Raw genomic sequence first — 68,596 nt, forward strand, 5'->3', positions numbered from 1 at the left:
ATCTGCAGCATCATTATACACCTCCCATCGCACGCTCTCTATCTATCTTCTGTCCATTGTATGGATCTGAGTAGTGGAGGCTCATCGTCGTGTGCCAATACACGGAATGTGAGGAGGAATTTATTTTTGTTTTCCACTCCTAAGGCACCTTCATTGCTTCTTATTCGACGTAATGGCCAATTAGGTAATGCGTTATGTGCATAATGCTCTTTTCTTTTCTTATGGAGCCATTCATCCAATACACGACTTGTGGTGTGTTATGCGCCGGCACAATCATGTAGCATCTGCTAGGGATAAAACAACCTAAAATAAAATAAAATAAAACACACACACGCACTGACACACTCGCCGCCCCGAAGCCTTGTCGAAATGGTTAACATTGCGATATCCTGTGGCTCATATAGTTCGGGTAGTTTGTGACCGATTGTTAACTTGCGCTATCAACTGCACTATCTCGTACACCCATCCGTCTATTTGTCTCGCTTGACCGCTCTACACGTGTCCTTTTTACTGTGCTCGCGTGATACAAAGTCTCTCTCCCCGTTGCCTTAACTGAGATAATGGGAAAGCACCGAAGAACCTGCACCAGTGCTGATTGGTGAGAAAAACAAACTAACAGTCTTCTAGTCCTTCCTCTGTTCTGCTTTCCCTTTTCCTTTGCACAAATCTGTCACAACGCAACACACGAATACGCAACCGTCTTTCTCCGGCTCCGGGGCTGGGGTTTGGTTAATAGCGTTCTGTAGAGCATCACGCGCCTACTCTTGTGCGAGTTTGCTGCCACGTCCACGGCTTCAAAAGCGAATGCAAGCGAACAACCGGAAGGCTGAAAACGATAAATGGTAACGGGCTAAAAAGCTAAAAAAAAAAAGCAACAAAACAAAAGAACAAATTAACGTTTCCTAACGAGCGGGGAGAGCGTGTAAAAGTTAATAAATAGGTAAACATTATGACAAGGCTATAAAATAACATCACAGCTGTAACGTTGCTTGAGACGAGGCGCAACTAAATGAATTGCTTAAAAGTAACGTAATCACGCAGAACAGAAAAAAGGGGGAAACAATAACAATGCACACTGCGAGCGAAACATTAGTAATGGAATGGCGGCTAGAATGTAGCTATAGGCGAAATAGAATAAGTAAAAGTGTATAGGTTGATGAATGTTGTTACTGTCGAGAGTTCCGAGTGTTTGCGTGTATGAGAGAGTGGCTTCGGTTTCACGTACACCGAGTGTGTATTTCGACGCATTAAGGGAATAAACTTCATGGTTCTTGCATCTTTCTTCCTACTAATTACACTAAAAACCGATTTTTATATTGGGTTTTTCCTTCCTTACTGCCCCGGTACAAACGACAAGCAATCATCGGATGAAACTGTCATCTCAATCAGCTTTAGTTGACCGGATTCTGTGCGCGTGTGTGGATGCACCGATAGATGTGCGTCTCGCAACAGCATTATATTACCTACCAAGCGCATAATCGTACATCTGTTCCGCAGCGTGGAAAACATTAAACGGCACGGAACGAAGTTAAGGGTTAAGGAGCGCAAGGGGCTATTAGCTATTATGACACACAAAACGTTCGAGTCGTGCACTTTTCACTGGGAGTTCCGTTTTTTTGTTTTTGTTATCACAGTTCTTCAATATTGCCATGACGCAGTGGGATGATCCCTTTGCGTTGACTTTCCCTATAACCTAACCATAAGCAACCAGCTTGTTAGCGATGGTTGCCCTGGGTGCCCTCACTCCATCGGCACAAATATTACTGACTTATCACATCATCCTGCTTCTCATCTTTTGCCTTTCGTTTTTTTGCTTCTATAGTACGCTTGCTAGATAGAGCTGTTTCTCGTATCCTTCTTTTATGTCGTTACTCCAAAAACGAAGCGGTAACAGGCAGTGGACTTATAAAATGTGTTATGATAATGGCAAAAACTGAAACTAATGCACATATACACACAACAACAGAAAAAATCGACATATCGTGCAGTGATGCGGTTGTAAAAGCTAGATTCTGATCGAAACCTATTTTCTAAATAAGATAAGATAAGGTGTTTAAGATTAAGATTCGTTTGAGTAGATTCGGCTTGCTTTTTTTGCTATCACAGAAGCAAAAAGGCGGTTTTGGAGCAACGTAACGTAATCATACACAGCGATATCGTACAGTCGGGCAGCTACGTACGGGTTTACCGACGAACGGCCTTGTACCTTCTTTTAACCGTTGCAGCTTGTTCATAATCGAGTACTACACAATAGTCAACAACATTACTATGGCGTAACCTATACATCAACAAAGGGTGTTTCCGCTCCACGGTCGAAGGGAAAACATGAACCTGGAGCAGTTACGTGGAGCTATACAAAACCTGTCCTGGTTCGATTAGTATTTAACTAATTAACAGTGCGAAAATTGTCCTTCATTTTCCTCAAAAACAAACCAATTGCGTAGCACTCTATAAAGAGTTTTCAATTCTTAGCGCATCAACAGAATTGTTTACGATTTTTCACCGATTATGCCACAAGATAAAAGAAAAATTGCCTTATTTTAGGAAGTAAAATTAGTGTTAAGCAAAACTACATACTCTGAAGCATATCACAAAACATTTAGCACAATTTTTTTTCTTACACATACGGAAAGCGAAAAGTAAGGAACGTTTAAGTATTGTAACACATAAGTGGGCAACAAAATGAGTATACTGATCTTTGGTATCATTTGTATATAAACTAGCACTTCTTAAGCTTCTCTTGGGATTTGTTCAACTCTTTTTCACGAAATTATTACACTCAACTATTAAACGAATTAGAAGACTCTTCGGAGCTAATACTGATAATTCAGCAAGGAATGCCAAGTCTATCGGAACCTACAACAAACTTACAGCAAATTGAGGGAACAAATAGAGGACACACACACGAACGGAAAGCGCGGAAACCGCTTCATGAATATTAGAAAAATCGAAACAGTGGACAATATTTAATGCCCGTGTTCTGTTTACAGCACCAGCATAAACTGTGGACAGCGGTGCGTTAGCAGCACCATCGTGAGCGAAATGAGCAGATGCAACTGGAGCGTCGGCATGCCCTTCGGCAGCAGTGAGCTAATCAGTCGGCCCGGCCAACCGCACACACTTTCCAGCTCCATGCCGGCGCACGGTGCGGGGGAGGAATCGGCCGAACGGCAACGGGGCTGTGACTGGGCGTGCTGCTGCCGGGAAGGGGGGTTTGATACCGCCGCCGCCAGACCGGGCATTTCCCGCTCGTCGTCACGCTTCGCTCGGAAGTTAAGCATCCGGCGCGATTTAGCGGTGCGCTTACGGGTTGGTTGCTGTTGGTGCCGTTCCGGCGTGGATGATGGCGTTAGTTTGGCGTTCTCTTCGTTTGCACGGTTCTTGTCCCGCTTCGACAGACGTTGGCCGCCTGGATGCGTGGGTGAGGTGGAAGAGACTGCCGCATTGTTGGACACCGATGTCCTACACTGCTGTTGCTGCTCATCCTCACTGAGGACTGCCTGCAGCAGGCGCACTAGCGATGCGGTCTGGGTCGGGCCGCCCAACTGCCCAAGACTGGACGAGACGGGCGACGCCAGACCGGAGTGAGAACCGGTGGGTGAAAGGGATTGCTTAGAGGGAAGCGTTTCCGCCTCCAGCGCAAACCAATCGGGTTGCTTTTCATGATACTGCTGCTGCTGCTGCTGCTGTTGCTGTTCTAGGAGCTTGTTCGAATCAAGATTAGATTGATGATGGTGGTGGAAGGTATGCTGTGGCGATGTTAGTAGAAGCGAGTGTAGGGAAGGTGATACTGACATAAGTGTCTGCAGTTTGGACGACTTTTCCTGCTCTTCCTGCTTCAGCTTCTCGTAGTCGGCCGTCATCTGCTGGTGGGCAAGTGTCAGCTTCTGGTTGGTGCTGCAAAACAAATTAAAGAAAAGAAAGACAAACCCCATTAGGTATGGCCTGTTTCGTGAAAGGTTCCTCAATCCCCTTCATCCACAAGGGTTCTAAAGTGTTCTGTCCCCCCAATCGATATCTTACTCCTTCAGTTCGTTGATTAGCTCCTGCTTCTCGGAAATTTCGTCGCGCAGTGCCGACACCTGCTTGGTGTGCACATCGCGCAACTGGTCCATCTGGCTTTCGAACGCCACCTTCAGCTGGTCGGCACGTTGCTTCTCCTCCGCGTTCACTGCCGACACCTGTTCCGCCGCCTTCAGCTTTGCACACTCCTCGCGCAACGCATCGATGTTTTCCTCCAGCGTGCGCTTCTTGTTCTCCGCCTCACGCATCGACTCCTGGAGCGAGTTCATGCGCGCTTTGTGCTGCGAGATCAGCAACCGACATTCGCTCAGCTCCTTCTCGTAATCGCCCACCTTCCGGCAGGTTTCCTGCTGCAACGATTCGAGATTGGCGCACCGTGCCGACAGGTTCTTCGCCTCCGACTTCATCTTGCTGATGTAGAGCCGGGCGACGGTGAACTCTTCCTCCACCTTGCCGGCGGACGCTTCCACGTTCATCTTCATCTCATTCTGGTCAGCGGCGAGCGCCTGCCCGACCTCGGACAGATCGCGCAATAGATTGGTCAGCATCTCGTTGATGCGCTTCTTCTGGTGTGACGACATGTCCTTCAGCTGTTGCAGCTCCGACTGGACGGTGTTGAGTGTTGCCTGCTTCTGCTGCAATTCTTCGTTCACTGTGTCGACTTCCTTGTTCTTCAGCTCGATCTCCTGCGACTTCTGGTCGTAGTTGACGGCGAGCTCCTCGAGCGCCTGCAGCACCTCCTTCACCTCCTCCTTGGCATTCTCGTTCTCCTGCTGAATGCGGGTCATCTCCGACTGCAGGTTCTCGTAGTCGCGGCGCGTGTTAGCGATCAACTCTTCCTGGTCGATTATTTGCTCCTTCAGCTTCTCTACGTACTGCGACTGCTGGTTGATTTCCTCATCCTTCTCATCCAGCTGCTGGTACAGACGCTCCCGTTCGACCTCGAGCGTATCGCGCTCGGCCGATAACGGTAGACCGCCACCGCCCGGTGTCGCCGGCACGGGTAGATCGGCCGGTTGTCCCAGCAGCACCTCCACGTTCGGTGTACTCGCCTCCATAGCGTCCTGCTGCAGATCGAGCTGCTCCTCCACGTTAACCGTTTCACCCGCCCGCCACCGGGCCAGTTCCGCTTCGAGCTTCTCGATCTTTCCCTTCAGCTTCGTGTTCTTGTCCTTCTCCCGCTCGTACCGTCGCTTCCATTCTTCCGCCGTCAACTCCTCGTTCACGCATACCACGTTCTTTACCGTCTTTGCTCTGCGGAAAAGGGAGATGAGAAAGGTGTGAGAAAAAAAAGGCAAACATTCTACTTTATCGCGTTTTACCTGCGTCCAAAATCAAGCGTTGACTTCGTTTCCGACTCGTTGAAACTGGCGGGCGAACAGCAGATGACGATGGTGGTGCGCGCATTGCCACCGAGCGATTCCTGCAGGATACGTGTCAGCTTGGAGTCACGATACGGGATGTGAGTTTTGTTGCCGTCTGCCAGTGCGGAGATAACGTTGCCGAGCGCCGACAGCGATTTGTTGATGTTTTTCGCCTCGTCCAGCACCGTACCCTCGGCGCCCGTTTTCGACACCTTTTCCGAACCGGCCAAATCGACCAGATACAGCTTACCGGACAGCTTCTTCTCGTTCTCCATGTTTTCCTGCTTGACGTTGATGAGAAACACCGAGTGCGACCGGGACGAGTGTTCGTTCATGTTGGTTACCGCGATGTGGCGATTAGATTTGCCCTCCTCGATCACCTCGAACACCTCCTCCGGGCTGGAGACGAACCGTTCCGATGCACCCTTCACGTACGGCACCCGGTTCTTGTCCTCGTGCACGCTCAGGTTCACCTTCGACACGTCCAGCAGATCGCGGATCTTGTCCATGTAGATCTCATAGTACGACACCTTGATGTGGAACTCGATGTTCATCTCCATCGTGTAGATGTGGTTGAAGATGTCGTTCACGATGCGCGGTATGATGCCCTGTTTGGCCGGGTCACCGATCACGCCCTCCATCGTGTGCGTCTTACCGGATGACGTCTGACCGTACGCGAAGATTGTGCCGTTGTAGCCGGCCAGCACGTCCGAAACGATCGACTTTGCCGCCTCATTGTACACCTTCTCCTGTGTCGCGTTCGGTTTGAACACTTTGTCGAACAGGTACACCTTGCCCTAAAAGAAGAAGTACATATTAATCGAACATCTTCAATGGTAAACATAGGATCAATACAAACAATAATCCCTTTAGCGCAGTTGTCCTATAGAATTAAGTGCAAAATTCAAATATTGCGTTATACATTATATTGTTCTCTCCGATGTTGACAAATAATGTACAACAAATCAACAATTTTCCGCAGAACTCCCAGAGCAAACCAACATAAATAAACGCGTCATCCAACAAGGCCGGAAGTGTGTGAGATTTCGTCACAGTTATAAATCCATCTCTGCCTTCACGATTAGTTTAAAAACACTTCGCAGTACCAAAGCCAATCGTGACCGTAACGTAACGCAGCAACGACAGACAAGACGCATCCCCGATGGTACCGCGATTCGTCATGGCTTTAAAATAAACACCCGGCACTAATACCATCACAAGCGCAGCGAACCGATGGTGAGGTTACCAGGCTGGTCCACACAACGCATCCGCGAAATTGGCTATAAACCATGATGCGCATTCCGTACGCGTGCTGGTGTATTTAGGCGAAGTCATCAATTGGACAAGCTATTCTACGTATAGACGCAAATTGCAGGTAATTGTTTGCTCGAGAACGCAACATATTAAGTTAAGAGCAAACATAGATTTTCCTCTACAAGCGTTCCAAGCCCTGATATAAATTCCCGCTTCCTACCTTACCGGTCTTCTATTATCTACACCTTGTTTGTGCGCAAAACGATCGACCCATTTCACTGCTGCCGTGCTTGGCTTCGCAAAGTCGGCGAAATTGCTTAACCTCGCTGTGTGTATGTATGCTACCCTTCACGTTCTTCTCACATCCGATGATCTCATTGCGATCACGTAAGGCACCCCCCGGGGGAGGGGGGAACCGGTGTACTCTACTGCCGCTGCTTAATGAGCGTCCGTAAAATCGATACCATTCTCCTGGAGAATAGAAATTGTGGGGAGATTTTAATGCTCAGTGGAATAAATTCACTGAGGCACCTGTCAAAGTGGAATCTCTTCGAATGCTGAAGAAGCTCATGTTTTAACTGTCACAGCAGAGTGACTTCAAACTCGGTAGAAGCTCAGAATTCCAAGAATTAAATTTGAAGAACATAGCCATTCAATTTTTAATTTGAATGTCTCATGGATTCTCAGGGATGTCACACTCAGAGCATAATTTTGATTATCCAAAGAGATGTGTCAACATGATTTCCAGGAATTTGAGGATTCTCGGATAACATCGAGGTAGGCAAAAAATATCCAATTTCTTCGGTTGTGCAATTGTAAATGTTGCGGCGCGTGGTATGAAAAATGGTGATGAAGATTGGGAGTTTTTTTTATCCCCACAAATACACGCAAGCAGCGTTAGTGGAATTCACCCTCGAGCAAGTGGGAGCCTAATTTCCCGAGCTTTCGTGTCGGTTTTGTGTAACTCAGTGCGTATGTGTGTGTGTGTGTCAGACTTTCCACCACCGTCTGCCGGCAGCTAGAGATTGCTGACCCACTGAAGCGTGGATTGCTGTGCTTGTGGAGGTATGAACGTGTCTGAAGATATCTGATTTATGTATACGGTTACAGGAGCGACAGAGAGAGAGAGAGAGAACGAGAGAAAAAGGAATGGATAAAGTGTATTATAATAAGTCTAGCAAATATATAGAAAATGTAGGGAAAAAAGCACATTACGGGGGCTAACACATACATACACATACGTATTCCACCAGCTCTCTAGCTGCCACGGTTCAGTGCGGTTTGCTTCCGGTCGCGCCTGTCCGAACATTAACAGGCAGCACATTAGCAAACGAACACCAGCAAGCAACCCTAACCTAACCGGTGAATCGGAAAGTTTCCGAGCGCTTTTTATTTATAGCTTTCCGTGTTTGGGGGGGGGGATGGGGAGGGTCGTCAAACCTTTCAGAAGAAGATGTTTTAGGCTTCTTGTCGAGGCTGAGAAGCAGAAGCAAGTGGGAAAAATAAGGGAAGGTTCCTCTCCTGTTGCGTTGATTTAATATCTTCAAGAAGACTCCGGTGGTTCCGTGGAACTAGAATGAAAACAGACCTCCTAAAACCCATAAACAGCACGAGAATCAGTGGCTCCAAACAGCATAGACTGATGCGTGATTTTGTCTTTTTTTTTTGTAACGAAGATGAGGATGTATGAGAGGAAGGGCGAGATAACACCATCGCACAATCCACGGCACGGTCAGACAATGATTCAGCGTAACGGCTGCGTCGTCGAGGTCGCACTTCGGGTGGCGCGATGGTGGTACATGGGTTTTTTTTTTATGTACTCTTCCTCCATTGGTATTTGCAAATCTTGGTTGATCAGCAACTGCAACTGCCGCTTGTGTCGTTTTTTTTTTTGCGTGGTGGCCGTAACATTATGTTTATGAATAATATACGGCAGATGCTCTCGCTCCGTCTCGACTTCATTCGTCACGGCCATGGCTAAAGCGGACGGCGAAGTGCAAAAAAAAAAAAGCGACTGCTTTTAATTGCTTGCAGCGAGAAGAGCTTATTCGTTCGTCGTCTTGTTCCAAATTTCTTCAAACGTCTTCAACCGGACGGTCTCTCACTCTCCAGCGCATGCTGCTGCCCACAGCAAACTTGGCGCAACACAGAGGTTTCGTAGGCGAACGGCTTGTCACGCTGCCGAGGCAACCATCCATCCACCATCACCACATACACAATTATTTACGATGATATGCTGCGGGCTATTAAATGCACGCCAACGCGCTCTAAGCGTCCGCCAGGCCACCACACACATCATGTCTGGGGTGGTATTGGGTGACGCTTCCATAGCGCTAAATGTGGTGTGATAGGTAATTGTTTACCTGGATGAGTCATTTCTGCCGCATGGTGTGGCGCAAGAGTGTACCGAAGGTAATAACGAGCTAATGCTCACAAATATCGCCGTTTGCTTGAAGCAGGGCAAACGCTAAAGCGAGTATTAGTAGGAATCGATTCCAGCACGATAGTGTTTTATACCGCGCTTTAGAAGCTACAAAACTAAGAATCGTCAATTTCCAGAGCTTAAGAAATCGTAGAAGATTCTCCAGATATTTACAACTCTACGGAGATTTAGGAATCTTCAGAGATTTAGGAACCATTGGAGTAGTGTATCTTCAGATATTTGCAAGTCTTTAGAGATTTACAAATCTTCAGAAATTCAAAGACTTAGGAATCAACGGAGATTCACTACTCTTAAGATATTCACAAGTCTTTACAGATTTAGGAATCTTCAGGGTTTCAGAGATTTAGGAATCGTCTGAGATCCTCTAATCTTCAGAGATTCATGAACCTTCGGAGATGTAGGAATCATTGAAGTAGCGCATCTTTAGATATTTACAAGTCTTCTGAGATCTAGGAATCTTCAGAGATTCAAAGACTTAGGAATCATCGCATATTCACTAATCTTCAGATGTTTAGGAATCATCTGAGATTCTCTAATCTTCTGAGATTTGTGATTCTCCATAAATTCAGAGATTTACGTTTTATCGAAGATTCTCTAATCTTCTGAGATTTGCCAATCTCCAGTGATTCATGAACCTTTCATCCTGCGGATGAGTTGATTCTTGGAGCTGTAACATCGTTACTGATCTGTATATTGATGTGAAATATTTACCAGATATTGATCTAGCTCTGATCTTTAAGAAAATAGCATTATCCACGTCTTAAAAACGGAAGGAAACATAACGAATTTGTACTGCTTTCACCGTTTACTCTCCACAACGGTTCGTAATTTTGGCTCAGGGTGGAAAGAAAAACAAACGTAATATTATTATTGCACCTAATAACCGAAAGGAAAACATGAAGTTGAAAGAGCGAGAGATATGTACGAACGAGATAGAGCTACGAGAGCGTTTGAGCGAGAGTTCATGCAGCCGATGCAGCAGCGGCAGCAGGAAAAGGCATTATATTATTGTTCGTTCCACGGTTGAAAGATGGGTTTGATCGTTGGGCACCGTATGCGTGTGTTGATCGTGAGGTTGTTGGTAAGGCACGGCGGGGAGCTGGACGGTTTCGGGAATTGGGGGGCGGGGAGGGAAAATTGATTTTCCTTTGATTGATTGTTGAATTTCGCCTCGTCTCGCTGTCGTGTAGCTGCTCAGGGGTGGCTCGCTGTGCTTGCGTGTCTCAAACAAACGCTCTCTACCACACACACACACAACGAAATGAAAAGCAAATAAATATCAACTCTATTTCTCTGGTACGCATTGAAAGTTTTTCCATTTTTTTTTTATTACGGAGGGTGGGTTTTTCCCCCGACTCGTCCACGGTGCATTAAATTGCTTAGTTGCTCTGTAACTTCCGCAAGAAATTCGTATCTTTATGCGCATGTACCACACAAATATGCAAGCCCGCGAGTGGCCCGCGGTGGCAGGTTTGAAAAGGTTGGACTTTTGGTTCTGTTCCGCCGAAAATTTCAAGGTCGCACTTCCCTTATTACACCACACAAAGACATTTCCATTTGGAAGGAGTGGAACAGTTCGGCTGAAAAGTCGCTAAAAACGTCCCCGATGTTTCACATAATGAATCATTTTCGTAGAGCAGGAAGAAGAATCCTCATGGGGACATGGAAAATTTGTTGTATGATTGTAGTTTTTCCGTCCGGAAACAAAGCTTCCAGTTCGAAATTCCAATAAAAACAGAGGCAAATGTTGAAGCCTGCGCGTACTGATATTGCATATCCGTTTTCTCTTCTGCACCAGGAAAAACAGAGAGAGAAAGTGTGATAGAGAGAGCAAGAAGGGTACTGAAAAACAGTTGAACAAACAGGAATTATGAAAAAGAAGGAGAAAACCTTCAAAATAGAAAGCTTTGCAGGACTTTTACTTGGTTCTTTTTAGCTTAACAGCTGATTAGTTCCACACCAATTGCAGAAATTCACTGTCCGAATTCTTCCTGACACCGGAAAAGCCCTCGGGGTGAAGAAAACGATCCACTTTTATGCTCTTTTCCTTGGTTCTCAAAGGGTTTTTTTCCACCCTCCACATAAAGGACATATATACAAAAGCTTCCCACCCGTTGCGTAATGACAATGGGGCGAAGGACGACGCGCTCGTCGTAACCAAAAAACTTGAACCATTGAACAACAAACATTTTGGCCCCAAAGCTTCCCATTGTTTTCTGGAGTACAGAACGCCCCCTGTGGTGTTACTTACCCCGATCGAGAGACAGTTTTCCTCCGGTCCGGATGGGAACTTCACGACGAACTTTGAGCCGGCGAGCTCCTCGCTGTCGTTCAGTGGCCGAAAACGGCACACCACCTTGATGCTGTCCTCCGCCGGTATTTCCCGTACGCCCGACATCCTTGGTCCGCGCGTGTGTGGTGTTGTCGGGCTGTTCCGGGCCCAGCGTTATCTGGGCTACCTTGACGCCTAAAGTCCCTGTTGCCCCTCCTTGCACAACACCAACAAACGGTGGGAGGAAATCGTCGCGACAGCTCGTGTGCGTGTACGAGTGTGTTGCAAGTGGATTGAACGGTGGAGAAGGGGTGTTGGATTAGGAGGGGAGAGGGTGTGTGTATGTGGTAAATTGGGGGGGGTGGGCTGTGTCAGCCTTTTCTTCTAAACACACATGTACACACGCATGCACGTAACACACTAAAACGCCTGACACACACACACACTCTTCTCGTCTAGGACACCCACGCGCGCACAGACAAACACCACTACCACTGCCCAGCGTAATACACTAATGGCGCTAATACTAGTAGCCGCGCGCGTGTGTGTGGCTTTTCTTGCTGCTTTTCTTCCAACCGACCGTAACCCGCACACCGGAACACACACGCACCGTTCCCGCACTCATAAGCCGTTTTCCTTTTGCGGGATGGTTCTTTCCCTATTGTTAGTTAGCACTTACACGGCTGGTTTTTTTTGTATCGTTTTCAGCTTCAATTTTTAGGTTTCTTTTGCTCCACTGTTTTCACTTGTACGGGGATGTTTCACCTTCCTTGCAGGGCCCCTTGTGTTGTCTCTGCGTGAGTCCTGCGCTACACACACACACACAGAATTGGGGTGAAATAAATTTAAAAAAATCACCGTCCAAACACGGCAAGACGCGGTGTGCGTTAGTGTGGACTGATGCACACTACATAGCGTACTGGTGCTGGCTGCTGTTCGACACTGCTGGATCGCTAAAAACCGACGACGACGGCGCAACGGTAACAAACCAACCAAAAAAAAATCTCCCGAGAAACCCGAGCAAGTACCTATAACGGAACAAGGCAAGCAACAACAACAACAGCAAACCTGAAGAGAACAAAACCCGAAAGAGAGAGAGAGAGAGAGAGAGAGAGAGAGAGAGAGAGAGAGAGAGAGAGAGAGTGCGGATCGGGAAAATCGATTGCCGATTTTCTTTTCTCTTATTTTTTGTTTTTGGTTTGTTTGTGCACCAAATTGACCCATCGGAAAGGCTTGCATGCTCGAGAAGTAACGTTAAACTTTGTGGCTTTATTTTCCCAATTAACAAAAAAAAAACTTTAAAATATAACAATTTAAAATATTATAATTTGAAAGTATGCCACCTTTCACGTCACTCGAATTCAACTTCGAAACGTAGTGTTTCATACATTGCGATGGCTTTTACACATTTTTTCTTACACTAACCATAATACATTCAGCTGTAAGTGGGCATTTTATAAACAAAAACATGTAGATGTACCCACATGGAGATAAGCGCCCCGAACAGGTGACTGACCTTCAACAGAAACTCCCAAAACCAAGAGCATAAATCAAAGAGCATTCGATTACTGTGTTTTGCATGGAAAACTCTCGTCTAATTTTACCCGTATTGATGGAAATCTGGAGAAAGGACGCTCTCTGTTTTGCAGGTTTGTTTTCTCGAGGTAAAATATTATACACAAACCCACTAGAGGGCGTACAAATTACAACATTATTCCAACGACGAAAGAATTATTAGTAAATTGATAAGAAACCTGTTAGCAACCTCTGTGGTACCACTGTGTTGTCGGGATTGATTTTCCGGCCAGTGTTTAATTAGCAAAGACTGCAAGCGAATAGGAGCTTAAAAGTGGATCAAAACATGAGGTTTTCACCGGAAGCGAAGAAGAGACAGTGGACAAGAAAAGAGTTTTCCCGAGTAAGGTTCATCCGCTTTGCACAATATAATTCCGGAGCAGTGGTACCTGCTCTTTTGACTTTTTTCCGTGGTGGAAGTTTTTTTTTCTTCAAACTAAAACACCATCGGCCCAGAACGGAACGCTAGCACATACAAAGAGAGGTATAAAGAGAGAAACCATGAAAACGGGGCTGACGTGGATTAGCGGTTTGCCTTTTTCCGCTTCTGCTGGGACTGCCTGGGTGGAGAAAATTTTCCTCTAATTATTCGCCAGTTGGTGATTAGCTAAAACAAAAATAAATTTGTTGAATGAATCAGGAAACAAAAGTTTCGAGGTCTACTGAATCTATTCAGCTAGAATGCCTAATAGAGGAAAATGACAACCAACGCATCGAAATTGTTTTCGCATGATAGGAAAAACTACTGCAAACCGTGAAAAACGGCCACATGTGTACGTGCAGTTTGACGTGCGAAGGAGCCTTTATCTTTTCGCTTTATTACTTTACTACACCGAATCGACATTGCGGCGAAAATCTAACCTACTCACCGCCGTAATGAGCGGAATGAAGAAATAGGTAGAGACAGAGATAACAGATATACCTTGGGGAAACGAAAGAGAGCCCCACTGCTAAGAAACGAACAAGAAAACCTAACTGAAATGAAGAGAGTGCGCACAAATTAAAAAAAAAGGCACCGCTGGGAAGGAAAGAAAAAAGATTCACTGAGGTTCACTACGCACACATGCAACAAAAAAGAAAAGAAAAGGTGATCGATCTTTGGCCGTGTCCGTGATCCGATAGAGAACTGCAACGCGAGGTTTTTTTGTTGCAGTGTGAGGAAGAAATATTTTTGCAGGTTTTTTTTTAGATGGAGGAGTATGAGAAGAAATTGCGGGGAGGAGGAAGGAAAATCGATCCGCGAAAACTACTGGAAAAAAGGGAACGGTGGCTCACACAAGCCCAAGTTTCGCTGTAAACACAGAGGCACAGAAACCTCTCTAACGCCCGTACGCACACAATGGAATGGTTGTGCACACACACACTTATATACACATACGACACACGGAGGCACACTGCCGACGAGACTGATATTGATGATGCGCAAAGCGGAAAATTTCAATTTGGTACGGGGCGACGAATTTGGAAAATACATTATGGCGGACCGTTGGTGGAAAACTGCAAATGTTCAAATTTAAAAACTGCCAGCAACAGCAGCACCAATAAAACTGAGCTTACAAAAGAATGGCTCTACCCAAAAATGATCACGAAACAGAGAAAAGAGAAGCAAAATCCGCTGACTAAACGCACTTCTTTTTTTACTGTTCCTCTACCGGCGATGTAACACACCACCAAAGAGTGCGTGATGTACTCGTACCAACCACATGAAAAGAAAATTAACTGCAACCACGGAGTTGTTTTCAACGACCGTTCGGCGCACTGATGTCTTTCGAGGCGTGTTCGCGAAACTTTAAATTAAAACTACCGATTCACCATTGAAAATAGTCCTTTTCCGTAGCACACAACCTTTCTGACACTGGGCAATGGCTTCTCGGGTTCTGATGGGCTTCAAAGACCCATGTTTTCTTATTTTTTTGCGCGCAACTGTCTAATAACCGTGCCGACGAAACCGGGTTCAAAAATTTATCTTACCGGAGGGGTCGCACTTTTATTTCTGTTAAAAACTCCGTGTATTCGTGGTATTTTCGCTCGTTTCAAGCACGGTCCACGGTTGTTAGGTCAAGCACGGATTAGCCGCTCGGTTGTGCTGACTGGTCAAGCGGTTGTTTTTTTGGCATCGTTGTTTATACAGTCGTGTTCACGAGTCAATGTGAGGTTGTGAATAATTTTGAGATTAATTTATTGTTTTATTCATATTTAATATCATCATTCAATGTGTTTTATTAACTGTAGAGGCTTTTGAGATAACTGGTTAAGAATTTGAGAATCAATCAAGTATTTAAACTGTGAAGTTGGTGAAAAATGTATTCAAACTTGCAACTGAAAAGCACCAAACCCAAATCTGCTGATTTGATTTGCTTCATCTTCATCATTACATCATCTAAAAACTCCGGGGAAAGCAAGTTTAAGCAAGTGTTATCTTCTAAACTCTTCTTTTTAGAATCGTTGCTTTATGCCAATTTATTACTAAAGTTCTATGGTACGTAAATCCAATTGCTGAATTGTGGGTTTTCCGGAGACAGTCGTGTCAAACTACGCTGGCACCTAGGGTTGGCAATCATAATTTTACCGTTAAATAACGCTCTAGCAATAAATAATAAGCAGTCTTGTGCAAATTTAAATTTCATAACCTTATCGTAAATAGTTTCTTATCCAGTGCTACAAAGGCTTTGTGGTCTTGGCCTGCTGCCAAGTCCTCTAAACCCGCTCACGGTCGAGCCAATCCTATATTTCTGCCTTTTTGATAAAAATGGGACAAGTATCATAAACAGCCTTCTAATAAATACCACCAAGCTGTAACTCTGAATAAATGCAAAAATGCTGCTATGTAACAAGTACGATTAATTAAACCTTTTATTTACATACACACAGCAATTCCCGGTTAAATTTCCTATTCCGTACGACTACATTCACTCGCTTGTCCCCCGTTTAGGCAGTGCTACAAATATGCTCACTTCTCCTCTGTTCCGTTCTGGGCTAGCCGTTTCAGACTGTCCTCGAAATCGACTGGTTCGATTTTACGCTTCGCATCATCATATCTTGGCGGACCAATTAACTCTACCACTTGGTCGTAGTTGAGCGTTTCCTTCTCGAGCAGTGCCTCTGCCAGCCGGTTCAACTTGTCCGAGTTGTCACTTAAAATCTGTTCCGTGCGTTCGTACGCTTCGGTAATCATCTTCCTAGCCTCAAAATCGATCAGATTGCCCAAGCTCTTCGAATAAGGTTTTTCCGCATACGGGTCGTTATCGCTCTCCTCGGCGAACGCAATTGGGCCCACGCTTTTGTTCATGCCAAAGTATTTAATCTACCGTAAACGCAACAAAACATTAGCCATTAGTATGTGTTATAATATTTTTTCTTTTCTCTTCCTACCTGTGCGTACGCCATTTTGGTAACCTTTTCGAGGTCGTTTTGGGCACCGGTGGTGATACGGTTGAAGGTGAGATTTTCCGCAGCACGGCCACCAAGCGCCATGCACATCTTGTCGAACAGTTGTTCGCGTGTGTACAGCTTCTGCTCCTTGGGGGTGTACTGGGCGAACCCGAGCGCCAAGCTGGTCCGGGGAACAATCGTCACCTTGAGCAGCACGTCCGAGTTCGGTAGCATCCACCCGACGAGTGCGTGGCCCGACTCGTGGAAAGCAATCACCCGCCGTTCGGTTGGTGACAGCGCGTGGGACCGTTTTTCCGTACCACCGACCAACCGTTCCACGGCGTACTCCAGGTTTGCCGTCCGTACCATCTTCTGATTGGTACGGGCAGCGTGCAGTGCCGCCTCATTGCAGACGTTTGCGATATCTGCTCCGGAAAACCCGGGCGTAAGGGTAGCCAAACGGCTCGAGTAGGTTGCGGGCGGTTGCTCCAGCGCAATTCCGGACAGATGCTTCTCGAAGATCTCCTTTCGTTCGGCTAGGTTGGGCAGATCAATCAGTATGTGCCGATCGAAGCGACCCGGACGGAGCAGTGCCTTGTCGAGGATGTCGGCCCGGTTTGTGCTGGCTAGCATCAGCACACCTTCCTTGCTTGCCATGCCATCCATTTCGACTAGCAACTGGTTGAGGGTTTGTTCAGACTCGCCCGAATTCATACCACCTGTGCCAGCCGATCCTCCCTCACGCTGCCGCCCGATTGCATCGATCTCGTCCACGTAGATAATGCAGGGTGAACGTTTCTTCGCCTCCTTGAACAAATCTCTCACACGTGCCGCGCCCAGTCCACCGATCATCTCGATAAACTCGGATCCGTTCATGCTGAGAAAGGGCACGTGTGCCTCCGTCGCAACTGCTTTCGCTAGCAACGTCTTGCCACAACCGGGTGGTCCAAGTAGTAGGGCCCCCTTTGGCACCTTCGCACCCAACCTTTGATAGCGCCCGGGTGATTTCAGATAGTCGACAAACTCCATCACCTCTTGCTTCGCCTCCTGCAATCCGGCCACGTCTCGGAACCATACGCCCCGTCCGCCTTCAATCGGATCGACCAGCGTAAACTTGGCGCGCCCCATCTGCGTGAAGCTGTCCATCGAGATCGGACCGCGGCCGCCCCTTATGCGACTTAGCAGCGCAATAATCACACCGGTCGCAAACAGGGTGAACAAAATCCGCCCACTCACATCGCCGCTGCGTTCAAACTGCACCGAAACACCCTCCGTTACGCCGAGCCGCTGTTCGACCGATCGCAGCTTCTCCTCGAACTTGTTCACGTCGGCCACCGCCATGTGGAAGATGTTCGACTGTACACGGCGCCCTTTAACGATCGCCCCATCATGCAGTATGATCGTCACCATCTCCATGTCCGGGTGCACCACCACCTCCTTCACCTCGCCCACCGCTAACATATGATGGACGAACTCGTGCCAGCTGACGTAACGGGTGGCCGATTCGGGCCGATTGCGTGATGGTAACACCATCGACAGGAAGCCAACCAGCAGATAGATCGTAATCATCCAGATGAGCGTTTTCGTTACCACCGACATCATCTTCTCCTTATCTCCATCTTCGTCATCCTTTTTGTTGCCCCGGTTCGGGTCACCGTCCCGATCCGTTGGTTTCTGTTTCTGGGGCTGTTGTTTGTCTCGATTGCCAACCGTTGTGTGCAAATGGCGTGAAAACACATACGCCGGTATTGAGGTCGAATCGCACAGCATACGCAGCAGTGCTCGTTGTTCGGCGTGCAACTGGCGTAATTGTTTCTGGGTTGGGGAAAATGTTCTTCCACAGGGTGCATTCTGTATTGCACGTAAAAATGCCTCACGATTCGGTTGACTAGTTACGGTACGGTGTACAATCGAGATGGCAGGTTCTAACCGACGTACTGCTTGCTTCAGGATCGTGTTATTTATTAACTGCCTACATCTTTCCAAGTGATGCATCTTGTGGGGAGGATTTTTGGCTGGTATCTATAAAAAAAGAAGTAATATACTCTCAGATTCAAGCTGTTAATTGAACACTATGCTTACCAACCTACGGTAAAATCAAGCCAATCCGTTTACATAACATGCGGCGTTTGTCAATAACAGCGGCTATCGGGATCGTTAATTGATTTGGTACAGCATCACAGGAACCTTTGTTTCATCATTCAGTTACTAAGGATATTCCGAAAAGGGTGAATTGGTTTGCTGAAAGTGTTTGTTCCCCAACACCCGTGTGCCCGATGGTGCAATGGAATGTGTATTTCACAATCCTTAACGTTGTTTTCTGGGAACCTACGAAAATTACACATGCGCACAGTATTTGTTCCGATTCCTAAAAGTAAGAAGCTATTTTACGTAGCAAATAAAAAACTACCGATTTAGCAACTCTTACACTCCGGTCGTTTGTTCTGTTTCGCGATGATTGGTAATAAAAATAGCTGTGTTTGCTTCGATAGCAGCGGCGAGAGGCGTCAATGTTTTTATTTCGCTACCCGTTGTGAAATCGTCCGTCAAGTAGATCCAGCCCTATAAACGCACGAATCAACGTCAACAATCAGTCATCGCGGTACGTGCTCGTTTTTGTAGCAATTTGTACCTTTTGTTCCCACTGGGAGTGATTTTTATATTTCAATCAAACATGTACAAAAAGGTAATCACTATTGTTTGTAGTGCGTGTTCTAGTGAGAGTGAGAGATTGGAACGGTTGGAAGGCTGAGCAGCATTATATATTTTTTAAATCTCGCAACATAAACGCTTGGTAGACTGTAACAACACATCAACAAGTTGGTCGAGTTTTGAATAAAAAGCGGTTTATTAACTAACGTATTTTATTTGTGCAGACGAGCTGCGTGTATGTGAGCTTAAACCCCCGACCAACGGTGGAACGGTCGGTATGCACGGCTATTACAATCGGACCAGCGCTGCTGTACGTAACCGGCTTGTTGATACTGGCATCGGCAACCAAACTTCCGTCGTTCAAACGCTCGCCACACAGTCGTACAAAGTTGATGGCGATGAAATCATCCGGACAGCTAAACACTTCCACGCCCGCCTGGTTGGGTGGGACGATACTGCTACCATCTAAACACAGAGGTAAATTTTAATACAACAAGGAAGCAATTTGTGGGAAATTGTCAACAGTACCGTCCGCTATGTTAACCAACTGAAAAGTGTTCTCATTCCCGTTCGATGTGTCGATATTGGCCAGCACGGCATTGCAGAACATTGGTTGCCTTCGGATGCAGATGGCATAATTAAGATTGTTCTGCAAAAAGGGCAAATGAATAAATGCAAAGTATCAACAGAAGGGAATGCAACTCATGTAAACTGTTTTTAAAATTTTTGCTTCTTTGAAATCTCTAACCATGGCTTATAACTTTAGCATTCCGTTTCGTTGGGAGGAAATGTCAACAATAATTTTGACAAGTAAAAATAACTAAATAAACAAAGATAAAAGTTGCAATCTCCCCAATAAGCTTCTCGGGCAGGGAAAAGGGAGTCAAGCATCGAGAAAAGCAGTTTCTTTTTTTCTTATAAAAAGATCTTTTCTTCCAGAGCAACCAATAAGGAAGAAAGGGTTGGCGCATATTGATGTAGTGACCTGAGAAACAAACAACTGGAACAAAAAAGATAATCGATTGCGTTATTTTCGTTCTGCACCAGTAAAGAGCTCCTCAGCTATGATACGGAGAATAAGAATTGTTCACAGGACAGTGTGCTAAAGTGCCACTTACTCCTAACCCCTCTGCTCCTTTTGGTAAGTAGATTTGCACCCCCCATTTCAATAACTCGCTATCAGTTTCTGTGATGAAATTGCAGTACAGTGGAGTACGCCCGCAATGGGCAGATTGGTAACTCACGAAATAGCTTGCTTTGCGGTTCGTCACCAGAACCGAGTTGTTGTCGTAGTTGAACGATTTTAGTACTCCACTCACACCCTCATGAAATTGCAGGCAGCTGGCTGGAGCTCGACGATTTGCAAGCTGTAAATGATAAGACGTTGATGGAAAGCAAAAAAATGCAGCTTATAATGTAGATCGTCCCAAAGCCGTAGACGGTTGACTGTTTTGTTCAGACCTGCGTTATCTTCACGAGAAAGGCTCGCGGTTGTTTGGAGTTGAAGACGGCGCTCAGATACAGACGGTGTGAGTATGCTCGATCGATGTCCAGATACACTGGTTAGAAAGATGAATGGAGATGAGATCCGTTGCGGTAATAGATAAAAAATAATGCTTACTGTGCTGTCCAGTGTTGATGCCACACAGCACTGGGTAAACACGCTGATCGTTCTGCACCGACACGATAAGCTGATCCTCGACACAGTTACCCAGCTGTGGTGGTTGTAGTTCAAAGAACAGAAACTCTAGTAGCACTTGTTGAACCGCGCGCTGTAACACCAGTGTAAAGCCACACGGTAAAGCATCGGTGGCGGGCAGTGGGTAGTGCGGGCTATGAAAATAGCTTACATTCTGCTCTGTTTTACCATCGCACCCGAACCGAACTGTAAACCATCGAACATGCAATGAATCGTCCTCAATATTGTGAGTTCCAGCTTGGTCACTTACACACGCAGCACACGCCAAACCCTCCGGCGCAACTGTCCATCGGTGTGCCGTTCAGCAGGTTGCATTCCTGCTCGTGATAGCAGACACCAGTCCAAATGGTCCCATTGTCGTGTCCAACGTTTCCCTCCACGGTAGATACTTGCCGTCGCGGCACGCACGGTCCATTCACGAACGAAATGATGTGAAACACGCTCAACAATGGCGGTTCGTATGGCGTCTTGGGCGGAAGAAACTTTTTACGCTCGCGCAAAGGATGCTGCTCCTGCGTACCGTTGCGAACGTTCGGTTTGCTCGGGTTATATCGCAAACCGTAGTGCAGCTTGTAATCGATGTACTGCTGCTGTTTGGTCGGCTGCAACCGTTGATAGTCGACCGGAAAGGATGATGGTAGTGTTCGATTGGTACCAGTCCGGCAATGTACTTCATCCGGCACGTTCGTTGAGCCGTAAAGTTTGCTGGAAGCAATCAGCGAATATCCATACTCCTGAACGATAAGCCAGACGAGCCATACAGATGGCATTGCGTGTGCTTATGTGTGTGTGACTCTTCCCACAACGAACTATTGCGCGCTGTATGCGACTGCCAGCAGTGGACTGGGTCTGGTGTGTATGTATCCAACGCCCGGTACTGTCCTTTACGATATCCATTGGGGATCCAATCCATCGTTGGGATGTATTAAACAGAGAAGTAGATCGAGACGAACAAGCGGCATATGTTCCATTTTGACCGTGTCGGCACGAGGTGCCGTATAATTATCGCTCGATTACGGTGTCGATTAGCGGTTAATTGCGCGAAGTATCCGACAACGACACGGTATGGTGCGTTGGTCTTGTAACGAGTATAAGAGAAAGGGAAAACCTGATTACTCCTTTTACCTGTGCTGGTTGGCGGTAACTTCTAACGATGTTTGCTGATACTTCGGATGTAATAATTGTGGGCGAACATAAAGCAGAACATGAAAGACACGCAAAAAGATACCGTACATGATCCCATCCAATTTGGAGGTGTTCGAGAAGTTATTGAAGAAGGAAAAATGAAAAAAAATAAAACCTTGTAGGATTTTGTTGAAATTGTAAGTACCCAATAATGAATCATTTCAACTTCTACGCTGAAAAACTGGATTTGATTCCGAAAAATAGTCCGGAAATCTCTGGACAACTTCGAATTTGCATCCGGAGTTCTGGATTTTACGCAGGGCCAGTACTCAGTTGATAGTTTATAATCTTAAGATTTATTTGTCAGTTTTCTAGAAGCAGTTAGAGCAGTGTCTTAGTACAACATAGCAACCTTAAACATATCAACTAGTGAGTAATCGGTACGGTGTGTCTTTCCATTTTTCGTCAATCTAGGGTCGAACCACCAAACGCTTCATACAACGGAATATCCCTGGTATCTGCTCGCTCCCTCCTTCTTTCTTGATCTACAATGGGTTCGGAACATTCCACACAACTTCAGCAAGGATCGGCTGGTGGAGCGGATGGTGCATTGCGTACTGGCAGTCTACATAGACACTCGAGCACCAACCAGGGAACGTCTTCCTCTACCGGTCGTGCTGGTGGTTCCGGATCCGGCACTGGTGGTAAGCTCCAACGCGGCAATACGATCGCTGTCACGGGAACAACGCCAAGCGGAACGAGCGGTACCTTAGACGACGGTTACTCCACCTCGTCCGTGACACCATCGTCCGCATACATCTGTGACTCTCGCCCCGTTTCGCCACCGATGAGCGTTTGCTCCGATTCCGACCTGCCCTACATATCATACACGGACAAACCTATCGGCGGTAGGTGTATCCCGCGTCCGCACATCCGCGAATGGTACTAAATCGTTTTCCGGTTTCTTTTAGATTCGCCCAAGCTACGGAACAAGCAACAATCGAAGCAGGCAAAGGCACGCCCGAACAGTGCGATTATTATAAGCAGAGCTGCCCAGCAACAGCAACAGCACCACTACCAGCAACATCTCACCCAGCATCTGGAGGGGCGGGGTGGTGTTAGGGGTGGTCGGTCTGGAACGGGCCCCGCCGGAGGAGCACACAGCATCGTGGTGGTGAAGTCGGCCGCTGTACGTGACGTTGGCATCGAGAAGGACGACGATATCATCCGTCTTCAGGTACGTGACGTCATCCGGGGATGTACTTGTAGCGAAACACACCGTTCGTACAGACACAAAAGAGAGCAAGAGTTTGTTTTTATGGAGGGAGCGGTTCGTGTGTGCGGAACAGTTCGGCTACAGGTTCGGCAAACCGACGCCAACGCGTGTCGTGGCCGAATCACGCACGGTGACCGGTTTACGTGGGTCCTCACTGTCGTCCGCGATGGTACACCCATTGTGGAAGTTGATGCTGGAGCGCAGATGCCGTTGGGAGTTGCGCTTGTGTTCGGGCAGTTCCGATCCGGCCTGATGGTAGTGACGGTGGCCACTCGTCGGGGTCGTATGTGTTGACGAGCAGACGCTCGAGCGGTAACTGCTGCGATCATCGAAATCCAGCTCATCCTCACCGGGATCCTGCTCGAAGGCAGTTTCCCCATTACGGTCGTGGTCACTGCTGCCATACCCGTTGCTGTGTCGACCGGATGGGCCACCATTTCGTCGGGGTGCACCATTGACGGGGGCACAGTAATCGTAGAACTCAATCTTTGACTGGAGCGTACTGAGTCGCTTTGCTCGGGCCGCTTCGCCCGTTACTTCTTCGGACTGTTGCCGGAGAAACTGCTCGATCCGGAGCCGCTCGTGTGCCTTGGTTCGCTCCAGCTCACCGAACGACGAACCTACACCGTCGTAAAACTGGATGTGCGATTCGGCGTGCTTTGGCAGACGGTCGCGTGCGATCGGCGGTTCACTGACGGTGTGTTGATCAATGCGTCGTTCTATGGTTGGCTGTGGGATGGAACCGATCGGTGTACCGGACGGCCGACGGTTGACTGGGCGACCGTTGATCGTGGGTGATGGTTCCGGTTCCGGTGCGTACTCATCCGGCCAGTAGAAGTGAGTCTTCTGCCGATCGGGCCGCTCACCGGACGCCCGATTGATCATACCCTCGGTTAAACCCGAGAAGAATTTTTGCTGTGCCATGCCAGTGGCGCACCAACACCTTACTTCTCACGTTCGTACACTCAAACGGCAGCCGTACTTTGCTCAACCGGTTACGGGTACTATCGTTCCAGTAATAAATCACTACACCGTTACAAGTGTGAACCACAAACTGCACAACCACCCGGAGCGGAACCTCCGAAAGGGTTTGGAAAATCGTACGGCAGCGTGGGGGCGTACTACTGCCACACTACTGCTACTACTACTACTACTTCTTGCCGCCCATCACCGTCCCGCATTTCACTTTCATTCCGCTCTGTTTCCTGTGTGCTATTCGATACAAAAAAAAAGAAACACTTTACACGGATTCTTTCTGTTTCACCGGATTTTGTTTTATGCCTTTCTCCGAGTTTGATTTATTTCTTTGCTCGCTTGCTTTGGTTTAACTTAACAACAACACTGTGTGTGCCTGTGTGTGTGGGAACGGATACGGTTCCCTCCGAGAGTGGTCCGGTTCGTTCCACTGTGCGCACCTGAGTGAGCGAACGTGCGCCCCACGCTGAACACCGAAGGCAGTAGCCTACCTACGGATCAGCGCAATCCGTAACCGTTTGTCTCGCTCCCTATTTCTCTGTCTCTCTTTCTCGCTCCAATGCGCGATCGAACCGTTCGCATACACATTCTTAGGTGGCGCTCTCTACAATTATATGTGCGCGTAACGAATGTGGAACGGTATTGTTGGGGCCCGCTAAGAAGAATGTACCGATCGAATCAATTTGGATGTTAAGAACAGTGCGGAGAATAGAAGTATGCGTATTAAACTTTGTATAAAATGAGATTATTATTTTTGTGTTTAGCTGCGAAAGGAGTTACTTTATCTCGTCATCTTGTCTCGACACAAAGTTACACGGATCATATTCCATGCAGTTCCTCTCATACACATACACAAACTTGTAATGATCGAACGGTATCTCCCTCAATAACTGGATTTACTTCCATCTCGCTCTCCACTGGGCTAGACGAGATCATAACGATGCAATCATCAATCTTGTAAAGCAAACGTGGTTCTTGCGGACCGTGAAGATGCTTATTTGTCACCCGAATATTCATACTACTGTAACAGTGGAGTAGTATACTCGATTACGTCTTCATTGCAATTTTTGTTGCACAAAATCATAAATAAGAAAAGGAATCATACTGACACACAATAGCCCGAGATAACCCCGGAGAGGTCGTCGATATATAGCCGGGTCGCATTCTTTGTGCCACCGTCTCACTCTCACTTTCATTTGCATCCACCGATTTCCTCACAGTGCTCCGGCAGTGGTGTGTTGGAGGTGAAGTCCTCTGTCCCACCTCTTGCACCAGCACAGAACGCCCGTTTTATGGTGCATACCCCCCCCCCCCCCCCCCCCCCCCCCCCCCCCCCCCCCCCCCCCCCCCCCCCCCCCCGCAAAAGGGTTCCCCACTACCCAATCCAACATCAACCCACGTAGCCATCTGCATATGATTAGACACCCCAGGGACCAGGACCGTTAAAAAGGTGGATGACGGTTCTCCGCCACCAATGCATCTGGGGTTCGATGTTGCAATCTGCGCGCGGACACACACACAGACACGGTGGTGAACTATTTTCGGCTGCCGGTGCTGTAAAGTGTGTGGTGCAGGCCCTTTTGCGGTGCAACACTCCCGTGCACACCCTCGACATGAACGGCGATTTTAACGCCTCCGCCGCAACATCAATAAGGCAAACCTTGCACGATCGTGTATGCAAATGAGCTGCTGCTGCTGCGGTGGAAGTGTGGAGGAGCACAACATTGGCCATACCGTTGTGGGGCAATGGGTAGAACGAGACACCAAGGTGTTTTGCGCGAGGAGAAGGCAGTGCCCACCTACGAAAGACGTTACGAATTCTGGTAGACTTTGGCACTGCTGGTGCCGCGCGTTGTTGTCTTGGGACAATTGGAGTTTTGTTTTTATGTCCGCTTGAAGGAATGATTTTCGCTTTGCATTTTTGGTTGGTGTCGGATGTTGAAGTAAGGCAAGCAGCTTCCAACATCTGACGGCGGTGGGAATATGTAGCAAATGGTATTCTGGTAGGAATTACATTCAAACAGAAATTTGGTAACCAATAATCTTATCAGTGTGTCCAAGTTCTCGAATGGTATTGAAGTGATTCAGATGTATTTTATCTTAATTCGTAGTTAGAGGAGTAGGATATAGATCTAGGGAGATAGTAATACAAGTCTTCACACCAAAGAACTGTTACGAAATCTCATTCAGCTCCAGGGTAAATAAAGTCAACAAAGCTAAAGAAAGAAATGTTGACTTTGTAGTGCCACAGAACGAAGAAGTTCCAATATCTGAATGCCTTACGAAGAACTAGCTACAGAGTAAAGTTCTTGGCACACTCAATAATATATCTCCACCAGGAAGTTGGAGACCCTCTTTAGTGGTGTTGGGACATATTTTTGGAACAGCAAACAGTGCCCAAACTCCACCGGGAAACCACTGGAAATCTCAAATATTGATACTCTGGAGGAGTATTTCGCTGAAACAATATTACTCATTCCCGCTGTTCGGTTATTGATGTTGGTGATTCGGCCTTCCTGTGCGTTTAAACAAAACAAAAACTCCCAAAAGCAAAGCAATCCGGGAAACGCAAAAAAACAAATATGGTTGTGGGACTGAACCACGCTTTAGGCGCGGTGGTCTTTTGGGTTAGTAAAGTTGACAGTCTTTAACTTCCCGTCGCCTCGCCCACCGCCCGGAAAGTTGTGGACATGAAGAGAGACCAAATCCAAACCCGACCATATAACGCGCCCCCGCGTCCGTCAGTTTTGCTTTGCGGGCTGGTTATGAGTTTGCTTCATATAATGTCTAACCTTGACACTCTCTCACCAGTGCGCCTCCTGTTAAAAAAAGACCTTCCATCATTACCCTTGTCGGTCTTTTCTTCTTTTGTTCTGGGTTGGATATGGTGTTGGTTGTTCATCGCCCACATCGCCTCCAGATGACATATGGCGTCTCTTCCGTGAGATGTAATTCCATTTGTTCGTTATTGCGGGAGTCTAAACATGGATGTGATTTTTGTTTTATGCGAGGTCGGGACGAGCTAAAAATGGGCAAGAAAGAAGACTGCATAGTTTAGACGTAGCTTTCGAGCAGCAAACTCCCTCAAACGGAAGAAAATGATATGCTGCTACCTACCTGAATGATTGCCGAGCGAAAGATAAGCGATATTTTTGTTTCGCATAACGCCGCTGAAATGTGGCTAGCAGCGCCATCTATTGACGTATTTGAATGTAAAAGGTGTGTCTTGGATCGATCTGTTGCACAGTTGCGCCCTCTATCGGCAGCAAATGGAAACAGCTACGTACCGGTGGTTACCATTAGCGCCCCCTATCACGCGGAACACAGCAGTTTGATAACAAAAGCAGTGTTTTGTACTCCTTCTTTACAGAGCGTACCGATGTTCTTACCGGTCATGCGTGGGACGCTAACGCTGCCGGCCAACCGCGACCCGGAAGTTCTTGAACGTCTGCAGCCCACACATCTCATCAACATGTGCAGCCGGCTGCAGTCACACTTTAACACCTGCGCCATCCACGTATCGTCCGAGCAGCAGCAGATAACAAACCGGATCAAGGAGGTGAAGGACGCTGCGGATTCGCAACTAATCCAGAACACACGGCCCTGCAATAAGTGTTTGCTCAACTGTGCTTTTTTTTTTTGCAGGTGGATCAGGAGGTATCGAGCGCACTGGCACAGTTGGTACAGAAGCAAAAGCTCTACACATCGTACGCGGAAACGTTCTCGAAGGTGCGTCAGATTTCCCAGCAGCTGACGCGCTGCAACGACATACTCAATCAAAACATCGAGAGTATGGAGTATCTGAACAATCTGCTCAGCGTGGAGGATCGTCTCGAGCCGTTCGTGTGGAAAACCGAGTAAAGTGTGCATGTGTGCATGGAGAATGGTTCGCGTGGACAGCTGCACGCGTCGCTAAGCAGGCAGGTGTGCGAAGCGAGACACCATAGTATAGGTGTTAAAGTAATGGAAAGTTTCGGCAGTGCATGATTAGTGATATAAGAAAGAAACACCGCACGCGTGGACGTGTGCGTGTGTACGGCCCTTGGGTAAGGTAACTAGCTAACCGAGCGGTAGTTGCTTTGCGAAATTGAAAGTGAACACAGCAGTAACAAACTAACGCTCGAAACACCGTGATGGTTCTAGTCGAAGAAGCGCGTGCAATATAGAGGAGACAATGCAGAAGTTGTAGGGTAAGCAATAATGTAACGAATAGTGTAATCATTGATTGGAGCTATTGTAGTGGAAAACCATTCTCAAAAAACCTTCGGAACGCAAACACAGAAACAAACAAAAAATAACGCAGAGCACACACAACGGTGTATGAGTGGTGTATAGTTGTAATTGCTGTACTACGAGCGTTCTCGTAAATGGAAGGCATCGGCCCACCCATTTATGCACTAATAAAGGTGACACTCCCCCGTCCTCTCCCCCTCTAATCTGTTCCTTCTTATCACCCACATTCCCCCCCTCCTCGTATTGTCCTATGTTTCGGTTTTCTATGTATAATACCCTCCCCAGTTTTAGCTAGTCTTAAAAACAAACAAAAAACCAAACGTCTTCCGTGTGTCCAGTCCATACCTACGAGTACATCCGACCCTTAAGCTCCGCTCGGATAAAAGAGAAGAGCGCACAGGTAGTACGCCAGCAGCAACCCGGCTAGCTGCAGGGCACGCTTGAACCAAAGCAATCGCCGGAGTTTGGCCCGTGCCTGCTCGAGACTGTCCATATCGTCCTTCAGCACAAACCGGCGAATTCCGAGCATGTACGCCTCGATGTACGCCTCCCAGTCCAGTCCGGTTACGTCACAGCGGAACCCATCGGCCGCCCGGTCCCGGCGCACCCGGCCCCCAAGCCGGCGCAGATTCCCGTTCCGGAAGGTCCACTCGTGCATGGCGAAGAACTCCCCCGTATCGGCGGCACGCTGGAATCGTCGGGCGAGTCGTGCCATTATCGGTTGTCCACCCCGGGCCCGGACGAGCGCATCGAACAGGTAGGCGGGCAGAAAGTGTAGCAGCAGCTCGACCAGCTTGTGTACGAGCCGGTTCGTCCGGAACCGGAAGCCTGGGTAGAGCAGCACGTGCTTGGTGGGATTGCGGACGGCACAGCTCTGCGTGATACGGCCGTACTCGTGCCACTTGATGCCGTTCACCTGTCCGGACGTACAGTTGTACACGCGTATCGGTGTTACCCTGCGAAAGCGTGAGAAGAGTGCGCATACGTGATTTTGGAGGAATTCTTCGGAAAAGCCCAAGGAGGATCGGTGGATTTCGTACGTGGTATTAGCGTTTTCCCAGGCGGCTGCGATCAGTGTGTTGCAGACGATGTCGACCGGGATGACGTCCATGGTGCAGCGTTCGTCACACATGATACTGCTGATGGTACCACGTCCAATTTCCATCATGATTCCTGCGGAAGAAAATACGTGTGAGCTGCAAAGCTTCTTTGGGGTTTTTGAGGAATAATGATCTTCCGATTGAGGAAACTTTTCATTTCAAAAAGCCTGTCATTACAATGTATGATAGACAATCCATTCTCCACTCAAAATATCTGTCGAAGTTGGAGTTATAGTGTCCTCCTGATTATAGACACTTGGACTTTGTCCAACACTGGAGAAAGCTTCTTAAACTCTTATCCAAAGAGCTCCAAATTAGATTCCGGCCAGAATTCTGTAGACTTGTCATGACTGATAGACACCGAATGACAGAACCCGTGAATCCTTTCTAGGTCTGACAGAGGAGGCGTGATAAGTTCAAGTTGAGTTGGAGCGATAGCGTTGCGTCCCCCAGGAAAAAAAGCATAGGATCTGATGTTGAAAGAGTAGGGCACTCGACCCGTCATCAGTTCAGCGAGTACTTGCAGCAGGTTGAGAAAGCTACTACTCAGTACGATGTCATGATACGCACCTGTTATGCCGTGCACATTATCAATCCAGCCCGGGTAAGGTTCGGCGACTGCACCGGTCACAATGGAGGGACGCACGATGCAGAGTGGCAACCGTTCCGCGTACTGTGCGACCAGCTGCTCCGTAATGGCCTTCGTCAGCGTATACGTGTTTGGGTGGGCACCCTGCAGTTGGGTGGCAATCGCACCAATCACCTCACCGGGCAGCAGCTGCACACACTGGATGAAGCGTTCCGGATCCATCGGTGGTGGGTACACCACCTCATCGACCTCACGCCGGCACGCATTGCTGTACGCCGTTGAAACATGCACCACACTCTGTAACAAATTGGCGAAATGAAAATAATTGCAGTGTGGGTGTGTGTGTGTGTGTGTGGGAGGATGTCGGCACACCCAGCCGATGTTTTGATCTCACCTGCAGCTGACGCATCCCGGTGCAGAGTTCCAGCAGCTGCTTCGTGCCGATCGTGTTCAAAATGGCCGCCTCGACCAGCGCTTCGTTGAAGCGTACCGTTGCGGCGACGTGAAACACGACGTGCACTCGCTCCAGCAGCGTCCTACGGTCAGATTCGCTCAGTCCGAGCAGCGGTAGCGAGATGTCACCACCGACGCATATCAGCTTCGTGAGGAGCTGCGGCGTCTTGGACCGAATCCGCTCGAACACCGGATGGCGCACGAACTCGCGGTAGCGCTGTTCGCTCGTAAGGCCACGCTTCGGACGCAACAGGATGTAGACGGCGCTGACCCCTTCGCAGGCACGCAGCAACTTCTCGATCAGCACCTTCCCGAGGAATCCGGTCCCACCGGTTACCAGCACGCTCTTCCCATCGTAGAACGGTACCAGCGCGTCCGTCACCTCCGCCAACTCCTCCACATTGTTGTTCTCGTCCAGCTGCAGGTGTTTTGCCTTAACCGGGTGCGAATGTTCCGTGTCCAGTGGCGCTTCTGCCAACATTGTGCCGTTTCGGGATGGTTGCGTTGCGTTTCGAAATGTGTGTCGGACGAGTTCAGCGTGCACACTCAGCAATGTTGCATGACGCGCGATGGGTGGTACCGATGTGGGGTTTCCACCTCGTTGAGTGTTCTAATCTCGCTGCGGGTATCTGCGTGTGACAGATGAAAGCAGACGCATTTTAGTGACCGAATGCAGTGAGCCGTGGTATCGTCTAATGTGGCCACTCATCTCGTGTCCACCCAACTCAACGCAAGGCCCACATCTCCCGCCTCAGTAACCTCGGACCAACAGCTGAATGTGGCCCTGAACTGATGGAGCATTACTTCCGGGGGGTTTTTGGGGTGTTGGAGATGTAGGTAGACGAGCGTACACGGCGACTTGTGACGCGTAATAGAGCCCACCAAAACGGTCACATAAACCACCCCCGTACACCTAGGGAACTCGGTACCGTTTTTAAAGATGGCAGACTGGGGGGAGGTCTCTTGTAAACCGTAGTGCCGCGCACGTAACGAGCCTGCTCGGTGCAGGCTTTCCATTCCCACCTGCATTTTACCCATCATCCGAACCAGTTTGCACCAGCGCCGGAGAGAAAAAGAGCGAAAGTATGCAGTTTTTCGCACGTCTCAGGAATCTCAATCTCCCACCCTGCTTGCACATTGCTCTTTCACGCCAAATTCCCCTATTTAATGCCGCCAATAAACCGGCCCGTTGCAAAACCGGCGTGAAAGTGACCGAGAACAAGACCCCGGGTTGGGTGGGAAAAAAAAGGGTGGAAACGGCAGGCAAATGCAACGGGGTCGGTCTGCAGTTACACGATCGGGGCACCGTGGCAGCAGCAGGATCCAGCAATTCAGCCCGGTGGGTTACTGTGGCGGGAAAATCTAACTTTCCTCGCTATTTGGACGACACGGTATCGCAAAGGAGTTGTTATGACGATCGCAAAAGAAGCGGGACACTTGCGTAACCGGCGTGTGTAAGGTTTTGGTGGAGGCTGACGGTATACGGGAGAATCGGTTAATGGACATCTAATACATCCGTTGCGTAACCAGTGCTGTAGGTTTCTAGCGAAAAGCGAGGAACTCATATCTGCCTAAACTCTGGCGAATAGTCGGGTTGTGGGGGAAATAAAGATATTGCAACATGATCTTCGAGATCTTTTTGTGAGAATGAAAGAACGATTGTGAAACATTGATATCTTTTCATGATATACTAGTAGGAGCTCGAAAACCAAGTAGTTGAGAAATATTTTCAATTGAAAGCATCTTCAAAAATAGATCTTGAACTTGACGTATCTACAGATCATTCTTCAGAGAGCACAATTCCCAATGGTGTTTCGTCCAAAACCATCAAAATTCAAATATTTTATTAGAAGACGCCTACATCGTGCTCCAATTCAAGCGAATTAGGTTATCTTCTACTTATGTCTAATTCGCGAACGTTTAAAGTTGAAAAATTGATGTTTGGTTCAAAATTCTGGCACTATGATTCCAACAGACATCAGTTTGAAAGCAGAGACGTACCGCAACGTATTAGCACATTGCTGTGTAGAATATCTGGTGAAAGTTGCAAGACGATTAGTTCTGAGGGCTCTGAGATATTGTCGGTAGTGAGTGGAAATGCGTTACATAGCAACTTCCAAGGTTCTCGATCTTGACTAGTTCAGTAATCGAATCAACATTCAATGAACATAAAGATTCTTGGACAGTATTGGGGGATTCGGCAGTAGCCAATCCCAATTATATATTAGCCTGCATAAGACACAAATATATGTACTACCGGTGTAGTCGAGACTTGAACCCAGTGTGGATGTGGTATTAATACCTATTATAACCGACTGCTCTATTAGATCGGCCGATACTTACTGTGCTGTATTAGTGGTTTGGAACCTCTTCTGAAGCCTTCTACACCTGTCCAGCCTAGCCCTGATTGTGTGGCAGGCTAGGTGGCAGGATCGTTCGCCCCGCTTCGGTTGATCGGTATGACGAGATGTAGCGGCGTGCTAAAGTACGCTCTCCGTTGGTTTGGGACCTAAAACCCAAAGTGACGAGACGCACTCAAGATGCACACACTCCCATTCACTCACACATAAACGATAACAAGCACACACACCCGCACTGACACACGGGCGGCCACACAATCCCACAATCCCTCGGTGGCGTTGATAGTGGAGTGGAGTTTGATGTTGTTGTTTTCCTTCTCGGATCCAGCTGGATCAGCCTTTAACGACACACTTTTCCCCAAATGCCACAGTGACACACACTCGGTGATACACCAGCCCACCACACACACACACACGCATACACTTGCCCGTTAACGATCCGCGGTTCGCTCGGTTAGGGCTGCTTCTAAGCACCTTCAGCCTTCAGGTGATGGTCCGCTAGTGGCGCGCTTCGAAAGACGACTGACCGCCGCGTACGAACGGCACACCGCAGCAAGCCATCGTTGCCCCCAAGGATCTAACAGGTACGGTTGCATTACGCACCGCTGCACTCGCAAAACGGCCAACGTGCAGTACGCTGCTAGGGAAGCGCCGGGAAGGAGATGGTGGCACCTGCAACCACCCACCCACCATCCCGCTCCTCAAAAGAAAGCCTTTTTATTTGCCGCGCACAAAGAAAATCGAGAAAACGGCCAATGCCTAATACCAGTTTTTACCGCATCGCCATGAAATGGTACTGTGCCGTGCCCGTGCGGCACAATTTTGCTATCCAGCACCGCAGCCAACCACCCGTCCCTCTGGGGCGAGCCTTGTCTTCGCATTTGTTTATTTTTATGTGGGCAATGAGGTAAATTATCCACCGTCCCCTGCCCCTCTACGTGCCCAACTCGCACGATTGAGGTTAGAAACATGTGGCGCTAATGAGCATCCGGGATCATCACTAGTCGCTTGCGAGTGGAGCTTTGTCAAATGGCTCTCTTCGATGAGAGCTGACCAAGTGAATTCTTTGCCGATTATGAGCTAATCCACGAGCACTTGCAGCATTCAGCTACCGGTGAGCAGGCTCATTAACCCTTTTCAGCTACTAATCTGCAAGTCGCCATTTTAGAATTGAATATCGCTGTTCCGCTTTCGCACGTCATCATTGAAACAAGTGAGGAGATCATCTCGTATCGTATATCCGTGTGACGTTCACTAGACGAAATGGAGCTAATACGTTATCTCTTTCTTTTCCTCCAACCAATACAGTGCGTTGCATAACTATGCACACACTAACCCTAACTAAGTACCCAAACACAAGTATTCGAGCATCGTAGTGTAAATAAAGAATACAGCTATAAAATAAAGAATATAGCATTAGAGAGATAGCAAGAGGTCTCAACACCTCTTATGGAAAGAGATTCTACACATTGTTTATGCTTAAGGTATGTGTCAGGTCAATGTATTTATACCATTCTACCAAAAGACCTAGTTCTTTCATTTCTATACTTATGTAACGCACTGTACGAGATAAGGGAATGGAAAGAGATGAAGGATTCATCTGACCTACTTACACTCCGATCGATCACTGGTATGTGTTTGATAATGCACGCTAGAAACTACGATGACGGATGAGGATTAGTGATGTCTCTTATCCTCTTGGTGTTCTTCTGTGTCTCGTAGTGTCCGTAATGATGTAATTGGTCTCCACGGTCCAGTCGAGATTTCTACGAACGGAAGGAAAGTGCTGGTCCATATCGCTTCCAGGAGTTTCTTTAGTTTTGTTGCAAACATACAACATGCAGGTGCACACCAATACATAAAGATAGCCAACAACTTTCGCTTCTTCTTGCGGGTCCTCTGTTCTTCTTATCCCAAAGTTGAAGTGAGTCATCTCGTGAGTCGCAAATCAAAACAGTGCCTAAATTCGTGTTGCTCAGCTACAATTCAACCAACCAAAACTGCACGTTGCATGTGCACCGAGATTATTAAACTTCCAATAAGCCCTCGCCTGCTGCGTCACCATCCAGCCATCCTCAACGCCGGGCGTGGTTGCATCCCGGGAAAGGTCTAATGTGCGTTTCGTGCAGTTGCAAAACACGTGGCTTTGGTTTCGTTTCGCCTCAGACAAACATATGCCCATTTCTTTGTGCGTTTTTTGTGCGTGTAAGAGTGATCGCGCGCGATACGTTTCGACCATTTTTTTTCTGCATTCGGCACCCTGATAGAAGAGGAGTAGTGGACAGTCGAGTCGAGCAGGCAAACGCTCACCTTTGCATGGTGCGGCCGCATTCACACAAGCGAAATCAAAAGCCGAAAGTGCATTCGAATTACATTTGGCACCATCCCCTGCCCGGCTGGAGAGTGTGGAGTGGGTGACGCTTGCCTCTTTCTTTTCTTTCCGCACCGTTCAACCCCCTTGCACCCGTTTGCACCTGCATTCCAGGCTACGCGTAATTCATCGGTTACGTCGATGCACCCACAGTCAGTCTTCTTACACCGAATCAACCCTTCGCCCGGCAGCCATTTTTGCACAATGCCACATGCAATCGGGTGCTACCTTCGAGAGGCTTTCGTTAACCTTGCGCAGTTGGAGAAGGATGCATATATATATTTTTTTTGATAACCACATTCTAGTGCCCAAGTGTGTTCCTTTTATTGACTGCACTGTATATCTTGCTACTAATACCCTGCAAGCTACTACTGCATTTGGTGTATGTTTTCTTTTGTGTGTGTGCCCGATTGCACATGTGTTTCTCTGCAACGGTACGCGAAATGCGCATGATTAGTCAAGCGGATTGCCTACTTTCCGGCGACAATTTCATCATTTGCGGGCTAACCGCCCTTAGGGAAATTAGTGTTGTTCTTACCTATCGCGCTTGTGTAACCACCTGCTCCACCTGAGGGTCTTGTGCAACGGACGGTACATTTCCCTCCGGCGAGCGAAACACCAGCCCGTGGTCTGTGTCGTGCAGCTGCAGCGCCTGACGCCACGTGGGTTGAACGTTTTGTAGCATCAGTGTGGCCCCGAGCCGTTCTACCTCATCTGCTAGCTCTCGCAGGGACCGTACCGCACTGTGATCGAGTGCGACAACCCGCTCGCAGTCGAGCACGATCGGTAGCGGTGGGCAGTGCCGTGCCTCGGCCAGTACGACCGACCGCAACCGGTCGACGCCCGGGTAGAGGAGACCGAGGTTGGGACGGACGCGACGGTAGGTGAGGGGGGGACCCCGCACCGTGGTGCAGTCGGCTCGGGGCCACACCCAGTGCCGGAGTGGTTCGAGCAGGCTGACCGCCATTCCGCACAGCAGACCCACCTCGACGCCTCGAACTAGGCAAACCGCAAAACACACCGACCAGGCGAACAGATCGGCAAGGGAGGCGGGCGGACGGGGCAGGCGGCGAACGATGGCTAGATCGAGCATGGAGGCGACGGCCGTGATCAGCACGGCGGCAAGCGTGGCCCGCGGGATGTAGTAGAAGTAGGGCGTCAGCACACCGAGCGCCAGCAGGGTAAGAAGGGCGGAGTACAGCCCGGACATGGGTGTCCGGACACCGCTCGCATGGCTGACGGCGGACCGAGTAAAGGCACCGGTGGTCGGCATGGCCCGGAAGCACGAACCAATCACATTGCACAGCCCGAGCGCAATCAGCTCCTGCGTGGCGTCAACGACTCCATCCGTCGCTGCGGAGGAAGAACAGAGTACGCACAGGGTGTTAACTTTCGCAAGCAGTGGCGAAGACCCCGACAGGGCTTACCAAATGCTTTCGCGATGGCAACGTTCGCAAGGACGGCGACGAGCGGTACTAGCAGCAGTCCACTACCCAGCTCGGTTGTGATCTCTAGGAAGGAAATGGTCGTGTTGTTGACGGTGACGCCCCGTACAGGCCACTCGAAGGTGGGTATTCCCGGTTCCACGGCTCCCGACAACCGAAACGGAACTCCACCTCGAGCGGTGGAGAGATAGTGCGCTAGCAGGGTGGAAAACAGTACAACCAGAGCGTTCCGTGCGAGGGACACATACCAGAGCAACCGATGGAGAGGTCTACTGCGAGCCGCCGGGACCAACCGGGGAAGATGCTGCAGAGCTACCAGCACCGCCATGCAACCGAACCCGAGTGCTGCATCACCGAACGCTGTCTGCCGCAGTCGCTGCAGAATGCTCCACACTGTGGAGAAGAAACCGCTATCACTGCCGGCGAGCCGTGGCAGACCTAGCAGGTTGCCGAGCTGCGCACCGATGATGATGAGGGCGGTGGCGGAGGTGAAGGCGGATGTGACCGGTACCGAGATGAAGCAGACTAGAAACCCCAACCGGAAGGCACCCATCGCCAACTCCACCAGCCCGGAGGCGAACGCCAACACGATCACGTACTGGTGCGGCCGACCGGCGGTATATTCGAGTGTTAGCAGCGACATCAGGCTGGTTGGACCGATCGATACCTCGCGCACAGTGCCACAGAACACGTACACCAGCGAACCTGTAACGAGTCGTGAAGGATGGGGCTTTGTACAGTGTTGGGGGTTTGACTTTCGATGAGATGAGGACGTTAGCTCACGAGACTAAGATAAGAGCTCTCTACTCTGTTGCGGCATAGCCAACAGGTAGTAGTGTTAAGTCGACTAGCTCTCCGCTCTGTTGCGATACTAATATCATACAGGTGGAATGCACAAGTGTATCTCACTAGTGTTGTTTCCAACATCCAGCACAGGGGAGCTGAGCGAGTTAACTCAGGAGTTCTAGCTTTAGACATGATGAGAGCCTAACACCTAAAGCGATTTGAAACAGTGAGCTCAGAGTCTCCGTTGCAAATATCTATACTAATTTCCAACTGTAGTAAATAAGCACAACACATGTGGACAACCTCCTGGTACCACTCACCCATGAACGCTGCGTACAGACCGTACTGTGAAGGTAGACCGGCAATCGTCGCGTAAGCGATACTCTGCGGTATCATCGTGAGTCCGAGCGTAATACCCGCTATCAGATCGGACAGTGCGTCCTCGCCATCGTAGCGCCGTATCCAGGCCAGTATCGGTAGACGTCTTCTCGGTGAACATCCCTTCAGCAGCTGGTTCCACCACCTGCCGGTGGACCCGCAGGACCTGCCGGAACCCGCTGCTTTACCATCGTCCTGGAATGTGGTGATCCGTGCAGGTTGCTGCAGAGAACGCAATTCTTCCGCCTCCTCCACCATCAGAAGCAGCTAGTTAGTGTTTCAACCGATCCGCAACACTACACACAGAACGCCGTACTGATACGGTACGGATAAACGATATCACACGCGACCGGTTTTTGGGGCAAAGATCTGCGCATTCTTCCACGTGGTACAGTAGCGGCGAAGATGAGTGGCGACCCACATCTTCCTTTGCCAGTACACGAAGCAAATAAAACACACAAAGCCAAGAATCGTTATCATCTGGTGCACCTGAGATACTGCTCACTACTTCCATTCTGTGCGCGCTATCTGATTCGTTAACTTTCGCCCGCACTCGGGTGTAGCAGTACTTTTGAGACGTTTGCTTTATATCTCCGGTCATGATTTGCATCCGGCGGGGGAGCTCTCGCTGCAGGGCCGGAAACTAAAATTAAGACTCATCCAAATTCGGCACTTGAGCGAATATTCGTGCGGACAACTCTGTGCATGTCGGAGTGATGTTTACTCAGCTGGAGAGATGTACAGCTGTGTTCCTCTGTTGCGGGATAGTGTATATCTGCGAACAAACACTTCATAGGAGTTTTTTTTCATTTAATTTGAGTTAATGTCGCAGCAGATTCTCAACACAATGTGTAAATCTGCGTAAATTATTTCCCTCAGCAAGAATAAGGTCGCAATTAGTAAAACGATCCGTTTAATCATAAGTAGTATTGGTTACATTAAGTTTATTCTTTTACGCAGGTTTTTTGTGTGTGTATTGTGTTGTTTTGTTTAATCAGCAATTTAACGCTAACGTCTGCAATCAGACGTATGGTCATGTCACTCGCCACTACACTCTACTTGCACCGGGAAGGTATTATTTTTTGTCATCGATCTCTCTCGCTCTCTCTCTCTCCCTCTCTTTCTTTTCTCTTTCGCAAATGTTCTACTAATTTCATCATTGTACCTGTACGCGTCTAAGCGAGCGGACGCTGTTCCAAGCGGCTTAGCACAAAAGGTGATTAGGTTCGGAACGAAACATTGTTATGTATCTTGCTTAGAAGTGTGTGAGTTTAAGATAAGGTGAGTGCGTTCGGCGTTGGACAGATCACGATCGTAACCGATCCACACACCGTTACGGCGGGACAATGGATCGCCCGCCACACTCGTATCAAACAGAACACCGAACGACCGTGGTTTGGAAAAGCTGAGGAGGTGGATGTGAGCAGGGATAACTCTAGCGTATCTTCTTGCTGATCTGATCGATCAGTCCGTCGACCCGTTCGCTTTTGCCCTTAAAATTCTTCGGATGTGGTCCAATCATCTGCACAAACTGCGGCACATCCGGTGACACCTGTGTGGGTGTGAGAAAAGAGAAGCGTGAACGTTAGCAACAAACAACAAAAGCTACGAAAGCAACATGTCCGACGGTACCTGCACAAACTTGGCCAGCGCTTTCATCGTGCGGAAGAGATGTTCCTCCGTTGGGGAGCTGTTGAAGAACTGCAGCAACGCCATCGAGATCTCCACCGCCACATCATCGAACACGACCGTCTTCACCTCCTTGCAGGCGATGTTGTGGACGAGCGCTGTACCGATATCCAGCAACCGTGGGCAGGTCGCTAGCAGACAGTGTACCGCGACCTTTGTCGTCGCCCGAATATTCGACGTGGTCAAACCGTTGTAGTTCCACTCGGAGATGTACAGCAACCATTCCGATGCGTTGTTATTCTCGAACAAGTTGCACATCTGGCGCACAGATAAAGCAGAGCGGAAAAGCAGATGGTGTCATGTGTTAATCATTCCAGCCAGTGAAGCAGAGTCACCACCTACAAATAGTGCGATCGATTGCTGCTCCTCGGGCGAATGTCGATCAATGTCCTGGGCAAAGTTCATCAGCACGTGCTCCTTCCGGTCCTGGTGCAGCAGCAGTATGATGTCCTCCTTCAGTGCGGCATTGGCAAGCGCCCGCAACAAATGCACACGGACATCTGTCGAGAAGCACTGCTGATCGCGGAAGATACGGCCCACAAACACCAGAAAACAGTCACCAAACGTCCAGGCACCTTCGCCGAGCAGCAGATACTGATGCAGCTGGTCTACCGCTTCCTGTTCGTCCTCCGACAGCTTCCCATCGACAAAGTCGACCAGACGCTCCAGTTCCAGCTTGGACTGTGAGGCGTAACCGGGCAGAGATAGTGAAATAGTGATGAGAGCTAGCAAGGGCTAGTAAAGGTACGCTATTCGGGATGGCTTACATCGACCTCGGTGAAGATGATCGGTGGCTCACGGTTACGCTTGCGTTCCTCCTCAGCCAACCGTTCCGCTTCCTCCTCCTCCAGCACCTTCTGTGAGGGCAACAATGGTTGAGCCGTACCGTTCGTCGTGGCACCACCGTTCGTGCTGGCCTGTGCATCCGCCTCCGTATCCGACATCCTGGTCTGTCTGTGTGCTTGTACGTACGGTTAGGATCTGGAGACTGAAACAAAATTACGAGACAACTATATTAGACGGTGTGCGCCACGTGGCAATGAGATGAACCCCGAGTTCCGACACAACTGTGCAGTAGGTTACGGGGCAACGTATTGAAGTACTTGATAGACCGTTCATTGATTGAATGCTGTATTGAAAGATGAATGACTGCTTGGATAGAAGCTTGGATCCACAAACCCAGGAACTACTGCCGGACATTCACCGGCACTCTTCACAGCTTGCTCTGTTGCAGTTCCCACACATCACACCACGCGTCTCCACGACATACTCTCGGAACGTTTCTCCATTCAGCAACAACAACAAAAACCTTCTGTGGCCTACTTCTGGCTCACGCGCACACCTACTGCTCGCGGTTCTAACTGTTGAGTCAATACGTGGATACGTCGGACCGCCGCTTCTTCTAAACCCCTAATCGCGACATCCCATGACGGGAGAGCGGGTAAGACTATTTTTAGCAAAACCCTCGTTCTCTGTGCTCCGTACGGCACACTGAATTGCCTCCCGTTCGTCAGCCTACCTGCGCCGGCTCCTCTCTGCCCATCCCTCCTGCTAAAAAACGTTCCTCTACCCACAACCTCAAAAGGGCACAAACTGCACCAGGCCTGCGCTTCCGCAATTCTTTCTCGGACGCACATTAACCTGCAACGGAGCTGCACAAGCGGGCGCGAGAAGAGTACAATAGTGAGCGGTGACTTCATCCTCGTTGGAACGCGTGAACACCTAGGCAGGACCCAAGTTGGGGTTTACACTTATGCACAGGTTGAACTGCGGCTCACTGTTGTGTCTCGCGTGGCATTGTGTGTGTGTGTGTGAGACTGCCGGCTCATTCACTCCACTCACTCGGGTCTCCTCTATTTATAGGATGTGCGTGAAAATTGGAAAAGAATTGGTGGTACGGCTTGGTCGGAGAGATGTGAGTCGTCACATCTTCATCTCCTCCAATATCTCCGCTCTACTCACACTCGCACAAACACACACACACACATGTGTATATAATCATCAGGCACTAGGAAACGTGGCCTAACCTCAACGTTACGTTCCGGCCGTCAGGTTGATTGCGCTGCGTAGCAAAGATACCGGGCAGGTTTTCACCCCGAAAAATGTCCCCCACTCGCGCACAAAACAAAACACAATAGACTACTGTACGCCGGGGAAACTAGTCGCTGATGACTCACAGCTAAACAATTGTCAACCCACCCTTGGACAAATGGGACACCACTTACCCGTGTCTGCGTGCTGCGGAATGGAACAAAATCCGGCAAGGAATGCGCAACAAAATTGTTCCACTAGCAGGCGACCAACCAACCGAAAGCAAAACAACAACAACAACAACAACAAAAAAACAAACCCAAAAACCCTTCCGGAAGAAGAGATGCCTACTGTAACTCTGCGGGAAAATGCTGCGGCCAAAACGCACAACACGATCCGACCAGTGCCGCTACTGCTCTGCTACTGAGCGCTGCGCAAAGTCGGCGCGCACGAGTGGCCGAGTTTTCCCGTACGCAGGGTTTTCTTTTCCCGCTTTTCCACGCGCCCGCCTTTCCTTGCATTGTTTGTCCCGGTGTCCTCTACGTTATCCTCTGCTCACCTCGCCCGCGTGTTGACACAGGTGGGGATTGCGAAGCGGGTGTGCGCAGAATTGAAATGCATCTTGGTGCACATTGCTCCGCACTTCTCAACGTCTCCTCTCTTCCAGCGTGTGGCCCGGCTTTCCCTTCCCACCCCGACTCATCCTCCTCCTTCCACTGAGTCTTTGACATCTGTTGGAATGCTACCCACACACACACTTCGTCCAAAAAACATTCACCCGAAATGGTGCATCAACCTACAGAGAGCAAATTATTTGGGGGAAAATTTGTGAAAAAAGAACCTCCCCTCCCCTCCCCCGGCAAGCTATGTGTTATTAACACACGGCGCATGCGTCTGGATGGAACACCGGCTTAAAGATGAAACACATCAACCCGTACTGCTATCCCACATCATACATACATCTATCGCCTCTACATGACACCCACACACCGATGGGTGGGTGGAAAAGCCGGTCTGGAATGTTACGGATGGAAAATCGGCGATGGCACACTCTTTAGCCCTTGTGACAACGCGGGCGTATTTGCACCGGGAGTTGACTTTGTCCGGGTGCCGCACACTCGCGGCGCGGGTCTTTGAACCGAATGAGTGAACGAGACGCAAGGACGCCACGTTATATAAAACACTTCATGTAAGGCGTAAGCAACCAAAAACCATCTCGCTGCGGGTGTGTCTGTGCGGCAGCATCAACAAAAACAAAGAAATGAATCAAAACTGCGTGCAACAGCTAAAAACGATTAATAAAAGAAAATAATACCGTAAAAGGGCATTTTATCTCTTCCTCGTCACCCCAAAAAGGTGTGCAAGAAGGAAGGAAACACAAAGAGAAACCCGGTGGACCAATTTTCCAAAGCTAAAAATAAACCGCAATGGGAAAATGGGGAAAACATTGCAAAAAACGGTAGTGACACACCGCAACCACAAAAAAAAAATTGATGAAAAATTCCTCCGAAAGTTATCAAACACATGCAAATGACCGAGCGGAGTGTATGTAGGTTGGATAAAGCGTAAAGCATCCCTCGTTTCTGTTCCTTGGTTTATACCATACAGTGTGCTACATAGGATTATGTTCAGTAAAATAGCAGTGTCTAATACGCTATGTTTTAGGAACTAAACCTTGAGAACCACGCAGTATAATCCTGTAAGAGATGAGAGATATATTGCTAACTATCTGCGGCTTACACTGTTTTGAAGACTTCGTTGTTCAGATGTGATTGAGTATAATCTGCATGGGGCCTCTGCAGTTTGGATCCCAAACCTCTTGAGCATCTTACTTGATCTCCAACTCAACTCTTATTCCACCCGGATAGCAGAGTCCAACTCAACTCCTATTCCAGCAGAGCCGGATCCAGTTGATCCGATCCGATTTGAGGACCTTAGGTGGAATGGTAGTTGGGCTCCTCTTATTTCAAAGAGGTTAAGGAAGAAACGGAGACATTCCTACATTTTCGGCGATCCATCCAGCATATTCTCGAACAAAAAATTCATTGAAAATGATGAGAGAACTAATGTCACCTCTTATATAGATGATCTCCTGGCATCAGGAATCTGTTTAACCTAGAGATTTCTTCTCCAGATATCTCAAGTTCTGAAGCTGGCCAAATTAAAGTAATGAAAGGAAAGTCCTAGCCCTCCGTTTCAGGCCATTGCTAGAAGATGTACTTACTGTACTGGTCTTCTTGGATTGGAACGTCTTCTGGACTACCCGTACATCTTGGGGTACCTACGTTTAACTTATTCAAGTATTCGAATGACTGTTCTTTACTCACAAAGTTTATTGATATCCCCAAGGTTTTAAAGGCTTATGGACAGGTGTAGGTGACAGGTTTCGCCGAATGAACGTGATAGTGATAGCACACAGTGTGATATGAACATCTACATACAAACAATAACAAATAAAATAGAGCAGACTGGTGACACCCTTAATGTTAGCAGCTATAGTCCCTTCATTGAAGAAGGTCTCCACAGTGATAAAACAACTGACTCTTTATATATAAAACGTATTATTGAATATAGCTCACGTAACAGTTTTGTATATGTATATAGATAGAATTTATGTGTATTTGTATACATGTATATATATTGTATCTATATATATACACACACATATCTACTTATATGTATTTCTGTTTTTTTTTTTGTATTAGTTTGTAATTTCTTTCTCTAACACTTTTATCTCCGCATTTTTCATTCGCTAGACGATGCAACAACTATTCATTCTATACCACATACAGGCAGATAAACAGGGTTGGTTGAGAGTGTTTACAAACCCCGTTTGCAATCCTACACACTAACTACATCCATCGCACAAAAAGTTTACGTCCATTTTGTTTTCTTCGGTTATCATCGTCGCTCACGCCCTCGCTCTCACAACACCAACCTTAACCTTCCCGCGCGCACACACAATTATAATTGCAAACAATTTCATCTAAGGCACATCGTTAATTGTCTATAAGGAAGTTTGCCGATTTTCTTGCAGTATTTCCCACCACCACCCAGACCACCCAGCAAGGTTGTAGTGCCTGGCAAAACGCACGCTAATTCCCTACCAATCGTAAACCGAGTTCGGAAAGGGAGTTTCGTTTCGCGCCTATCATTCCTGTCCTCCCTCACCATCCCTTCTCTTCCCTCGTCTGTTTGGAGCATTCGTTTTGTTTTCTATCATTCTTTCTCCCTCCCACTTGATTGTTTTTGTTAGTGCTGCGATCCTTTGGCCTGTTGCATTTATGTTTGATTGTTTTTATTAATCCTTTGCTTCCAATGTTTTGCTCCCGTTCACCTTTTTGTTGCTATTATGCGGTTTATTGAGATATTGCGCCGCAAGAACGCAACGAGAGCAAAACGAGGGATTTCTACCTAAGCTATGTTACAGAAATTGAAATAATAATTAATGATAAAAAAGGATAAAAAATAAAAACAGGCTAAGCACGTAGACGTAATGTAAAAAAAGGCATGAAAAAACACACACATTAGCATCATCCGGATACATTACAGGGTTACCATACCAGCTGAATGTTAGTAGCATATATGGTGGATCCACAACACCCAGCATACTAGGAGTATAAAGCGGAAGATAAGATTACTAACTTTTTCTTGTTACCAACAAACACACACACACACTTACAATGCAACAAAAAACCTGGTTCATCCCAAGTTGAATGGAACAGACTATAAAACGGTGCAAAAGCACCAATACAACGCATGTCTGTACGTTTTACGTATTCCAAAAATCAAAAAGCGTTTACCACTTAAAACTGGCTGAAGTTGACCCCTGCAATATGGAAACATGAGGCAGAAGCAAGAATTAAGCTAACATTAAAAAATATAATGTAAATTGAATGTGTGTGTGTGTTGAAGAGAGAAAAGGAAGGATAGAAGGTCACTTTTCTCTAAATAATAATTCTAACAAACAAACGTACACTACTGCTACGATTGATGACTTGTTTTGGCACATCAACCAAAAGCAACACTTCCCCACACACGGGTAGGAGTGTTTTTTTTAAAGGAAAAAAATAGAAATAGTAAAATATTATCATAATCGATTATAACAAAGGGTGAAAATATTCTCGCTATTGCACGTTTGGATAATGACTGCTTCTAATCTGCTCTCGATCGCTAACAAATATTTACCCCTTAAACTCCGAGTGCGTATGTGTGTGAGTGTGTTTGTGTATGTATTGGTTTAGCTTTTCCTTTTGACTGCTAGGCGGATTTTCTATCTAAATTTGTTTAGTTAACGTTCATTTGTTATCAACCTTTAGAGCTCCTTTTCTGGGTTGATCTCTGCTCGAACACGATCTTCTACCTCTTGTATCACTATTCTGCCTTGAGTGGTTATATTCTTTGGGCAACACACACACACACACATACACTCGCACAAAACGTACAGTAAACAAAAATACGCTCCCGTACTTAATATCCTTCACTGTCTGCTAGTCTTTTCTTACTACTTTTGCTTATTAAAAAAAAAAAAAGAAAAAAGGCAGCATCACTACGCATAATATAGTAGTAGTTCAGTAATATATGTATATAAGCTACATAATGACAATGCCTAATTGCTATTCCTGTGTACAGCTAGGTTAGAGGTTTGATATGCGTCTCTATAAACATTTGTATCTAACGTTTGCGGTGACGATTAAAATCATTTTACCGTACTAAAACTACTCATGAAGATGGCGTCCCCTCGTACCGGTGAGGGAAAGGTGGTGGTGGGCTTGTTTGACTGGGGATTGAGGAAGGAGGAGGGAGAGTGAAACCTTTGGACAGGAGCGTTAAAACATACAAAATAGGTGGTTCTACTAAGGCAGCGTTGCGTACAGTGTCGACAGTTTGTGTTAACGCTAACAAAATTATACTAATACGGTTTGTGGGTGTATCTGTAAAGGGTAGGCCTAACCAATCCCGACAACTAGGCAACAAGTCTATAAATGGGATTTGCAGCTGTTTCATGCAATAGTTTTCTTGAATTATATAAAGTCGAATCATACTGCACCTCCTTTTGTTTGTTCCTAGTGCAGAAAGAGGGAATGGGGAAAAGCTCGGGAAAGGGAAACGGAAAAGAAAGGGAAAGAGAATGGAAAAAGTAATTTGGTAGGGACAGTTTTAGATTTTTTCCTAGTGCGTCAAACTAAACGCTAAACACAGAATAATAAAATTAATATTTATAGTAAAAAAAAATGTACCTAACTCTTTTAAAAACGTAAACGAAAAATATCTCAACTTAACGATTAAATGCATGCAGGACCTTTGGTCATTCTTTAAACTTGCTGTTTTGTCTGTTTGTTTTGCTTTTTCCCTTACCGCCTATCGCCGTTTTGTGTCCGCGGACACGCGTAATAATCCTTTATATCCTATATCTGTAAAAAAAAAAATTATCCGATTTCCTAAAACAATGTGCCCTACCGAAATGCGTGCCTTATAGCTTTTCCTCTTTATACGTTAAAAAATGAAGGCACTTTTGACAACGCGACACACGCTACGCCGTGTGCGGTTGTGTGTTTGGATGTCTCACACCTCCACACCGTACGTGCGGTCTACGTCGCTGTAGGAGAAGGCATTTGGATCCGTTTCCGGATCCGTACCGGTGCCGATATCTGTCGTTGCCGGTGACGATGGGATCGTAGCCGTCGGCATCAACTCCGTATTGGTTGGCGTTGTGCTACCACCACACTCTTCCCTATCCCGCTCTAAACCACTGCTCGCGGATAAATCCATGGTTGGATCTAGCTGGTGTGCGAAAGACGTCGCACCCGGTTGCGCGGTAGCCGTGCCAGGGAATATTTCCGACGGTAGCTCCGGTACGGATACACCGCGACGCGTAAAGAACGCCATCTTTTCCCTGTAGCGAATCAAAAAGAAAAACAACAACATATTAGTATGTGCATCAGTTGGCGCTCGGCAGGGACACCACACGCTGGCACTCACTTGAACGAGATCGAATCGAGCTTGCCCTTGCCGACTTTCGTTTTGCGCAGCTTGTATATCTCCTTGGACGTCTTCATCAGCAGCTTCGCGAGCTGACGCTCCTCCGGCGTGACGGCATTTACCGTCTTTACCAGCCGAAGGAAGTCCTCGTTCTCGAGGGCCCAGGCCGCCACCTTTACGTCGTTATTGTCCCGCGCCTGTTCGAGCCGATGCTTCAACTCTCGCAACCGCCCGATCTCGTCCGTCAGCGTTTCCAGCTTCGTTTGCTGCGCTTTCAGATCGAGCTCGAGATCAAGGCTGGTGCGTGGCACTGCCGGATGCATCTCTGCAAAAGAGAAAAGCAGCGGGCAATTTATAGCAAAAATTAAATATACTCCACGGTGGGGGCAGTTACTCACTGTGATAAATCTTAGATACACGGTTGTGGTAGCGCAGGGACCGTCGTTCGACCGAACCACGCTTGAACGGGTGGGGTGTCACTTGATTGTTGAAGTGCATGGCCGAATCGGAATCGCTCCGGTTTAACCGGCAGATGTATCGGGCTTTGCTAGCTACGGCACTGTGCGGGCGGGACGACAAAAAAGTGATAACGATAGTGAGGTTAGGTTGTTACAAACTTAAGTTTAGCGTTATATGGTTTAGGTTAGATCGCTATTTTGAAAGTTTATGAAATTTTGAAGACTTTCACAACAATGCTCCGAATTGTAACAAATAACTAACAATCGACGAATATTCAGAAATTCCGCAATACATTAATTCAATAACAAAAACAAATTAAATCATTCATCTTCTATAAGACTCTTAGGAGCTCTTTGAGATTTTAAGAGATTATTTGATTTTTTTGAAGGGGTTAACGATTCCCGGATGCCTCATTTTACCTTGGTGAGAAAGTTTGCGATCGTTTCACCAACCGATCATCCACGACCGAACCCTCCTCGATGGTGGAGGAGCGCGTTGGACCGTTCGGGTCGGGGAACCGCCTGCGGCTCCGTTCCGGCAAAAAGGCACATTCGGTGTTGGTTTCTTTGTCCACCCGCTGCACGGGCGGTGCTTGTGGTACGCCATCATCTCCGTCATCTCCACTGCCACCATCACCGCTACATTGTCCCTCCTTTACGCTGTTCATGTACTCCTGTATCATCAGCTCGGTAGCCTCTGCAAAGGGTGAAAACAAAGAAAACAATTAGAGTTAGAGCTTGGTCTTTAAAAAACACAGCTTCGTTTACTAACCCGCGGACGCACAGCCCTCCTCCTCCTCCTGCAGCTTCTGATGCTCCTCCCCTTCGTCCTCTTCCTCCACGGAATGGACTATCCGTTGCAGATGTTTGTTGCGCCGACGGCACCCCAACCCCATCGTCGGTAAACCAGCTTGCCGTTCCTCGTCGCCTTCATCCTTATACACCTCCTCCTCGTCCTCCTCCTCTTCATCGTCGTCATCATCCTCTTCCTCCTCCTCCTCCTCCTCGTCGTCTTCATCATCATCGTCGTTCGAAAGTTCGTCGTACACCATCTCCAGCACGGCCTGCAGCTCATCCTGTCCCTGGTTCCGCGTCAGTGTGGATGTTTGGGACGAGATGATGGTCGACTCGTCGGACGATTCTTCCCGTGCACCACCAGCACAACCCTCCAGCAGCTCCGACTCGTTCATCGACTTCCGGCTAACGATGTTGTACCAGCGGCTGGTAGTCGCATCGGCCGGATTAAACTCCGCCAGGCTGATCTGTGTGCTACCGATCCAGTCCTCCCGCTGCCCGACCAGCACCATCACCTTCACGTGCAGCGATTTAGCGTACACCTTGTCGAGGGGCAGCGGTACCACCAGCATCGTTTTGAACAGTGGCCGCACCCAATCCGTTACCGTGCCGGTACGCACGAACCCGGGCCCACTGCCACCCGAACCGGACGGTAGCAGCATGGCGCGGATGAATATTTGACAGCCGGCCGGTGGACCAAGCGCACCCAAATTGCTACCACGCTCGATTGTAATGCAGAGAGCGGTATCGGCGGTGGCGTAACGCAGCCCAATCTGCACCTGGGCGCATTCCTTCGTTTGCAGGGCGGGTGGTGCACGGGACGCTTCGAACACGCCCGAATCACCCGCCACTGATTCGTCGCTCACCGTCGTCGAAACGGACCGCGTGTTGGAAGTGGATGACGAGCGGCTGAGCAGGGCGGCCGGTTCTAGATAGGGTGGCTTTTCGTAGATCGGTGATAGCGGTCCACCGGCGATGCCCAGCTGACGGATTTTTAGCTCCTGCAGTTGCTCCTCTAGCCGCTGCCGGTCGAGATTATAATCGGATGTGGAGGAAACGGCGTTGGATGCCACTGTGCTCGTGGAGGCCGTCGCAACGGCGTAGCTCGGTACAGCGCCCGATGCGGACGGCTGCCCGTAGCTAGGCACAACGGTGGAAACCCCAGGACCGACCAGCTTGGCAGTGGTAATGGCAGCGTGAACAGCTGATGACGATGTGGTTGGATTACCGGACGATAGTGCTGCCGCAGCCGCGACCGCTGCAGCTGCCACCCAGTCAAGCTTCATCGGTGACGCAGGTGGCGTTTCGGTGGAGAGACTGCTGCGCGGCGATAGCGACGAAACTTCCGAGCTCGGATGGAACAACCGTTGAACGCGCCGGTTCATATCGACCATATCGATTTGCGGCTCGGCCGACAACGGATCGCCGTAGATGTCGGTGAAGCTGAGCCCGCTCAGCGAACCCTTGCTGGATGCGGTCGACAGCGATCCCAGGCTGGAGCTGCTGCTAATCGACAGCGTGCTCGCCGACAGCGACTTCAGCTGATGCTCCAGATGCGTAAACTCCTTGAGCGCTTCCAGCAGCTGCTGCAGCAGCGCCTGCTTTTCCTCGTGCAACTTCAACCGGTTCGCAATGCACTGGTTCGATTCCTCGTACGCCATGTTCAGGTCCGCCTCGAGCTGACGGCAAACGCTCTGAATCCTGCGCATCTCCGTCGGCGAACGGGATTTCGGCGTAATGCTACGGTACTCCAGCAACAGTTGCTTCTTCTCCTGGAACAGCAGCAACCGGTCCTGGTCGGATTCCAGCTCACCGGGCCGTATCTTTTCCTCCAGCGCTGCCAGCTGCTCCTGGATTTCCTTCACGCGCCGGCGCCACTCGTCGTACCGCTGCCGCATCTTTGCCATCTCACGTGCACCCATCGGGAAGTGTTCGGAGGATAGGTCGGTCTGGGACGCGGCACAGATGCGATCCTGGGCCAGGTTGAAGGTGGATGCGTCCGGGCTTTCCTGGCGCAGCTGCAACCGCGTCAGATCGTCCTTCACCTGGGCTAAGCTCTTCATCAGTTCCTTCTTCTCCCGCTCGCCGGTAATGAGCGACTTCTGTATCTTTTTCACCTCCTCCATAATGGCTTGCGCTTCACTAATATTGTAGCAACCGTTCACGTGTGCATTGAGCTTTTGTTCCACGCTAAAAGAAAACACAACACGAACAGGGTTAGCAACTATACGCTGTAATGGTGATGTTTTAACCAACTCTTGTTTGTTTGCCAAACTTAAACTTAAACTAGTGTTGGAAGAATCTGTCTCAGATTCATCAATCTTAATGAATCTTTTAACTGAATCAATGAATCAGAATTTCTATTACAAAGATTCATGAATCTTTGAGGATTCCTGCATCTTTTGAGAATCGACTACTGATTCGAATGACTCGTCACTAAAGATTCATATGAATGACTCTTCTCAACAGATTCAGTTAGCGACCTCGTCCTCTTGTATTCTAGTCCGTGTCCCTTACCTGGCCAACGTGTCCACACCCTTCTGCGTGCTGTGCATCTCCTTCTGTATGCGAGACAGTTCCTTCTTGAGCCGGAACACACGCTCCTTCGCGATGGCCAGATCCGCCCGCAGCAGCTCCGGATCAAACTTGGTGCTGCAGGAACTCGTCGATGAGCACACTGCGGAACGTGGTGGAATAAACGGGTTCGATCAGGTCAGGAAACCCCACTTTGGTTGAGTGCATCACAACAATACTCACGACTAGTGCGGCTTGCGGCGAGCGCATTCAGATGGTTGTACTCCTCCTGCGCGAGATGGAGCCGTTGCGTCTTCACGCTCAGTATCTCCTTCTTGGCCTCCAGTGTGTCCTGTGCGGAGCAGAGATACTCCCGCAGCATCTCGTCCTGCTTGCTCTTCCATTGCAGCCGTGGATCCTCGAGCTGGGTCGTCTGCGTGTTGTGGTTGATGTAGTAGGTACCGATCTGTGGATCGTAGCTTTCCTCCCACCCGAATGGCAGCTCGTTCCCGATGCAGTCGGCGAACGTTTCCGGTTTCGTATGCCTGCGGATGGACAGCAACAAAACACCAAAAAAAGGGGGTCGTTTTAGTAACAAAAACTTGGCAAAGTATAAGATAGTGATGCATAATGCACAGCTGGACACTGCTGCTTGGGAAGTCATCTAGACCACGACGTATTTTCCTTTACGTTGAACGTTCCTCCCACCACCTTACCGGCACTATTACGCGCCATTATGGTGGCGTACATCAGCTGGCACTGCGCCGAACCGGCCGATGATGATGCTGGGAAATTTTCGTGATTCAACCGCGGGCCAGAGGAAAATCGTCAATAAAAGCGCGCGGGCAAAAGGCAGTGTTATTTTTATCCAAACATTCACTGTTAAGGTCGGTGTTTTATTCTACCCGGTGGTGTGACCCGCTGGTGGAAGGTGTTTTTTTCCTGCCGTTGGAAACGTTACTTTTGTGGTTAGTCACAGCAAATCCCAGAGTGGAGGTCCCGAGGAAAGGAAGTGTTTTCCATCTGGCAGTAAGTATAATTTAATGGCACGCTAATATGCACGGGAAAGATATTTTCGGATGCTAGTTTTGAAGGTTCTTTAACATCTGGCCGACAGACTTCGATAGTGCCGACATTTCGGGAACTCGGTTAAGAGTAAACCAGTTTCAGCGTACAGTTCTTCAACCTTGTCCATTAGGCGGAAGATATATTCCTCCATTTGTTCCATCTGATTGGGTTACCGGGACGATGCAATTCCACGCACCCCAGCTCCACACACATTTAGCCAGCTTAATGATCATTTGGACATTAGCGCTCGGCTTCCTGGAACAGCTCTTCCGCGTGTCTCGCTCAATCAAACTCAATGTGTTTCCCTCCGGAACGCTAATAATGTCGCGTGCCCTTCGCAGCGCTCCAGATTGCTCGCCAACGTGACCACCGAAAGCGCAACATTGCCAATCAATACGTGAACAACCGTAACGACGCGGCAGTGAAAGCAGAACGGGTGACGGATGGGCAATGGGGATGAGAGTTGGATCTTCGGCTCGTCAATTACGGAGAGACCAACTCCAACTGCACACCCATTTAAACTTTGACACCACCCCCCTTCCCCCACCCCTACGGCCGCCAGCATACGGCTACCACACGCGCACACAACAGGTTGCCTTCCGACGGTTTCCCGTGCGGGTCCGGGTTTAAATATAGCGAAGCACCGCTCACGGCCCAATTGCATAACGCAACAAACGCAGAAAGCGGTCCGCCGTGCGGTGTTTGTGAGCCATGCCATATTTTTAGCAAATGACACATTGAACAACAACAACAAAACACTCACACACCAACGGTGGAGATTAATGGGTTCGAAATTTTATGCGTTGAACAGTAGCTTTTCTTTCGCACATCACTCAGAATCATAACGCACAGTGGGTAAAGAAGCAATGTCAACATTAGTTTAATGATTTAATGGGGTTTTTTTATTATTTGCTTTTGTCCCACACTGTACGGGCACCACTGTTGCGCATCGACACACACACTGGACAAACTCTTTTGGTGTGGTGAAGCAGCGAGGAACTCGCGACTGCACAGTGGGCAATAACCGGGTGAAAACTAGCAAAACTCAATATCTTATTTTAGCAAATCCAAATAATAAATTACCAATTTGAAACATTTTGGGTCTTCTACTTTTCTCGGTATGAGCGTCCAAATATGACTTGATTGAAAAAAGTATCGAGTTCAAACTTTTATATAAAAAAAATAATATTTTTAAGTTTGATACTTCTATGGAAAGGTATTTTTTGTTTTTTTGATGCTTGAGCGATATTTCGAAATATCCAATCATTATTACTCTGAATAACACTAATGACAGGAAAATGCAGCTCATGAGCAAACATTTTCGTTTTGCATATGATGCTATGTTTTAACTTTACAAAACTGAGAACTTTCAATTAATGTACAATATATTCCTATATTTCCACTAACTTTAGTAGCAGAAATCATCTGCTCGAATTTGCATCTTTTTTAAGTATTGAAGTTTTGTAAAATGTTGTCTTTTTTTTAATACGCCACTAGGCGACTCCATTCGTTTTATAGCTTTGAATTATGGCTAAAAAAAAATACAAACAGACGTATAATATCACTTCACACTAATAATACGAATATCACTTCAATCTATTCCTCCAAAATTTTTAAGTAAAATACAAAAAAACGACACTTCATATAGTGTAAAAATGACAGTATAGAATAGTTGAGGTTCGTGTTGTAGGTCAAAACGGTCAATACCCATTAACATATGTTTCAGCAGTGCCCTCTTGCAGAAGAAATCAAAATGATGTTAAAAAATATTTTTTATGATATAAAATATTCCACCTCGAGCAATAGTTTTTGCCCGACATTTGTTCGACCACTGCCCACTGTGCACTGGTGTAACTTGCTCGTTATCGGAAGGTAATTGAGATGAACGATAGCGTAAGCAGCAAAAAAAAGGTCACGCAAAAATTGCTTTCCGTACACTTCTCGCCTCCTTGCACAACACACAAACAAACAAACAGTTGAATTCGAGCGAGCCATGCAAACTCGGGCGCGCTTGATTTGTTGTTTTGTGTTTGCTTTCTTTGGATCGGACCGGCGGTAATTGGACGCGAAGGTCACAGACTGGCTAACCAGTTCGAATGCGTTTGCTGGACACGGTGATTTCGCTGTTCTGGTGCACCTGATCCGGTTAGGATACGCATGAGTATTTACAAGTGTTTGGTGAGTTTGATGCAGATTCTTGAATCTGGATGAAGAATTCATAATTCAAGATTTAGGATCTTCGCCACTGACGTTTTCCGTCATATTTCCATTCAGAATTCTGAATATCCTTTTCACAATTCTGTCCAATCTGGGAATTCCTGAAAAGCATGAAGTCTTCCTTCTGGAAGACGACCGCTTCTTAACCTAGTAATTGTAACGGCTCCTCCACATACGGGGTCAAAAATCCTTCTGAGCATCTTCCTCTCGAACGCAGCTACGAGGGTTTCGTCAGTTTGGAGATAGAGTCCATGTCTCAGAGACGTATAAGGGTACTGGAGCTACATAACTTCGACATAGCAGAGAAGTATCTTCGGACTGTAGAACGACCTGTTGGCACAGGATAAGTGATATTATGGACGACTTTGAAGGTAGTCCTCTCTGTTGTACGTCAGCCCTGCGTAACTTAGGGTCCCTTTAGAATTATATCAGGGTCACTGGTGGTGACATCAACAAATTTGGGTTTTGCCTCGTTAATCTCCAAGCAATGATAACTACGTGATTCCTGAACTTGGGTGATCCCGCAAGCGCTAGGTTGAAGAGTAGACAAGCTAATCCATCATCTGCTAGCTTTCCATGGCTCATACGTAGTAGTCTTGTAAGTTTGGTCAGAATTCCAAAAAAGCTCATTGCGTTGTAAAGTTTTACCCAGGCTACGCCATCGTATGCGGCCTTGAAGTTAATGAAGAGATGGAAAGAGTGGAGTTACTGCTCCGCCATCGTCTACAAGATCTGCCGCATGGTGAAGATCTGATCGGTGGTTGATTTCCGCTTTTCGGAATCCCTGCTGATAGCACCATCTTTTCGACGAGTAGGACAAGACGATCTTGTAACATAAGGCAGAATATCTGGTAGGTGGTCTTGGGTGGTATTGGAGATTCCTGAAACTTCCAAACCACTAGATTCAAAGTTTGAAGATACATTGAGATACTTGAATGACTTGAAGCACTACTTGAGATGTATCACATATCTTTAGGTCTTTAGGAAGAAATATCAGATACAGTAATAGGAGCTTGAATTCTAGTTAGTGAGCCTCGCAAAGATACACGACTCTGTCGCTTGACTCTTGAGATATATCACATAGCTTTAGGTCTTTAGGAAGAAACATCAGACACAGTAATAGGAGCTTGAATTCTAGTTAGTGAGCACCTCCCAAAGGTACACGACTCTGTTGCCACAAAAGAGAGAGAGAGATAGAGAGCCTCCCCCGTAGAATAGCTCCGACTGACGTTTGTTCTCGTTTTGCCATACCAGTTCTAGTCAATTTAACTCAATTGATGTCTGATTAATACGTGTTGCGCTGCAATCGAACGGTTTTGCACTTGGCATGACATTCCATTCGCTGCAACGGTTATGAGCCGGCTGCGAAGGTACGCCGTGAACAATTCCTGGCGCATTGGCGGGTTTGTAATTATCCTGCAAGACGTTGGACAATTAAACAAAACACCCGCGCTGTTCACGCTGCGTCCGGGAATGTCAAGCCGCCGAGTGCTGCCAACCCTGGCCGCAGTGTTGACGTTGCGGTGTTTGATCACCTGGGCGCTGCTGCTGTGCAAGCCGTCGCCCAATGTACTCCCTTTTTACGCACTGCCTGACTGCAGTGCCGCGATTTACGGCACAATAGTAAAAAGCCGAAGGACGAACCTTTACGACTTGCCGACATTTGCCAGTGTGTGTCGTTTCGTCCTCGATTGGCAGTCATCTTTCGCAGTTATTTTATTGCTTGCTTGCAACAACAACAAACCAACCAACCCTCTCGCCGGCAGAGCGAAAGAGACCCAACACGCCCTCCGGTAAGCGGATGCTGCAGGAAGAGCTCGAAAAAGGTCGAGGAACACTTGCTTTAATTAACGCGTTAGCAAGCAAATAACGGAAAGTTGTTTCCTCCTTCACCTCCCCCACCCAACCCCCTCCCCCCCCCCCCCCCCCCTCTCTCTTCTTGCTTCCGTTCTTTCGATGGTGGTGTTCGTGGATTTCTGTGCTGTTGTTTGGTGTGGTTTTTATTACGCCCGGTCCGGGTCCGATATTTAGCATCGGCTGGAGGACCCCGGCGGACGCATTCGGAACACCGGTGTCCGCTGCTGTGCATGCATATTGGTGCAGTTAAATGCAAATCGTAAAATTATGCCTGTTTTACGACCCGGCGTTAACTACCAAACAGGAGTGTTAATTGCTGCCTCTTTTCACTGCTGCCGTGAGTCCATCGCGGTCAGTTTACACAGCCGTTTCCAAGAAAAATGGCCAACAAACATCTCTCGGTGCGGTTCCGAAAATAACAGCACTGTCTGGCGTCCGTAGGTTTTCCAACAACCCGGACCACCGCACACGACCTGCAGTACGGGTCGGTTGCCTTAGGTGCACTCGACCCTTTTCCTCTCTAGGCTTAGAAAGCTATCATCATTTCGTTTGCGATCCGCTGCTAGTGGTTTCCACGCTAGCTGCAACCCATACGGCACACAATAAACTTAGTGACCATCGGGATTATTTTTAAACTACCATAAATGTATGACAAAAAAATGAAAAACAGATGTTAATGGTTAATGCCGTTTACTGGGCCTACAGTGAATAAATCTTCAGGCCACTGTATCACACCAACAGCAAACGTGCTGGGCGGCGCACATCCTAGCGACCGCACTGTTAAAACTACACGAAAAGTCAAAACTTGTCCCGATTGTCTGACTGGTTTCCTGTCATCGTACGTAGGATTTTCTTAAAATGTTGAAAAACAAAGAACTGACAACGTTTAGATCATGAAATCAGGTTGCAAGCATGCATATAACAGCTTGCAGCTAAGATATAATGTTTTAAGATAAGACGGCTACGTATCGATTATGGAAGTAAGTCGATTCAGTGCCTCGAGAAATCTCGAGATTGTTGAGTTATGATGTCCGCCATTTTTGATAAACGCAAACGATTTCGAGATGTTGAGGTTATCGGTACTAAAACTTTGTCTCAAACCACGTTAGTCACTTATTTACCTCAAAGCTACTCAAAAACCTAAGTCTCTGTTGCCTTTCTGAGGTTTTCCTCACATTAAGTCGCTCAAACTGTCACTTTTATCGGCCATGCTGGATCGCTTTTTAATGGTGACAGCACACATGTGTGTGACGGATAAAATGTGTTTCATGTACAGACAGTCCCCGAGATACGCTATTATAGCGAACCGCTATAATTTCCGCGTAAGTCGAATTTGACAGTAACGTCGTTTATACTTCAAAGTTACAAAGTTGACTTCCTTCTCTGTACTTAACTTAATAGCATTATTGTAAAAATACATTAAAATGAATGAAAAACTAATATTGTGTACGGTAGGGGCACGTATTTTCGATCGATTTGTCACATTTCTACTTAGATTTTGTGCTATAATCTATTTCAGCTGTCAAAATTTTCAAAAACCGCGTATTGTCGAACCTGCGTATAAGATATAAGTACCGATAGGAACATCCCAATGACCCGGTCTGTCAAATAAAGTCTCAAAAATATTGAGGCTTCTGTAGATGAGCACTCAATTCACTCAATAGTGCCTTAGGTTTTGAGGTTTGGGGGAATCCGCATCGCTCTTAGTCTAATGTCAGAGGCCAATACGTGCTCTAAGCCAGTGTTTTTGTATGCATTTTTCAGGCTTATCCGCCTAGTTAAGCTAAGGGAAAAAAGGATTAGATTGTTTTCCTAATGAAAGCTTCGGTCAGCTGCCCGACAAATGTCAAACCATTTTTATAGCAGGTATGTCCCAGGTTGGGCCATGTTTTCCGTGTGCTAAAAATGTATGATCTGCCCCAGAATCGGCTGGATCACGTGACGTGAACGATACCGGACAACCGGGCGGAACCCATACACAAGAACGCCCCTCCCCCCGTTGGGCATGAATTCTTTCAAAAGCTGTTAATGTGGTTGGTTACACAATATCTTCACCTCAGGTGAAAGCAAAGCACCGGCAGGCTTGACGGCAACCCAAAACGCGTCACGTCCATGGATGAAAACCACATCCCACCAGCAAAACAACGCAACAACAGCAACAATAAAACCCAAGCAGGGTTTCATCGAACGGACGATGAACCCTGCCGTTGCGGGATGGGCGGACAAAGCGGAAATCGGTTCGTATGGGTTTGGGGTTGGGGTGTAAAAAAGCGGAGGTGAGAGATTCTCTATTCACATTCCCATTCTATCATCTCCGCACACCTTTCTAAAAACCCCTACGCCCTACCCCACACCCCGCAACCCGTTTGCCGGCGCGGGTCCACCCGGAAGGAAGCGTGGTAGGGTGGAAAGGGACGGAGAAAAAGAAATGATCAGGCGCGAGGTGTAGGTGGAGGGGGTGGGGGGGGGGGGGGAAGGGGAGCTGTGACGAGTGTCATGTGGTGGGAAAAAGGGAAATGGACACAAATCGACGCTCCACCAACTCCCGGACCAGAACTATTCCAAACAAACGGGTCAATAACTGGGAAAGAATGCACCTAACAACCAACCCCTCCCGTGCCCTCCCTCTGTGGTCGACCTTCTGCTTCCTCTGCACACCCCCCAACACCCAGCCTTCCCTCCTCTCTGCCTTGCTTGCCTAAGGTTCGTGTAACCGTGGTGCCGGCTGTCATTGCGCTGCAAGGGTGTCACTAGACGAGGAGGAGGAGCAGGAGGAGGAGAAGGTTCTGCTGGAGAGGCAGGGTAGTTGCAATGCCCCACATGCAGTGTTCTATCTTGCTTTATCCTCCGCACTGTGGCTACCAGCCCGCTAGAACGGATCAAGCGTTTGCAGCGGAACAGTAGAAACCTGTCAGGTGAAAATGCACCAACACTTGGAACGTCGCAACGCTCGCACCAACTAATTGCTGCCCGAGCACGCACTTGGTCCGTTCGCTAGCGCAAAGCACCACACACGCACACACGCGCACCGCCACCTTGTTGTACAACCGCCAGAAAACCAGATGCATTCAGTGCAGTTACCCTAAATCCTTCCCTTGCTACACCTCCCCCCCCCCCCCTCCTTTCCACCCACCGCTTCACCATCCCCTTTGCAAACAACCAGTTTTCTCACGCGCACGTCCGCACATAGCATAACGCTGGAAACATAAAACTAAAAGTAAATAAACAGCGCATCTAGAAGTGCAACGAAAACAAATGATGGGACCTAGCAAAAAGGGGGGGGAGGTGGGGGGGTGGTGGGAGAACGAAAGACGAAAGAAAGGTTTCTTCGCTCTTCCCCCTTCCAACCCCTTCTTACACTACCCCCCCCAAACCCCATTACGATTGAAGAACAAAAGACAAAACAACATGGCCGTGAGGTAGGAGCGAAACGCGCCGAGCATAGTGGAAACAGCCCGTGAATGAAAGAGAGTTTGCGAGGAAGAAAGGGGAATAAGAAGCGAGAAGCGGGAAGCAGGGGGTAGCAAGAAAAGGCAAGCCAAAGGAAAGAACCTGATTAAGAGGAAATTAAATTACACCATCCGAGCAGGAAGATGAAGAACAACAAAGAAGAAAGAGAAAAAGGAAAAGAGGAAGAGGAAAAAGAAGAAGAAGAGGAGGAGGAAAAAGAAGAAGAAGGCACAAAAATAGAAAGATAAAACAGAACAAAACGGAACACTGTACTGGAGGATCGTAAGAAAAAACAAACAAACAAACATACAAACAAACACACGCAAGAATGAAGAAAATGGACAGGGAAGCGTAGAAACTAATAAAATAGAAAACTTTAACCTCCCTTTTCATCGTGTTGGCTTGCTGTATATAGCGGTGTTTATATCGTGTTTGCGTTTTTCTCGGCCTTGGTACAATCGGGAGTCCTTCACAACACTTATGCTCCCACCCCCCCTTATAGCTCATACTCCAACAAACCTTCTGTACTTCTTCTGTTCCGTTCATTCCCATCACTCTACGACCGGAGTCAGAATAAAACCTACAATGAATTAAAGTTCTTAGTTGGATGCTTTCTTTCTCTCTCTCTCTCTCTCTTTCTCTCTCTCTCTCTCTTTATTTCTCTCTATCTGACTCGCATTCTCCGTGTCTACAAGAAGATCCGTCGCACTTCCTCGCGTCGACATTTTGGTTCACTGCGATACAGGGTTCGCTAATACGCTTAGATTAGAGATTTTCGACTCTTTGAAGAATGACTCTTAATGTTCCATTGAATCGATACTATCCGAGAATCTATTCTAACAGCTATAAACTCGAGAGAAAAGACAGTGATGGATCCACAGACTTTTGATCTAACTATTATTCTTTCAATTAAAGTCTGAGCTGCTACTGAGTCTGATAAAGACAGAGCTACTGTCGTTTGCTTTTTACTAGTGAAGAATAGATAAGAACCGAGCGTTGGCTCACACCAGTGTGAAATGAAAATTATGTTCGACTCACTGAAGAGTCGCAATTGAAAAATACCAAGAATCGACTCGTTCGTTCTTCTAAAGGAATTACCCAGAATCACCAGAACTAAATCTGAATGTGAATCTGAATCGCAGAACCAGACTCTATTAAAAAAAATCATGAATCATCCAAGATTAAAGACCTCCGAGGAGCGTGTCCCCGGTGAAGATTCATATCAATGACTCTTCTCAAAAGATTTGTTAGGCACAACACTGCAGACAGTTACAGTTACCGGCACTAGGTTGTAGGTTAAAGAGTGAGGATAGAATTTGAACTGTTGGAAGAAATTAAAAGAATTAGCAGGTTTTAGGTGCTTATGTTTTCTCGGCGGGAAAGACCTACTTGACGAATATTATACCAAGAGCCGCTGTAAAACAAAATAAATCTCTAAAATAAGAACCAAATTGGCGGGTTAAGATATTTAGCTTGTGTTTCATGCCTGTTTTTGCCTGCCAGAGCTCGACTCTATCATGCCTGTTGCTGAAACCCTATAACGAGTCTTTCCTGAAGGTTCGGTTCTTTCGTTTTAACGACCGACCTTTAACGCTGTACACATTCACGAGATGCAGCTGGGCGTGCTTGCTTTTTTTTTTTATTAGTTTTGGCGTAAAATGCATCTTTGCGCTGCAACGCACACTGTATTTAAGATGGGGATGGGCAAAGAGTACGCAGCAAGAACCGCTGATGCCAATGAACTTTGGTGCTGCCGCTTGCAGTCTCCTGCCCCATCTCCCTTCCCCATTGTCCCCATTCTTTCCGATACTGATCACCACGGTCAATGCCACATCCACTTACTTTCCCTTCCGGCGCTTCCTCAACGGAGGCCAATGTGACCCCACCACTCCAACCGCCCCACCCGATCCTCCACCGTCCTGAAACCCTTTTTTCTTCGGTTAGCGTTTTTTTTTCCTCCTCGCTCATCCCATCAAAGCTAAAAGATGGTCACCTTCGGTGTACTTCGCTTAACAGTGCAGAAAGGGAACAGATGGATGGATTCTACCGCTCGCACCAACCACCACGCTACCCCTCCCTCCGCTCCCATTGCAACAACGGATCCTACCGGTTATTGCAGTGCTTTTTATGCATTTTTTCCGCTTACCACCGTCTCGCGAAAAAAAAAAACGGAAATCGGGACGAGATTCATTCATTATCGCCAACCCGCCCTTCGTTTCGTTTGGCACACTTCTTTGCACTGTTCCTAACGTTCTTAGCGAACCCTGGAACGGTGTTTCTCTCTCCCTTCATCTTTGCTTGTTCGTCGACTGTTCTACTGGACCTTCAACCATAGGGGAATAGGCAGGAAGAGTACAACAAAATGAAGCAGTAAGATGACGAAGGCTGTGCGACAGGTGCGAATAAGCCTCTCTCTCTCTCTAACCATGCCTTCTCCCTCTCTCCTCACTTATCCCAAATATGCACATGTTTCGGGTAGGTCAGGGTTTTTTTACACGTGTGCAGGGTACAAGGATTGCACAGGGTTGCACCCGAGGATCAGAGTCTCCTGTTTCCTTTCTACAGCCCAACACTTCCTTCTACACCCGGTTCACAGTTTGTCCAAAATAAAGCCTCTCTTCCCGTCTATTGTGTGCGGCTTCACATTTCCAGCAACCAGAGCGAGATGAAAAATTCTCTTCTCCCTTTTTGGGCCCCTTTTTTTGCTCCTGCTTCCTACTATCCACTGGTTGGAAATGGCACACAGCCGGGTTTGATAACGGCTAGGCTTACTCACCGAAACAAACGCAATACCTGTAACTCCTTATCAACCACATCGTTCGTCTCTCTTGCTCTCGCAATATCCCATACACCATACATACCACATACCTTCCTGCCTTTTTTTTTCTACGTGCGAATAGCTAACAAATTATATAAATGTAACCTAAAACGATTCGCTCGTGTTATGCCACCATGCAGCACGCGTTTTTTTATTGATATTTTTGATATTTTACGCGTTTTAAATGATTATTGATGAGCCCTGGATGCATGATTGTTCAGTCCACTGCCACACACTACGTTGTTCCGCCTTTTCCCACTTTTCCTTCGCGTGATGATGCGGTACGGAGCAACTCGAAGATGGTTTACTGACCTCGTGCGTCGGTGCCCGGTGTCGGCCGCCATTGGAATGCAGCGTCCTGCTGCGGGCGCCATTTTGGGTACAGATTTAAATGCTATCTGCCAGTGGTGCTAATGCCTCTGAATGGTTGGTGTGGAAGGTTTAACCATCTCCAAACATTGATGTAGCGCGAAAAGATAGATAACTCTACAAGAATTTGTGAATAACAAGGGATTCTTGAGGTTTTCTAAACGTTCAGCAAGGTCATACAAATACTCAATTCCTAGTTTTATAAGCTAAATGAATGACTCTCTACTCTGTCTAGTCGTACATCTCCAAAGACTCGTGACATCCGAACCATTCATGGAGTTCGCAATAGCTGTTTGAGCTCAAATGAGCTTTGAGCTGGAATATTCCAGGATTTTCAAAAGTAATGAATTTCTAATGTTTCCCAAAGATTCCTCAAAGAACCCTCAGGAACCTTGATGCATAACGACAGCATCATAATCAAATATGAACGTCACAACATTTAGAACACCTGAAGATTTCTATTCGTGCTCTGTATCAGCATCTACCATCGCCGGGGTGGAGGTACTCTGCGAATCCAGAACACCAACGTCACACCGTGCTAGAATTTTGCGACAAACATGTGATTCTTCCAGACATTCCGCCGAAGAACTTGTGCTCGTTCGGACGGTTTTCCTTTGTACATTGACGCCAACAAAACAGTGGGGTGTTGAGTACACGCCGCGATGACGCTTGCAGGAAGAAGCAAATGTAACAGCAGGTATGAGTAACGGGGAGCGGAGATATTTGTTATTTATATAAACTGATAATAGGATCGAGCACACACGAACGCAATCTTCGCAAACTTACTCACCAATTCCTGTGGGTGGTTGGCGCTGCTCGATGGAACGGAAGCGTACAAGTGGGTGGGACACGAAAAGTGGGCAAGCGGGCGGGGTGTGTAGGCTGATAAGAATGGAATGTGTTGATTGTTTACTCAGAGGTTTGCAGCCGCACACACACAGGGGGGTGCGGGAACAGGAAGGACCAGTGCTGCTAACTCTTTGCAAGTTCCTATCGCCTCCCACCCCGTGTATCGCACCGCCCCTTGCGCCTATCTTATTGCGCCCAGGAGGTACATACAAACGCAGAAACGTACGTAGCATGCGCCATCGTACACCACACCGCCACCATCTGTATCAACGGCTCTATCTGCTCTTCCTGTCGAAGGTCCACCGGTCTCCAGCCATCCACGATACTGCAGCATTGACCATCACCAGACCGCATGTACTAGACCGTTGCGTAGATGCCGAAGATGTGTCACTAACGTATCGGGTAGCAACGTTGAGACAGAGGCAATGAAACTAGCTCTGTCTCTCTCACACACACTCACACCAATTCCATCCTGGTTTCTCTACAATCTGCGCAAAACCTTATCAGAGTCGCACATTTTCGGATTTATTGCCGTATTTGCAATTCTTCCATTTGCGTTAGGATGTGGCAAAACGCGAAACAGGATTAGCGTGGAAAGGGATGGCAATCTGCGGCCCCATTCTGTAGAGGCGTTTGCTTTCATTTTGTGCTGACCTTTACAGCGAGCGCCGAATTCCAACATGGTGCTGCCTTTGATCACTAGATATATAAACACGAGCAAAATGGCGGCGGGGAAAGGAGCGGCGAACGATGAAGAACGACATACGGCTCCAGCCTAATGCAAATATGCAAATTAAGCATGCCGTGTGTTTACCTTAGCTTCGCTTCATTTGCCTCGCTTTTTTTTTCTTTTCTTCCACATTTTCTCCTCCGTTTATGACTGTGGCCTGAATTCTTTGCCGTGTTTATTCTACGACGATATCGTTTCCACTCCCATTGTTGTCCGCAAACACACACATTCCTGCCGTGACGCTCCAAGATCAAACTAATAAAAGCATACATTTTTTCTCCCATTCTGGTCGCTAACCGCACCACGATGGCGAACGATGTTTGCATAAATTCCAACACCGGATGGATAGGTGGACAGGGCTTTGAACGGTTGGGAAGGATATGTTTTTTTGACTACCGAAGCGAGCACGCGGAAGTGGCACAGTACGCCATTTTGTGGTAGAGACGCCGAACTCGAGCTGTTCTTCGTCTTCGTTAGCGGCGACAACAACCTCAGGTGGTGTAGGGCTGGCCATTGCTGGCTTTCTGACCGGTTCTGTCGTGTGAGGACCGGTGCCGCTACCAATAAACCACCGGGCCGCCCCGGACCAGTGCTCTTACTAAAGGTGAAATCGAACGAGACGATACTGTCTGCAAGCTGCGGATGTCCGGCTGACACAGATAATACTACATTACGGATGAATCTTTCAGAATCTTTGACCTTTACTTCTCAAGACCGATGTCTTCTGTTCCTGTCTGTAAGACAAACGACATCTGCTTCAATTTCACATGCAACCATTGGAAACTTCGTCGAGATATTCCAAGTAATCCACCACAATTCTGGTAGCTGTTATGGTAATGAAGGTCTCTGAGCCCTTCAAGCATTGAAGAACCTCTAGGAGCATCTCAAGCGACACTCTTCCTATGTGGATGTCCTCAATATTGAAGTACAAAAACGTAACTATACCCAGTCTTCGAGTAGGAAATGCAAGATCTCTGATCTTCTATACTGAAGATAGCTTGTGATATCCTGTGGAGATGAGAAGTCTTCAGTTCCTTTAAGCTGCAAGGCATCTGCCTCAATATCACGTACACCATCACCCCGGCTCTTAAAAACTTATCGAAAATCCTTGAGATATGCTGAGGGATGCATCATAATTCTGAACACCGTTCTGGTAATGAAGTACACTGAGCTTGTCAACCATACCAGGCGGTCTAGATGCATCTAGAGCAACACAACTACGAAATGGTATCTTCAAAAGTGAAATAAATATACCAAAATCCACACACACTTAATATCCATTAGAAAACCTTGAAGTCATGCTGAGGAATCTCTCACAAATCTGAAGACTACTGAGGTATTCAAGTATACTGTGCTTCTTAAGCACATAGAATTCTCTAAATGTGTCCCAAGTAGCACAATATGCTAGCTAGGTGGAGTCTTCCAGTTTGACATTAATATATACCTAAATAACTTCAGGAGCTTCAACGAATAGGTTTGGACAACAGTTACTTACTTGTCACGCGGATCGATCCACGTCGTCTTCTTGTTGATGTGATCGATAAAGTAAACCTTGCCATCGTAGTCGGTATTAATTTCCCAGCCGAGTGGTAGATCTGCGTTGCTGGAGCTTTTTGGCATAATTTAGCACTTTCGCTCGTGTGCGTGCACACGTGGGTGCGCGCGCACGTCCTGCGTCCGTTTGTTTTTTTTTTAATGGTTTTAAAAACACAGAGGCACCACTAGTTCAAGGTGAGGGTTGATTGATCGGATGACGCAGCGGGCGGCAGATGTCTACAGGGGTTGGGGAGACTGATGTTGTTCTTCTTAAGTCAGCTCCGAATATCTTGCTCCTTAATTTGGGAAGTATTAGAGCGCGAGGATTTTTGTTCCCACAGCGAGAGGGGTACCTGTTTTTCCCCCTCCTCAACTTCCCACACACACACAGGCACAGACACACACACTTATTGGTCACGTTCTTTTTCCTTCACACACACTGCCGCACCCTTGCCGTTATGCCCGCACTACATTCGAGATCGCCGAAAGGACGCCGACGCAGCTGCATTGGCACACTCACACTGACTCGCCTCCACTAGCTCACACCCGCACGCACTCACGCACTCACGCCGTATCACGGTGTTGGTCATCGGCTATGGGTGGATGGGGCACTGGATGCGGATAGTGGCCGCTGTTCGGGAACGGTCGCTAGCAGACAACCACACAGTCGACGGCGGCGACGTTGCTGCCATAATAGTGTAATAGTGCGGCAGGTGCTACTACCAACGGTGCGGATCTTTGCGGGTGCGTGTGTGCGTGCCTCGACGGCTTATCGGCCGTGGTTTCACTTTTACGCACTCTCGCGCAGTGACCGCGCGCCAACGATAGTGACGCTTAGGCGGGCATCCGTTGCGTGGGTGAAAGGGGGCTGCTTAACGCTTCGCCGGGTTGTTATGTTGATCGAACGGGGGGAATAGCAGAACTTGCAGGTTGATCGGTGGATAGTGATGCCTTTTGTCTTTCTTGCGCGAGTTAGGAGGCCTGCGGTTGATTGGATTGGAATGGCAACAGCAGAAGGACCGTACGGCAAATGGCAAATGTCCTCTGCACACCACACGACTTCGTCTCGCAATACGCACTAACACTAGGCACTTTTGTTTAAATTATACTCCACACACCGTACACGATACACTATTTCCCTTCGCACCTGCACCTTGCACTACGCCACACATACGCATCTTAAGGCAAACAATCACTACGCTGAGATGAAGCACAATCAATGCACTCGCACTACAGCGTTATCAGTTCAGTGGATCCTTTCCGTAAACGAACTACACGCGCACGCACGCACACCAATACATTAGCTGGTGCATACTACGACCACAAGCGTTTCGTTGCTGTTTGATTGCATGTTGCGCACGGACGGGTTGCTCAATCAATTGTGCTGACGAACTCGATCCGACCGCTCTAAACGCACACACGGTGGGCAGACAGTATTCGCTGTGGAGTAAAAAGGAAATGAAAGAAATAGTAAACACACGCTGGACACAAACGTATGAAAGCATTAATATTACCCAATATAAACACCTGTAGTTGACAGGTTAATTTCTTTTTTTTGTAATTCTCAACTATAATAATAACAAAAAAAACATTGTAACCTCGCGTGCTTCATGTGTGTATGTTATGTGCCTGTTTAATGCTGGCGTTTGGTCCGCTCGGTATCGTGGGGTATTATTTCGCCTTCGGTTACGCCGCAACACTTAATGCCACAACACCGTTTTCCAATTTGCCCTTTCGCAGCGGAATATAACAACATACATTTGCAACGCTGAATGGAGCCAGTGGATCGCGCACACACATACACACACAAACACATACTTGTCCCACCACTTTTTGCAGTTTGATTCGAGCTGATGGTAGCGAAAATGTATCCAATTCCCTAGCCCCGTAATGGTGTGCGATCCAAGCAGCCGCCCGGAAAAGAGAGAGAGAGAGCGAATGAAAATGGGGTAATGCAAGTGAGATGGAAGAGAAAGGGAGAAGGCTTCACCCAATGCATCGTTGCATCAAAATAGTTACACGCGGTTGCATTCTTGTGTGCCCCCGTTTTTTTGCATTTGCTTCGAGTTTTCCCACGCACACACACACATATATGCCTCTATCTTCTCTAGAGGTTTCGTTCACTCGCCCGGTGTACAGCGCATCATCACGCGTAATCAAATCAAACCAACGATTTATGCTGTAACGCGTCTTGGCACTTGCCACTTGAAGCACTCATTTCGTTATGACCTATGCATTTGTTCTCCGTGCCGTAGTTTAGTGCCGCCCCGTCACGATTTAAAAAAAGCACGAAAAGGACGACTCTTTATATAATGTAATAATATGCGGATTCGGGAGCAACGTTTCATGGGGTGCCAAGAAGGAACCAAACGGAAGCTGTTAATTACACCACGCTGAACAGTCATTTGTCCCCGTGAAACTCCCCGCTTCTAGCACTGCGCTGAGCTCCTCCTGTCACGTACATGCAACGACGCAGCGAGGAACATCA

The 68,596-nt window shown here is 47.7% G+C and overlaps 9 protein-coding genes across 9 annotated transcripts; 1 reads left to right on the forward strand and 8 right to left on the reverse strand.

Annotated features, from left to right (window-relative positions):
* Positions 1-2,984: 2,984 nt before the first annotated feature.
* On the reverse strand, positions 2,985-11,482 carry LOC128714489 (kinesin heavy chain-like). Its single transcript, XM_053809366.1, has 4 exons — positions 11,336-11,482; positions 5,346-6,184; positions 4,024-5,277; positions 2,985-3,897 (listed from the first exon to the last, which is right to left on the reverse strand). Exons 1-4 carry the CDS (start codon positions 11,480-11,482, stop codon positions 2,985-2,987), a joined length of 3,153 nt encoding a protein of 1,050 aa, XP_053665341.1.
* Positions 11,483-15,881: 4,399 nt separating this feature from the next.
* On the reverse strand, positions 15,882-18,298 carry LOC128707368 (paraplegin). Its single transcript, XM_053802324.1, has 2 exons — positions 16,304-18,298; positions 15,882-16,235 (listed from the first exon to the last, which is right to left on the reverse strand). Exons 1-2 carry the CDS (start codon positions 18,296-18,298, stop codon positions 15,882-15,884), a joined length of 2,349 nt encoding a protein of 782 aa, XP_053658299.1.
* An 859-nt stretch (positions 18,299-19,157) lies between these two features.
* Positions 19,158-21,424, reverse strand: LOC128711591 (uncharacterized). The gene is made up of 6 exons (XM_053806476.1): positions 20,905-21,424; positions 20,577-20,840; positions 20,417-20,514; positions 20,200-20,322; positions 19,484-19,604; positions 19,158-19,420 (listed from the first exon to the last, which is right to left on the reverse strand). The coding sequence occupies exons 1-6, from the start codon at positions 21,422-21,424 to the stop codon at positions 19,158-19,160; spliced, it is 1,389 nt and encodes a 462-aa protein (XP_053662451.1).
* A 905-nt stretch (positions 21,425-22,329) lies between these two features.
* Positions 22,330-27,891, forward strand: LOC128708481 (BLOC-1-related complex subunit 5). The gene is made up of 4 exons (XM_053803463.1): positions 22,330-22,687; positions 22,751-23,016; positions 27,401-27,589; positions 27,676-27,891. The coding sequence occupies exons 1-4, from the start codon at positions 22,330-22,332 to the stop codon at positions 27,889-27,891; spliced, it is 1,029 nt and encodes a 342-aa protein (XP_053659438.1).
* On the reverse strand, positions 23,134-23,979 carry LOC128708492 (uncharacterized). Its single transcript, XM_053803474.1, has one exon. The coding sequence runs from the start codon at positions 23,977-23,979 to the stop codon at positions 23,134-23,136; it is 846 nt and encodes a 281-aa protein (XP_053659449.1).
* Positions 27,892-28,627: 736 nt separating the features above from the next.
* LOC128718980 (putative fatty acyl-CoA reductase CG5065) lies at positions 28,628-30,886 on the reverse strand. Its single transcript, XM_053812602.1, has 4 exons — positions 30,347-30,886; positions 29,934-30,249; positions 29,304-29,436; positions 28,628-29,219 (listed from the first exon to the last, which is right to left on the reverse strand). The coding sequence occupies exons 1-4, from the start codon at positions 30,884-30,886 to the stop codon at positions 28,628-28,630; spliced, it is 1,581 nt and encodes a 526-aa protein (XP_053668577.1).
* A 4,788-nt stretch (positions 30,887-35,674) lies between these two features.
* Positions 35,675-38,003, reverse strand: LOC128718437 (sodium-independent sulfate anion transporter-like). The gene is made up of 3 exons (XM_053812065.1): positions 37,688-38,003; positions 36,564-37,286; positions 35,675-36,489 (listed from the first exon to the last, which is right to left on the reverse strand). The coding sequence occupies exons 1-3, from the start codon at positions 38,001-38,003 to the stop codon at positions 35,675-35,677; spliced, it is 1,854 nt and encodes a 617-aa protein (XP_053668040.1).
* Positions 38,004-39,180: 1,177 nt separating this feature from the next.
* Positions 39,181-40,378, reverse strand: LOC128707618 (uncharacterized). Its single transcript, XM_053802580.1, has 4 exons — positions 40,202-40,378; positions 39,777-40,115; positions 39,378-39,692; positions 39,181-39,297 (listed from the first exon to the last, which is right to left on the reverse strand). Exons 1-4 carry the CDS (start codon positions 40,376-40,378, stop codon positions 39,181-39,183), a joined length of 948 nt encoding a protein of 315 aa, XP_053658555.1.
* Positions 40,379-47,030: 6,652 nt separating this feature from the next.
* LOC128706696 (protein kibra) lies at positions 47,031-66,192 on the reverse strand. Its single transcript, XM_053801639.1, has 8 exons — positions 66,068-66,192; positions 51,458-51,759; positions 51,218-51,377; positions 48,678-50,890; positions 48,326-48,602; positions 47,846-48,006; positions 47,448-47,772; positions 47,031-47,361 (listed from the first exon to the last, which is right to left on the reverse strand). Exons 1-8 carry the CDS (start codon positions 66,190-66,192, stop codon positions 47,031-47,033), a joined length of 3,894 nt encoding a protein of 1,297 aa, XP_053657614.1.
* Between the last annotated feature and the right edge of the window lie 2,404 nt (positions 66,193-68,596).

Source organism: Anopheles marshallii, chromosome X (genome assembly GCF_943734725.1).
Source record: "Anopheles marshallii chromosome X, idAnoMarsDA_429_01, whole genome shotgun sequence".
Classification (NCBI taxonomy): domain Eukaryota; kingdom Metazoa; phylum Arthropoda; class Insecta; order Diptera; family Culicidae; genus Anopheles; species Anopheles marshallii.

What these genes read in the sequence shown, in the direction of transcription:
- LOC128714489 (XM_053809366.1), bottom strand. Translation starts at nt 11,482, where the DNA reads ATGTCGGGCGTACGGGAAATACCGGCGGAGGACAGCATCAAGGTGGTG. An exon ending in AAAACTGTCTCTCGATCGGG is followed by an intron (nt 6,185 to 11,335) that starts GTAAGTAACACC and finishes TTCTTCTTTTAG; the next exon opens with GGCAAGGTGTACCTGTTCGA. An exon ending in ACGCTTGATTTTGGACGCAG is followed by an intron (nt 5,278 to 5,345) that starts GTAAAACGCGAT and finishes CCTTTTCCGCAG; the next exon opens with AGCAAAGACGGTAAAGAACG.
- LOC128707368 (XM_053802324.1), bottom strand. Translation starts at nt 18,298, where the DNA reads ATGCATCACTTGGAAAGATGTAGGCAGTTAATAAATAACACGATCCTG. An exon ending in CCAAAATGGCGTACGCACAG is followed by an intron (nt 16,236 to 16,303) that starts GTAGGAAGAGAA and finishes CGTTTACGGTAG; the next exon opens with ATTAAATACTTTGGCATGAA.
- LOC128711591 (XM_053806476.1), bottom strand. Translation starts at nt 21,424, where the DNA reads ATGCCATCTGTATGGCTCGTCTGGCTTATCGTTCAGGAGTATGGATAT. An exon ending in TTCTCGTGAAGATAACGCAG is followed by an intron (nt 20,323 to 20,416) that starts GTCTGAACAAAA and finishes TATCATTTACAG; the next exon opens with CTTGCAAATCGTCGAGCTCC. An exon ending in GTTGGTTAACATAGCGGACG is followed by an intron (nt 19,421 to 19,483) that starts GTACTGTTGACA and finishes CTCTGTGTTTAG; the next exon opens with ATGGTAGCAGTATCGTCCCA.
- LOC128708481 (XM_053803463.1), top strand. Translation starts at nt 22,330, where the DNA reads ATGGGTTCGGAACATTCCACACAACTTCAGCAAGGATCGGCTGGTGGA. An exon ending in CACGGACAAACCTATCGGCG is followed by an intron (nt 22,688 to 22,750) that starts GTAGGTGTATCC and finishes GGTTTCTTTTAG; the next exon opens with ATTCGCCCAAGCTACGGAAC. An exon ending in ACGATATCATCCGTCTTCAG is followed by an intron (nt 23,017 to 27,400) that starts GTACGTGACGTC and finishes CCTTCTTTACAG; the next exon opens with AGCGTACCGATGTTCTTACC.
- LOC128708492 (XM_053803474.1), bottom strand. Translation starts at nt 23,979, where the DNA reads ATGGCACAGCAAAAATTCTTCTCGGGTTTAACCGAGGGTATGATCAAT.
- LOC128718980 (XM_053812602.1), bottom strand. Translation starts at nt 30,886, where the DNA reads ATGTTGGCAGAAGCGCCACTGGACACGGAACATTCGCACCCGGTTAAG. An exon ending in CCGGGATGCGTCAGCTGCAG is followed by an intron (nt 30,250 to 30,346) that starts GTGAGATCAAAA and finishes AATTTGTTACAG; the next exon opens with AGTGTGGTGCATGTTTCAAC. An exon ending in TGGGAAAACGCTAATACCAC is followed by an intron (nt 29,220 to 29,303) that starts GTACGAAATCCA and finishes ACGCTTTCGCAG; the next exon opens with GGTAACACCGATACGCGTGT.
- LOC128718437 (XM_053812065.1), bottom strand. Translation starts at nt 38,003, where the DNA reads ATGGTGGAGGAGGCGGAAGAATTGCGTTCTCTGCAGCAACCTGCACGG. An exon ending in TCTGTACGCAGCGTTCATGG is followed by an intron (nt 37,287 to 37,687) that starts GTGAGTGGTACC and finishes GACTCGTTACAG; the next exon opens with GTTCGCTGGTGTACGTGTTC. An exon ending in TGCCATCGCGAAAGCATTTG is followed by an intron (nt 36,490 to 36,563) that starts GTAAGCCCTGTC and finishes CTTCCTCCGCAG; the next exon opens with CGACGGATGGAGTCGTTGAC.
- LOC128707618 (XM_053802580.1), bottom strand. Translation starts at nt 40,378, where the DNA reads ATGTCGGATACGGAGGCGGATGCACAGGCCAGCACGAACGGTGGTGCC. An exon ending in TCATCTTCACCGAGGTCGAT is followed by an intron (nt 40,116 to 40,201) that starts GTAAGCCATCCC and finishes TACGCCTCACAG; the next exon opens with TCCAAGCTGGAACTGGAGCG. An exon ending in CGCTGGCCAAGTTTGTGCAG is followed by an intron (nt 39,298 to 39,377) that starts GTACCGTCGGAC and finishes ACACCCACACAG; the next exon opens with GTGTCACCGGATGTGCCGCA.
- LOC128706696 (XM_053801639.1), bottom strand. Translation starts at nt 66,192, where the DNA reads ATGCCAAAAAGCTCCAGCAACGCAGATCTACCACTCGGCTGGGAAATT. An exon ending in GGAGGGCTGTGCGTCCGCGG is followed by an intron (nt 48,603 to 48,677) that starts GTTAGTAAACGA and finishes CACCCTTTGCAG; the next exon opens with AGGCTACCGAGCTGATGATA. An exon ending in TCGCAAACTTTCTCACCAAG is followed by an intron (nt 48,007 to 48,325) that starts GTAAAATGAGGC and finishes CCGCCCGCACAG; the next exon opens with TGCCGTAGCTAGCAAAGCCC.